The sequence below is a fragment of the Dendrobium catenatum genome, unplaced genomic scaffold (assembly GCF_001605985.2).
Source record: "Dendrobium catenatum unplaced genomic scaffold, ASM160598v2 fragScaff_scaffold_740, whole genome shotgun sequence".
Lineage (NCBI taxonomy): Eukaryota > Viridiplantae > Streptophyta > Magnoliopsida > Asparagales > Orchidaceae > Dendrobium > Dendrobium catenatum.
The window spans coordinates 524,974-585,921 of record NW_021319202.1 but is presented as its reverse complement, the minus strand read 5'-3'; the positions used below and the strand labels follow the sequence as shown (position 1 = coordinate 585,921).

Below are 60,948 nucleotides of genomic sequence, written 5' to 3'. Positions count from 1 at the left end.
GAACGAATTTGCTTTTACATGATTGCCTTGAATTAACAAAGTATTTAGGCTTCGTTTGGGATGGCTTTTTTACTGCTTCTTGAAGCAGCTTTTTAATACAAAAAATTTAATTTTTATACTTAAAAGCTGCTTCAAAGAAACAGGAAAAAAGCTGTCCCAAACGAAACCTTAATTGAGCTAAGAAGACATGCTGATATGTGAATATGTATTAAATGAACTCTCACATGATTGTCATATTAATAATTAGTTTAAAAGTATAAATTAATAAGAATTTAATTAATTTGAAAAAACTAACGGTCAAAATTCATAATTTGCAAAACATGGTGGAGTTTTAAATCAATATGATCAATTAATTACTTTAAGAAATAAAAAGCTAAAAAAATCATTAATGTTTGCATGAATTAGAAGCATTCAAATTCATTATGAGAAAAAAAGTGGCTCAAAGTAACCAATATTTAATTGTAGAATAGCCAATAAATTTCCCTAGAAAGCTCTTGAGGATCATCGTAGCGAAAATTCTTTTTGTAAAAAAATATATATGTATTTAAACTTTTAAATAGTCAAAAATTATTTTGATAATTCATAAAGAATTAAATAATCATTTTAATCCTTAATCTGTTTATTATAGACATAAAAAAAAAAAAAGTTTGCAATGAATATATTGATGACTTGCCTATGTAGCGAGAATAGGCGTTCAGATGGTGGGAAGTGATGCGATAATTAATGATTGTAGTATGCGCTGTTGATAACCCCACCATTATAGTTAAAATGATGATATACGATGAGAGCACAGCACAGCAAGCATCATCATGAAATTAGAAAAAAACTATTTTCATCATATAAATATTTTGTTAAATTAGAAGGAAAATGCCTTTTTTTTTTAATATAGATCATTTTATGAGTATAAATCATTATTCAAAATGATACTCATAATTATGATCAATGCATGACTGTTGCGTCCAGGAGTATTCGCGACGATAGAGAAATATGATTTAACGTCTTAGCGTTGTACGAAAATCCGGCACGCAATCAGATAAGAGAAAGGGTCTAGCATTTATGAGACACCAAGATTTTTACGTGGAAAACCCCTGAAAAGGGGGAAAATCCACGGGGCCTAGTCCAGTTTGAATGAATCCACTAGTATTGCAGTCGATTACAAATGAGGCCCTTCCTTGGGAGAAGGCCTTAGCTTGATGTACATTTTATAGAGTACGTTACATGATATGAATACAAAGAATCACTATTGACATGTTCGTTTGGTCGGGAGGACCGTAGTCGGTGGGCGACGTAGGTCGGAAGGGATGTAATCGGCGGGCGACATAAGTCAGGAGGATCATAGTCGGCGGGGGACGTAAGTCAGGAGGACCGTAGTCGACGGGCGACAGAGGTCCTAAAGACTGTAGTCTGACGATGAAGATCAGAAGGACAGCGTCAGGTAGAAGTCCAACAATGAAAAGAAATCCATCTTCACGTAGACGTCCAGCGAAGTCCGATAACCGGTAGAACTCCGGCATCGGGAAGAAACTTGGCGAAGAGTGAAGGTCCGACGTCGGGCAGAAGTCCGACGTCTGTTGAAGGCAGAGAAGAAATCCGGCTTCACTTGGGCGGAGTTTCGGCGTCAAGAGGGAACTCTGCTGTAAATTGGGAAGAATTTCCGCATCCCATGGAAGTTAGGCAGAATTCTGGCGTTCTCCCGAATATCCGGCAGAGTTCCGGCGTCTTCAGGCAGTGGGAAGAGCTCCGGCGGTGGCGAGGAGGAGCTTCTTCCTTCTCCTCCTTCTCTTCTTCTTCTCTCTCTTCACTTGAGTCCCCTTTGTGTAGAATGAGGGCTCTATTTATAGTTTTTTTGGAGTGGCATAGCCCGTAAATAGGCGTGAGATCAGGGGCGAATTGGGAGTGGTTTGAATGGACGGCCGATATCGAATCCTTTGATCATGCACTGTTCGTTGGGCCTTTGAAGGCCTTCATGATGTCAGAATTAGGCGATCTTTGGCTCGTTGAATTCGTCTCGTCGAGCCGCTCGATTCGAGTATAAGTTCGTTAAAATCGGAGACCGTTTGGTAACTCAAATTGCGGTTTGAACCTTACAACAGCGCTTCAGGTACTTGATTCGGACCCATTTGGGCTCGGATTAGGTTGAATTTGGTGTCGTTGGGTTCGTATTTCCTAGACGCTCAGTTTGACTGTAAGTTTGCTGAAATCGGAATTCAGGTGCTTCCGAATTTAATTTTTGAAGTTTCCGGTTTGGGTTTTGTCTTGAGATTCGTGCCCGATCAAGATAATTTCATGATGATCCTCGCTTAGGTTTTTTGTTTTTTTGCTATTTTTAAAACAGTTTTTTAGTATAAAAATAAAAAAGATGTTTTAAGTAGTAAGAATGCCGTTCCAAACGAAGTCTTAGTCCTCTCAGGAACAAAAATGATCTAAAATTGCTCCCCGTAAGCTATTCTTAGTTAATCCCTCCAGGCTTGTGATTACTCTGGCCACTAAGTTGATTTTCAATCGAACACAAAACTAGAGTTTGATGTTCGAAAGCTGCTCAACCTGAATATAAAAATTAGTACTATTCTCATGGTGTGAACAGTGCGATATCAATATTGATGTCACACTGTTCACAAAATCGAGAAAGAATATACCCGTAATAATATTTTTTTTATGTTATAAAATATAATTCAGTTGGATGCCCAATGCTGGTTTAGACATGGCAGTTTAAGAGGATAGCGTCGTTAATGACTTGGATAAGCAACTTAATTAAACATCATCAAATGATGTGATTCCTCAACTCCTTCACATTTACTGGTGGCGCGAAGCCATCCCGCTTTCCCACACCTCGTTTGACCAACGAACCCGATCTTGCACCACGTGGAAAGATAATCGGATCCCGGCGACGGCGACAGCCCACCGGCGACTCACAGCTCCACCGCTCCCTCTCTACACCACTACATGCCACGTGTGCATTGACTTCTGATCTGACCTTCGAAGTGCTGACGTGTAGGCCGTGGTTCCGTGACTATAAGTGGGTCAGTTTTGGGGTTCACTGTCGTGGTGGCGTTGTAAATTGTCTCACGGGCTTTACAGGTGGTTGATTATTCGGAGCTGACTCTTGCATTGGAATTCCGACCTTTCGCGTTCGCAAAAAAATTTCTTCTTCGCATCTTCAACGGCTTTGTTCACTGTCTCTTCTACATTCTCACCAACATTTACATCTTTACTGTATATCCGCTTTCTCCAGCTCATCTGATTTCAGGAATAGCACTCCCTTTACGATGGATTATAGTTTGCCATCGCTTTTAACTTCTTCTTCCCATTGCCTTCCGTTGACTACTAAGGCTTCGTTTAGGACGGTTTTTTTATTGCTAAAACGGAATTTTAGTACAAAAATAAAAAATTTTGTACTAAAACTCCGTTTTAAAAAGCAGTAAAAAAGCCATCTCAAACAAAACCTAATTATCACACGGTGCTTTCATCGTCATGGCACTCAGTAGGAACAGAGGCCTGTTCTACATTCACCTTCAGAAATTTCCTAACTTTTTTTTTTTTTTGTTTCTTTGTTGGAAGAACTTTTACTGCTTCAACCTTCACCCAGGTCATCTGCCTTCTCATACAACCTAACCATAGCCGTTGAAAATTTATGCTGCCATTTCTGGCACAGAATTTTGGTTACGTTCTTCAGCATTTAGTTTACTTTCTTCGACCTTCTTTTAAACAATATAAGGTAATTTTGAACATTAATTTTCAGGTTGACCACCACTGTTAAGCAACTCCTTAGGGCATCTCCAACCGAAAATCTCATTTTTCACTCCAAAATGTCGTGAAACTAAAAAATGCCGTGATTCATCTCCAATCGAACATGATTTTGCCCCGTAACAGTTGTTCTCTTCTTTCACGTGTTTCTTTGGCAAGTTCAGTAGAGACCAAAAAATGACGAAGATGAACAGTGCAACGCAAATATTGACGTCGCACTGTTCATCCACGATGAAATAGCGTAAGAATTACTGCTCGGTTGAAACGACGGAAGAACAACAAACAACTCGTTCCATTGGGGATGCTCTTAGCCCAACCGAACTGAACCCGAATGCCAAATAAAAATGTTTTTTGTCTCTACTGTGAGCAATGAGACGCGAATATTACAGTAAGCACAGTTCAAAACGCTAAAATGCCGTTGGATTTACTTGCTTCTGCTCCAAATGCGTCAGCGAACAAAGAGAGACGAAGTTTGAGTACGGTGACGGCGCGTAGATTAAAAAGAAAAAAAAAAAGAACAATAAAGATTTACAGGTGGAGAGGGTGGGATAGGGTTGGTTTTGGTGGGTCTTTTGTTTGATTTTGGGTGGCTCGAGATGGACCCCATGGACTGGTAAGGCCCGGTTCCGTGATCTGTGGACCGATGAATGCGGGCTGGAAAATGGGCCCACGTTGAGTAGTTGTTATTCTTCCCATTCTTTATCTTTTGTGGAGAATAAATGATCCGAAATAATAGAATCGAGAGCCAATCTGGCGCGAAATTTTCAAACATATTTATCCATATTAGGGTGTCAATATTTAAAACGACATGAGAACCCGATCCGAAAAATCCGGGTTGAACCCGACCCGATTTCAAAACGGGTCGGGTTCGGGTTGACCCAACGGGTTGTCGGGTCAACCCACGAACCCATTTTAACCTAACCGCGTGCACCTGCCCCGCTGCCGCACGATCTCGCGCGACCCCACGCAACCCGGCCTCGCTGCTGCCGTGCGACGCCGCAACGCGACCCCGCCCTTCTTTCCTCTAATTTTTGACAAAATTATCATAATTGAGTAGCTTACTGTTAATGATGATTACTATTGATCAAGCATATTTGTATTTTATAAAAATAAATAAATTATAATTACAAAATAATTATTATACTTATCATATAAAAATATTTCTTTTTCATTTCTGTGAAATATAATCCTTAAAACATAAATGTAAAAAAAGATCAAAATGGTTCACAATTATATTAAATGACATTTTTATCACTAAATATTTTTTAAATAATTGAAATAATCCATGATTAGATTATTTTGATTCTTATTTAAGGAAATTATTTTTAATTATAATTGAGATTTTTTTATCTTTCCTAAAAAGTCAATGATCTATTTTGTTTATTTTCTTAAATATAAATTGAAATTTATAGAAATAAATTTATAAAAATAAGCTATCGAAAATAGTAAATTGTTTAGCATGATCTTATAATATTTTTAATAAACATAATATAATTGTCCTTGTGGTATCTTAATTTATCCTCTTTAAAAATAATTATTTAGATTTAAGGAAACTTTGAAAAAAAAAAGTCGTAGAATCTGGGCCGTCCGCGACGGCACAACTTGCGATGGAAGCAAAGCTGCGATTTCAAATCTCTCCAGTCTCCCCACGCTTTTTCCCATTGTCCCCCACCAGTCTCGGCGCCACATTCTCATGATCAGTAGCAATGGACTACCTGTAATACCCCCATGCTCCGAAGAAAATTACGAAAAATACTTTATACCGCCGGACTTTGCCCGCGAATCCGGGTTTTTCCATTTTCTGGCAAATCCGACCGCTGCTTCAGCATCGGACGGTGATGAGAAAAAGGAGAAGAACGTTGACAATGGCATTCGCGTAAATATCCGCAACAACAGCCCCGCGCGCGGGAATTTAACCTATCGTTTTTCTTCATTCATTTATTTATCTTAAGAAAAACGCCTCGCCTGCCCCTCCCGTGAAAAAAAGGTTTGCGTTTATTACACCCACTGCCACTTTCATGCCCTAACTCTCCTTAAGTAGCCCTACTTCCTTAACAATTTCTCCCCACATTCTCTGTGTAACCATTTGTTTCTACTCGTTCCTCTTCCAATAGTCAAAATGTCTCCCCTCAGCTCCGCCGCCGCAGCATTTGCCGTCGGATCCTTTTTCATAGCCCTAATTGCGCCGGCGGCAGCCCGCATTCCTGGCGTCTACATCGGCGGGACATGGAACCAGGCGCACGCAACATTTTATGGTGGAAGCGACGCCTCCGGCACCATGGGTGAGTCCACATTGTTTAATCCTATCCTTCCCGCTTCTGGATCCATGTTTTCTTGATGAGATCCAGGGTTTTACTGGGGGTTTTTGGATGCAGGCGGGGCGTGCGGCTACGGGAACCTTTACAGCCAGGGATACGGCGTGCAGACGGCAGCGCTTAGCACTGCACTGTTCGACAATGGTCAGAGCTGCGGAGCTTGTTTTGAGATCAAGTGTGCTGAAGATCCTCAATGGTGTCACGCAGGGAGCCCCTCCATCTTCGTTACGGCGACCAATTTCTGCCCCCCTAACTACGCTCTGCCCTCTGATAATGGCGGATGGTGCAACCCGCCACGTCCCCACTTTGATCTCGCCATGCCAATGTTCCTTAAGATCGCTGAGTACCGTGCCGGCATTGTTCCGGTGAACTTCCGCCGGTGAGCCCCATCTCTCTCGTCTCCTTGATTCCATGTTTTTTCTGTCTTGTTAGGTTTGTTTTAGCCGTTGGATTACCTTTTTTCTAGTCGATTGATCACTTATTCATGATGGTCCTGTTTATTCCGTTACGATAACACCCGCCGTTGCTTGCTATTCGATTTGTGTTATTGAACCGTCAGAATATTTAAAAAAAGATAATAATTAATGTAAATAACTGAAATCTCGCCCACCTTTTTCTTATTAATTTTCTTGACCTGCCATTTCATCTGCAATTATTTAACGCTCCTGTGTGTTTTAGGTAATGACAGAAATATATTTACTTTATTGTCCTAAACAATTATTTTTTATGACGGCTCAATAATTCAGGCCAAGAAATATTATCTGTATGATTTATGCGTTTTCAATCTGTCTATTTCTTTGATTTAGATTTAATCGTTAATTAATTAATTAATTAATTGACACATTTTTACCCCTATCATTTCCTAGTATAGTTAGTAGGAAATGATTGATTTAGATTGAATATTTAATTATGATTTATGCGTTTTTAATCTATTAAAAAAACTTAATGCTCATTTCAGACAGAATTTTTTCCTTTATCAACTTGATTACTTTATAAGTTGTTAGTTTTTTTGTTTTCAAATGCCAGAAGATAAAATAACATGATATTGTTAAGATCATCTCCAACGGAAAATCGCATTTTTCACTCCAAAATGCCGTGAAACTTAAAAATGCCGCGATTCATCTCCAATGGAACTCCATTTTGAGAAGATAACGATCTTTTTTTTCTTTCGCGCGATTCTTGTCAAGTTCGGTAGAGCAAGAAAAAAGGCGATGACGAACAGTTCAACGTCAATATTGGCATCCTATTGTTTACACGCATGAAAATAGCGAATGTTTCAGCGTTCGGCTGGAGCTCGAAGGCGACGGCATTCAAGCATTTGGAGTTCCGTTGGAGATGCAGTAAGGAGTTGGGAATCTGGGAAACTATTATGGAGTTTCCATGGCTATTAAGTGAGTTTCTTGGTTGCTTCTCTTTATTAACCGTACCAGCAGTAATGGTAGCTCTTCACACTATTTAGTGTCCTTTGGAAATTTGTAAGGGCACTTTGGTCAGACTGCTCGTATGGGCGTAACAGTAGGTAAACGCGTGCTCTGGTAAGGCTCGTGGCCCACACCCTTTCATATACTTAAATATTTTTGACATACAGGCCAATTAAATTAAATTCACATACATGCATAAAATTTTTATTCAAAAATTTTTAATTGATAATTAAAATTCTCACTCATATTCCTCAAATATTTGACATTTTCTTCTCTAATATATACCTAAAAATTTAATTTTTAATATATTTAATACTTTAAACTTTAAAGTGGTTCACACCTGCTAGGCTCAATGACGCAATGGCGGTTCGAGCATAGTAATTATGATTAATCTCGTTCAACCCACAATTGATTTGATCTGAAATGTAATCCAATTATTCCCAATATTGAGTTAAAATTGCCATCCCTAATGAATCGAATCAATCAGATTATGTTATCTTCGTTGATATATCACCCCATCCAATTATGTATTGTCCCATTTAAAATATTTAAATTTTGTTTTATTTAAATTTATTCGATAGTCAAAATGTAATCTTCACTAACTTTTTGTTATATCATCTTAATCGCTCAAAATGATAAATCTTACAGTTAAAACACGCTCTTTTCCGATGTGATGATCTGAATTGACCAGATGACGATTTTATTCTTTTGGAATTTTGATTTATTTAATGGCGAAACTATTTGGAATTTTGCAGGGTACCGTGCAGGAAGGCCGGGGGGATTCGTTTTACCATTAACGGGTTCAGATACTTCAACCTTGTGCTTATCACGAACGTGGCGGGCGCCGGCGACATCATTAGGGCTAGTGTGAAGGGTTCGAACACGGCGTGGATGCCAATGACCCGCAACTGGGGCCAGAACTGGCAATCCAACTCCGTCTTGGTTGGCCAATCACTCTCCTTCCGTGTCACCGGCAGCGATGGCCGCACCTCCACCTCCTGGAACATCGTCCCCGCCAATTGGCAGTTCGGCCAGACTTTTTCCGGCAAGAACTTCCACTTCTGATTTCCTCTTATTTGTCATGAACACTCCCCTCTTTGGTTTCCGTCTTTCTGTTTTTTTGTTTTTGGAAGTGAAGTGAGAGAGGTGGTGTTTCGTGTGAAAGGACACTCTTTTTTTGACTAATGGTTACTGGGTTAGAGAGAGACCAAGTAGTGTGATGGGTTTGCAGCGGCTGAAGTGGCTGCATATGCCGTAAAAAAGGGATTTTGTAGCCCGCAGCTGCCATAACTATCTTTTCTATGTTTTCCATCTATATATAAACATGCTAAAACTTATATATACTATATTGAATGTGTTTTTTTTTTCTTGTTTAGCTCTTCATTGGTCAAAAAGTTGGGCTTATATGTTTGACAAAGCCTTTAAGATGTTTAAAGATAGTTTTGTTATTTAATTTTTTGTTGAGCGTGCTCAGCTGTTGTGGCATTTGGTCGAGCGCCTGCCGTGCGTTGTGCTGGTGGTGGGACTACTGAAGCCTCGTTGATTGATACAGTTGTATCCGTCCTCTGAAAAAATGCAATAATTACGCTTAATTTCTAGGTTTAGGTTGCCGGGAAACATCATGGACTGCATGGGATTCAACTAATTAGTCCCTTGCCCCTTTCCAACTGTTTGACATCTGCCCCTTCAGCTATTTTTCTTGCTCGGTTTGTGAAAATGTCTAAACTAGCCGATTTTAGTTGGATCGATCTTTTGGTAAGATAATTAAATGTCTCGCATGCACGCAAAATAATGTGTCGTATGTACTTAGGACATCTCCAACCGAACTCCAAACACTTGAATGGCGTCGCTCATGAGCTCCAACGGAACGGTAAAACTTTCGTTATTTAATTGCGAGTGAACAATAGAACACCAACATTAATGTTGTACTATTCATCTCCGAACTTGTCGAAGAAATGCACCAAAGAAGAGAATGACCGCTACGTTCGCAAAAGGGGACAAAATGAAGTCCTGGAGATGAATCACGACATTTTTTAGACATTTAGAAGTGAAAAAAAATGAGATTTTTGGTTGGAGATGCCTTTAGATCTATATCAGATCTCCATTTTCCCTTTAAGTGATCGGCATGCAATGTTTTCTTTATTATCACTCTCCCCGTTCTTTCTTTATTGGGTCTTAATATATGTGGATTCTATGTATAGACATTGCGAGAAGAGGGCTTAAATGTAGGGCACATGTGGAGCATTGATAGTTAATGTAATATATGGGAGCCAGCTCAGAACGCAAGAACTCATGAGAGAAGAGAAAGGACAGATGGGTGGGTCTCATTGATCATGACCTTATACTACTGGAAACCACGAGAGTTCAATTGTTCTAGTTTCATTTTTTCGTTGTTTCAACATCAAACAAAGTGATTAATGTGTTTCCAGTTTATCCAATGTTGAACCCAGCCACATCAGAGCTATCTCATTCAACTGTACACGAATAGTTTTTATTTTTTATGTAATTGGTTGTGCTCATCCGCTGGCGTGTCCACACATGTCGGACCCATAATACGAATCAGATGTCCTACAAAATAGCAACGAAGCGCACGCATTAAAGATAATTTTTAGTTGCCGAGAAATTAAGAGGGAGGAGATGGGGCACGTGAGTCGTAGAAGAAAAGGTCTTAATTCTAGGAATTTTTATTAAGTCCCGTGTCCTGATATAGCTCTACGTTCCGACGTCAATAACATGTCGCCACGTGCTACTACTCTTTACCGCGCGGCCCGATTACCCGACCCGGACCGGAACCCGGTATTGCTATGTTCGTGTATTGCTAGGTATTGTTCGGTATTGCTCGGTATTGCTAAGTATTGTTTGACAATAACGAGAAATACCGCTCTATCAAGACCAACATCTAGCAATACCGAGCAATACCTAGCAATATCTAGCAAAACCAGGGTATTGCTCGGTATTGCTGGGTATTAGTCTTGACAGAATGGTATTTCTCGTTGCCGAGCAATACCTAGCAAGATCCCGGTCTGCACAAATCAACCAATACATAGCAATATCGGGTCCATATCCGGGTCGGGTCGTCGGCCGCGCGATAAAGAGTAGGAGCGCGTGGCACCATTTTACTGGCGTCCGAACGTAGAGATACGTTAGGACACCGGAAGTAATAAAAATTCTAATTCTAGAGAGGATTTGTAAATATATAATAATTGAACATTGAACATTCATCCAAGTCAAAATATCAATATTTATTAGAACAAGCATTAACAATTAACTCCCAAACAACTATTAGGAAAACTCTATTGGCTCTCTATGTTTTGCATTTCTCATCTATATCATTATTTTAATACATTTTTTAAAAATAGGAAAAAATACATTATTTATAATTCTTCATTCTTATTAATGAAATTATTTTAGCTATGTAAGACTCTTATAATTTTTACTCTAATAATTTATTGAAGAAATCTTATCTCTATTTTATTTTATTTTATTTTACTTATATATAAAATATTTAGATAATTCTAGTGAATGTTTCAAGCAATGCAATAATATTGATTTTGAAATATATTTATCATATCTGAAAAGTCACTAAATAGTCATTTGAAAATTTTAAATATATTCAATCAAAACCAATTGTTAAAAAAAATAGTGGGACTTTTATATCAAACTTCTAAGAGGTTGATCTTTTTTATCAATTAATTTATCCTCACGATATAATCTTTCTTTTTTTTAATAAATATAAATTCACACATATTATATGTACAAGCTTCGAATTCAAGAATTATAAACTGATTAATTAAATTCTCAACCAAAAAATTAAAATGAACTGCACAATATAATCCTTTTTACAGCACACTGATCCCACTAACTCGATTGACTTACCCCATTAATATCAGCCAGCCATGATTAATAGGTATTTTTGTAGATGGCTATTTATTGAATAGTTTGAATTTAGAAATATGAAAATGAATCTTAAATGATTGTAGCTTTGTACAGTTTGCAGCATTTAAATATGACATGGTGAAGAAATCCATTAAGATTTCTTCCTTACAACATTAAATTGAATGCTTAACATCATTGACGTACTCTGCATTATGAAAAAAAAAAAATACTTGAGCAATATAAAGGCCCATGAATCACGATTTTTATAGCAATATTGAATGATGTTATCAAATACTTCTATAATTTGATAATATTAACAAGCAAATTTTGTAAGAATCTTGATCCAAATCAATTTTTTCCTTGCAGCAATAGAAGTTGGGGAGGGTTGTCGTTTTAAATGGTTGCACTCACTAAACTCATCAATCTTTTGTAAAACATCTTCCAAAGAACCACTAGCATTATCTAGTTATTCGGAATCTCCGCGAACATCGACATGGTTGTGAGCTTGGATAAGAGCTCAAGCATTAGCGCGAGGAGCAACCTAAGCCTATGAACATTAATTCAAGCTTATCTTTCAATTTAGGACAAACACCACATCTAATTTTTTTTTGCGTTTGGAGCAACCTATAATTCATAATTCATCTATTCATTTTATAGAATAGAAATGTGTAATATAAAATTTAGAAGAGATATATGTAAATATGTATGAAATCAATATTAACCTCCAAGTTTTCTTATCACCAATCATCAGGTACATAAACATTCTTTCTTCTAAGATCTCAGCCTAATCTATTAGACTCTCGCATCAACTCCCTCCATAATTTTTAATCCTTTTTTAGTTTTATCTTATTCTCTTCTGATTCTTTCGTGAAAATTCTTCATTAAATTAATCGTCAAAGGATTGCCAAGTTCAATTTCTCTCAAACATAAATCACAAAAAAATATCTTTACATCGCGCTCCTATATTATAGATGCCCAACCATCCTTTGTCATACCATTTTACAGCCTACTTGTATTATAAATTAACGGTCAGTTTGGATCTATATATCACTCTAAAGGAAGCATCATATGAAATCTGTTAACTGAAAGACAGTGAACTGCACCAAATATTGCTTTGCAGGTCACTTAGAATTCTACTGAATATCTACAGGAGTGGTACATCTAACCTGCCTGTAGATGTTGTATTGCAGATCTGATAGCAGAGATGAGACCTCTAAGAGAACGAAATAAATTGAAGTCCTACATGGCTTCATGGCAATGATAATCAAAATAATTCCCAGCATTCCAAAGCAATCTACAACAACAACAAAGAAGCGATTGACATGTTTAGATTAAAAAGCATGGTTACAAGCATTGACCTCTCCAAAAGGCAGAGGAAACCGTCTTTCTGTTTTCCTCCTGCAATAAAGGGTTTGATAAATCGTTTTGACTGATATATATAGATTCTATATAATCTAATTCATGTGGAGAGCTGCAGTATTCTAAAGCAAGCAATTATACCAAGATTTTTAAAAGCATGATGAAAATTGTTCAAATATACAGCTCACATCTACAATAACAACAACAACATCAAGCCTTTAGCCACTACGTGGGGTCGGCTACATGAATCCTTTTCTCCATTATGTCATGTTAAAAGTTAAATTCTCAATTAAATTTAATAAAGAAAAATCCTTTCTAATAATAAATGGAAGCTGAAGTTAGGGGAAAGTTGAGTTCGTGGCATCAGTTTCAATCTAACAGGAAAAATAAGTTGATAGAGAAATTTAGGAGTAAAAAATATAACCTATCTCCCTAACTAGGCAACTCCAGTCACCACTGTTTCAGATAATTAGGCAACGAGATTGCATTTGAAAATAAATTATATAGTATATATGAAGCTAATAGTAACACAACTGAAAGTTTAGATATCAAGCCTCAACATATTCTAATATCACAACACTGAAGCACAGAAGCTGTTAAGCATGCAGGCAAGATAAGAATCGGATTAGTGATCTATTATGAGCATTATGAAAATGTGAAATTTACTTTATAAATAGTCCAACTGAATCCACTCTTCCCCAATGTTTATTATATAAAATTCTGCGAACACGTGTACATTCCACGTGTCATTATTTTATTGGTGTCCGGACCTATCTCTACGCCCGGTGACCGGACCTAATAATTTGCCCATACTAAGGGGTCAAATCCGCAACGTTGAAGGTCGTCGATGTGTTATAATCTCCTATTAGATCAAACTGATAGGCACTATTGTTAATCTTTTTTATGATTTGAAAAAAACCATCAGCTCATGATTTGAGCTTTCCAAATGGTCCTGTATAGAACTAGTCCTTTCTAAGTCACATCTCCTTCTTTGAAGAGCACCTCCCTCCTAGATTTATTGGTTTAAACTTAATATTTAGCATTTTGTTTGATGCTTGAACTTGCCGGTGTAATCATTTTGAATTTTAATGCTCCTCTGTTCTATGTCAGAATGATAGGCTGCTGCCAATAATTAAGGGATCAAATCGAGAGTTGAAATGGAATTACTCATTAATTACTTCAAAAGGACTTCGGTGTGTTGACTAATTTTGAGACCAATTAAAAGGAAATTCGAATTGAGCCAAAACCAAATTCCATTGTCAGATGTTCTTCCTCACTAAGCGTCATAATAAATTTCTCAAATTTTAATTGATCGTCTTCATTTTCCTGAAGTTGTATGTCAGCCTTCTATTTTTTTTGGTTGATGAGGAATCAGAGAACTTCTTGATTGAAGAATGGGATGAACTCACTACACAGTAAATAATGATTCCAACGATGCAGTGCATGGATTATCACATAAAATTCCTTGCCGTAGGCGCACTATTTTTGATGAGCATCACTCAACTTCTCACTAAAGAAAATTAAGGGATGTCTTCCTTAGATAACGACAACTCTGATACCAACATTAGAGGCATCGCACTCTATTATGAATACTTGGCTGAAATCAAGTAATGCATAGACCAAACGGAAGAAATCTATTGCCATTGTAGTCAAAGTTTTCAAGCAACTGTATTAGCTTTTATTAGGACAATTATAAGACATCATCAAAGTTCTTCCTAACACAATTATTGGTGAGAAGAAAAGCTCTTCCTGGATCCTGAACAGAGATCAATACAGGGAAGTAGACCTTATGTTGAACTAAAGATTGATGACAAAAGGTTGGTCTTCAAACTAGATTGAACCAAACATTGACGATGCAGAGTCTTCAGTTTAGCCGGATTGAAGATAATCGGCTCTTTCTCAACTCAAATTCTTTTGGTATTTCAAAAAAGTCATATTTTCTTTCTTTCTCTATAATCTAGGTGAGGTCAAAGCATATGTTATTTATGGGATCAAGCTCTAAACCTACTAATGGTAAATAAAATAAAATAAAAACACTGTAGCTAGTAAACCTCATTGGGAAAATATAGCCTTCTGTTTTTTGTGCCTTCTAGTTAACAACTTAAAGCCTTCAACAGCAGATAATTGGATCTCCAAACCAGCTCTAGGCACAACCAATTTCAGGTTTATATGAAGGATTGCAGCTCCATTTAGTAAGTGATTCTTATTGATGTTAGGATTAGATATCAAGGTCCCAGCATTAACAATTGCTCAAAAAAGCAAGATTTTAGTATTTACAAAAAAAGTCTCTCCATTTGGAATATAACCAAGCTTCTCATTGACTGTTGGGGATGAGGAGTAAAAACCACAACGACGAAACAAGCAAGAAAGTAAAAGCAACGAAAAAATAAACGACACCAGGATTTAACGTGGAAAAACCCAAAATAGGGAAAAAAACTATGAAGCCACACTACACCAAAAAATCCACTATGAAAATTGGGATAAATAAGTACAGATCTCTCTTTTCTCTTGCTCTCTCAGTGCTTCTCTTCTCACATGCATAGTTCTCTATCTAACTAATTTAAAATACAAGAGAAAGCCAAGTAAATAACCCTAAGGGACGCAACCCTTTAGAAAAATGAGAAAGAAAATCATCCAGTCCGTCTCGCACCACTGTCGCGTCAATTTGGGGCGCTGCGGCACTCAAACATTTGTCTTAATCCGATGTAGGGTCGTATCTATGCCGTTAAGGTGCTTTGCTCTATGTTGTTCAACACTAGGGCACTTGGGAACACAGCACCGTGGCGCTTGGGCACACAACGCCGGGATGTTGTACGGAAAAAAATTTCCATGGTGCAAAGCACCCCCCATCGAGCATAACAATTAAACAAAAACTATCATGAGTGTGATTTCCAACATACTTCAACCCTATCTTCTTAAGTTTCATGGGGCACTCCTTAATCCTTGAAGAAAACTTGATATTGTGAGATATAAATAACCTCCCTTTCATTGGTTTCAGCTTCAATTCCAACATCTCCAAACCCACCCACAGAAGCTGACCAGGAATGTGAAGACAAACTGCACCGGCATATATCAAATCATAGGAACTGTCATCTCAAAACTGGGAAAAATCCATATCATTCCCTTTAAGGATGAACGGGCGCTTATAAAGGAGCCCCTTAGAGGAGAGCACACGGCGGAGAGCTGCAAGGAGTAAGAGTTCAACTCGCTCAAGACAATTATAGGGACCTGAATCAAAGTACTTGATGAAGTGGAGACCAACACGAAGAGTGCCACAACCAACCTCCAATAAAAGATCAGAGGGGAGCGAAATGGCAGAAGCAAGGAACGCGAAGACGTCACGACCACCAGCCCAGGGCTACCCGCAGTTACTGTGGTGCTCCTCCACTAGCAGCTCTCCCGGGTAAGGAAGAGCTGTGTGAATGTTACCAGCATCCTTGCAGTGTGAAATGCCCTTGAATCTAAAAACAGAAGAACGGAGCCCTTGAATCTAAAAACTTGCTAAACAGATACGAAAGATGCCAAAAAGCTAATAGGCTTGAGAAAGCGATTTGCAAGGAAAACAAAGAAAATAACATGAAAATTTGATTATCTCAAGAGATCCTCCAGCTGTTGTTCGCGAGTACGGTGATTGATGCCTTTGCAAAGCGTAAATGTGGGGTTTTGGAATCTCATTTTACACTCCTTCTGAATTCGTACCATATTTCATAATGATTAAATAATAAACTATCATGAGTGTGATTTCCAACATACTCCAAACCTATCTCCTCAAGTTTCATGGGGCATTCCTTCTTAATCCTTGAACAGAACTTGATGTTGTGAGAAATAAAGATCCTCCCCTTCATTGGTTTCAGCTTCAACGCCAACCTCTCCAAACCCACCCACACTAGATGATCAGGAATGTGAAGAAAAACCGCACTGGCATATATCAAATCATAGGAACTGTCTTCTCCAAATCGGGAAAAATTCATATCATCCCCTTTAAGGATGAACGGGCGCTTATGAAGGAGCCCCTGCGAGGGTAGCTCATAGCGGAGAGCTGCAAGGAGTGAGAGTTCATCTCGCTCAAGGCAACTATAGTGACCTGAATCAAGGTACCGGATGAAGTGGAGACCGACACGAAGAGTGCCACAACCAACCTCCAATACAAGATCAGAGGGTTGGAGAGAAATGGCAGAAGCAAGGAACTCGAAGACGTCACGACCACCGGCCCAGGGCTCGCCGTAGTTACTGTGGTGCTCCTCCACTAGCAGCTCTCCCGGGCAAGGAAGAGCTGTGTGAATGTTCCCTGCATCCTCGTAGTGTGAAATGCCCTTGAATCTAAAAATAGAAGAACGGAACCCTTGAATCTAAAAACTTGCTAAACAGATTCGAGAGATGCCCAAAAGCTATGTTTGAGAAAGCGATTTACAAGGAAAACAAAGAAAAGAAACATAAAAAATTGATTACCTCAAGAGATCCTCGAGCTGCTGTTCGCGAGTGCGGGGATTGATGCCTTTGCGAAGTGAATGCCAGACGTGTGGGCTGTTGGAAGGATCTGGGAGTGAGTTACCGTGGATCTGAGCTCGGATCCATTTGATATCGTCCGACGAAGGAAAGATCTGTTCCGGCATCCGGTGGTCGTGGACCTTGGTGGGGACCGGGGATGAAGTAGGGCAGGAGGGGGAAGGGAAGAGGGAGGGGAGTAGGAGGAACAGGTTGAGCGCGGCTGAAGCAGAAGCGAATAGAAGCAGGGCGGATACTTTCGACGGAAACGCCATGCCCGGATCTGTAGACGCCGGTGGGCTTGAGGCGAAGCCGAAGGCGAAGACGTGCCCTGAGTCGAATTTATTTTTTGAGAAAATAGTTGAATTTATTGAAAAAAAATGAAAGTATTTAAAATATTTTAATTCACATATTTAAAAGTTAAAACCGTTGATTATCAACGTCGTATGCGCTAACAGAAGCCAATTTTTAATTAAAGTATAATTTAAATATAATTAAATTAAAATTTAATTAAAAAAAGTCCAAAAATGTAAACTAATTTATGTTTTCAGTGAAACTCAAATCCAATTTATATTTTAGCAAAAAAACTTTTTTTAGAAAATAATTTAATATACTATTATGAAAATAAAAAATAAGATTACTCGGGTTTTTAAAAACAAACAAAAAATCTTTAAATATTAAAATATAAAAAATTAAAAGAAAATTTCTCAATTTTAAAATAATTAAAATGCTAATGATACAAAAGAGCTTCAAAACAAAATTAAACTCAGTTTAATTTTTTTGGAAATTTTTATTCAAGATAAATATTTCTTCAATATATCACTATAATAATTTTTTATCTGAAACAAAGAATAAATTTAGAAATTAAAAACTATCACAATTTTATAATTAATTTTTAATTGGAATAGCAAAAAATATTTAGAATCAAAAGATTAAAATCTACATAAATCGAGATGGCTGACGACATTTGAATTACTCTATTTTTATATCTCTTCCATGAATACTGACATATGACGTGAATATGAATCATAGTTTCGTGACCAGTATCATTCAATTATAGTCCTCTGCCATATTGAATTATGTCAATTAGCGCCATCATTTACAGAATAGATGTGTGCTCCCGACATCAACTCAGTTCATGTTAGCGTTAGGCATTATGCTAAATTTCTTGTTCTTTAATCTCCCATTGTGAAAGGAGTTGGATCAAATAAACAAGTAAATGATCTCTTTAAAATAGCTCTCATGTAATAGTTCTATATTCTATACATTTGTTTGCTATATTGAATTAAACTTTTTCTTTGAAGGTGGCTACTGTTTATAACCGACAAAAATACTAATGAAATAATTTCAACTACATTAGAACACATGATTTTTCCCTTTGCCCAAATATTTTACATGAAAACACATGTCTCTTAAATTTCTTGCACCTCTCTTTTATATGTTTTGGATTTTCGTGCAAGTACTAAGTTAATAAACTCTCTGACTTTACTGCTACGAATATTTTGGCACAACAATTACAAGAATTATTCTATATAGCATTAAATAAAACAAGGTACAGTTTATACATAATGTTATCTAAATTGCTTTACATTCAAATGACTTTGCCATCAATGAGCCAAATAGATTTCATTTAAAGGGTAACTATTGCGTTATAATTTGCAGCCAAATATTGAAATGCAAGAACTAATTAACAATAAAAAGCTTTCATAAGTTCTCTGACTTCGGTAGTGAAAATCTTTCAAAGAAGTGTGAAATTCTAAATCATGGCATTTGGATTATTATCGTAAATAAATGAAATTCTAGAAAAAGCCTTTTAAAGTGTTTTATGGGAAAATGAGAATATAAAAAGGATCAGTAAAATTGTTGAGATTCTTGAGAGGAAGAAGAAGCTCCTGCCTCCTTGAGCTTTCATGGATGAGAGAGAGAGAGAGAGAGAGAGAGAGAGAGAGAGAGAAGGGAGGGGATTTTTGGAGGAAATAAAATTAAGCTTTATTTAATTTTTTTTCCCATCAAACACATACAAACCACCCATACTTATAGTAAAACAATTAGATGGGAAAAATATTAAAATCTAAACTTAAACACTTAAATTTATATCAAATATTAACAATCTCCACATTGATCTAAATTTAAAATATCTAAACAGAAAAAACTGAAAGAGAGCTCCTTGTTTGGACCTAGAGTTGCTTCCATCAGGAACTGCATCGAAGAAATGGCCCTCTAGGTTGCACACGTGCAACCCTTAGCCTTCGGTACGCCTGTCCAACCCGTGGTTCCAACCCGAGGCTCCACCCCCTTCCGATCACGACCCCAAAGCCCATAGAGTGGCTTGCGTGCCCTGCACAGTGTCGACTCACACCCTGCACAACGCCTGCCCATGCCCTACACACCTCCCTCAATTTGCACGTCTGTAATTCTGCTTGCCTCGATTTCACTCATCTTCATCGAGCACTCTTGCATACTCTGACCAACATCCCAGATCTTGTTTCCACGATCACATCTTATTTTTTTCTCTCTCCACTGTCGGTCTCTATCCCTTCTTCTCAACCAAGACCTTCAAGAACATCATCTCAAGTTGAAGAACCTGTTTTCAGCCACTATGTCATTGCAAGGCCCACACTGACCGCATTACACGATCTATGATTGCCCTACTAGGCCTTCTCCACATGCAGCCTAACCTAAGATCTAACAACTTGTTCGTCTGCCACAACCTTGTGATTCACCTGATTGTTGTGCGCCACGGTTCGTCCACAAGAAGCGATCCAGTGGTCCTGCTCCCTGCACATCTGCTCACGTATTATTCTTCCAGATCCCGCATGAACTGCACGTGGCCCGGCTAGCCCACCTCATGGTCTGATTCCAGCCTCTGCTCCGGACCAACGTGCCCACTCATCACACGCCCTGCACCCCACGTTCTGCCTGCAGGGGCGGAGCTTTCAATGGGGGCACAAATTAGTACTTGTTATTAAATTACTCTCAAAATATCAATTTTCTTTTATGTAATCGTAAATCTTGAGATATATTTATAATAAAATTATAAAAAATACAACCAAAATTTTATTTGATTTCATTAAAAGAATAGATATATCATTTTCTATCATATTATTCATAAAGAAATTAATATTTTTTTCCATTACAATGTTAATGAATTAAGTTCAAACCAATTAATCTTATACTTATTTGAATTTATTGAAACAAATCTTAATTTTAAATTATATTTAGATTAATTGTATTTAAATTATAAGATAATATTCTACATAATTCTAAATTAATTGTTTATTAAATTAATTTAACATAATGATTCACATTTTGTTAAAGAAAATAATAAATAATCTTCACAGAGCGGTATTTCTCATTTTTGCAAAGCAATACCTAGCAAATACCGAGCAATACCGAGAAAATCGCGAACATAGCATTCCCGGGTTCCGCTCCGGGTCAAGTCGTCGGGCCGCGCGGTAAAGAGTAAGAGCACGTGGCGACATGTTATTGGCGGTCGAACGTACCTCTATGTCAGGTCAGAGGACGTAATAATTGTTCGTAATGAGGGCGTTAATTTTGGGTAGATAGAAAGTAAGAGAGAGAGAGAGAGCAAGATAGAGGGGAAAATAAATAAGAGAGAGAGAACACGTAAATTTCAATCAATACCGCAATTGGGGTGGTAAAAAAATTGAAACAAAGAGAGAGGCTGATAGCTTAGTCTTAGAAATTAAATTTAATCTTTATATATTAATTAATATATCAATATAAACTTAAATGGGCAGATTATAATTGTTGGGCTAGTGGGGGCCCATTCCCCCAGGGCCCCCACTGTAGATCCGCCCATGCTGCCCGCGTCATCCCGCGAGTCCAGGCTATTTTGCACCTCAGGCAGGCCTATGTCCGCTCAAGCCGCCTGCAACACTTACCACACCTCTTGATTGGGGCACACTCACATTTTGTGCGTCAGCCACAATCCAAACCAAGCTTGTAATCATGTTCGCCCCGCACGCACGGCCGTGTGAATGAGGCTTCATGCCGCATGTTAGGTCCGACCTTTTGTACCAACATGCACCGATTTTGCCTGCCACACGATTGCTTCCGACAACGGATCTCCTGCACAAGCTTCACCCTTTTCTTGACTTCAAGAAGCTTCCTCCACCTCCACCTATCTTTAATACTAGTTTGTTGGGATATTTAGGAGGAAGAAGATGCTCCTTTAGCTTTCTTGGATGAGAGGGAGAGGGAGAGGGAGAGGGAGAGGGAGAGAAGGGAGAGAAGAGTTTTGGAGGAATTAAAACTAAGCTTTACTTATTTTTTTCACCGTCAAACACATACAAGTCACCCCTACTTTTAATAAAATAATTAGAGGAGCAAAACAATAAAATCTAAACTTAAACACTTAAATCTTGATGAAATATCAACGATTTTTTTAACTTATACACTTAAATCCAGATCAAATATCAACATAAACCATGAAATATTTCTTTGACTCCACTTTATAAACTCATTCAACTCATATATTGATTCACATTCTTGAATATTTATTTTCTCATTTGATATTTAAAAGCATAAATTTATTCATTTTCTTGCAAAAAATAAAAATAAAAAAATAAAAACATTGACTGTTGAAAGAATGAGTAATTTCATGATCAATTTTATGCCATTAATTTGCTTAAAAAACACACATTATGACCCATTCAAACAATAAATAAAAATTAACATGAGAATCAAAAGATAATATCTTTTTTTCAAGCTCTACCCTAAATTCATTATCTAAGACAAATATCATTAGGATTTCATTTGGAATAATTTTCTTGCTACTTTTTAATACTGTTTTCTAGTGCAAAATTTTTTAAAAAATAATGATCAATAACTATCCTAAATAAAACATAAGCCAAATGATTGTTAGTTAAAATCCAAAATGAGCATTGAATCAAATAAATTTGTTCTAATATTATAATTCAGATCATAAATAAAAGACAAGCTTTAGCCTACTGCCAAAGCAGCATTAAGCTTTATTTGGGATTATTTTTCTTATTGTTTCTTAAAATAAATTTTTAATATAAAAATTTTAATTTTTTACTTGAAAAAATAATTTAAAAATTAGTAAAAAATAGTCCAAAACAAACGCTTAATTTTCTCGCCAAAGTATTCTCAACGTTTTATCTCTTGTTATAATTTGCTACTCCTGCAAGTTATCATATCCATAAAAGTGGTTCAAACTCTAAGGCCAAGAGGGAACAACAAAGGCCAGCACATGAGAGCGCAAGTTTTTAGAAGAGATAGCCAATATAAAGAATGGCTCAACCTCAGCATAATTAAACAAGGGTATGTCTGGGATAGTCATAGTTTTATAAAGTTTATTAAAAATTTATTGTGGTGAAAATAATTTAAATATTTATTGTTACAAAAAACACCCCCCCTTTTCAAAATAATTCTAAAAAATTATTTAATAATAATTAAAAAATAATAGCTAATAAAATTATGATTTTTTTTTTTTAAACAAAATACGAGAAGTTGTCTCATACGACCAAAATCAAGTGTAGTTAAAATTAAGATTTCTCTTTTAAATTTTTGGTAAGACTCTTTTTTGGGTTAACTCCTAATCAGCATTTTAATAACCGAATAAATTTAGATAAATAATATTGACTTATAAGCTAATTTATCTGTTTCTTGATTTGTAGTTTATTATTGAAACTATGCATTAGTGATTGCATTATATAGTTATTTGTCCTGTTTTTCCTTTTATATTATTTATGATAATTTGTGACGATAAAGTAGGATATGCCGTTTTCAAGTTATCAAAGTTATAGATTGAGTAAGGAAGCTTGAGTTATGAATTATTACGTTCGGTGAACTGGACGTATCGGAACATCCAATCCAGACGCGCCACGTCATCAAAATACATTGGGACCCGGTGTATTTTGATGATGTGGCACGTCTGGATTGGTGTCCGGACAAATTCTGACACCGGACGTAATAATTTGCCCTTGAATAGGGCTAGTCAAGATCAACTATCGGCATAGTTGCTTTACAAGTAAAAGTAATTTGCAAGTTATCTTTCTACGATTGTACTTTCTTAAAAATTTCTAAAAAGGGGAAAAATTGTCGGGATATTGTCCAGTTTAAATGAATCCACTAGTATTTGTAGTTGATTTCAAATGAGACCCTAATGAATCTACCTGAAAGAACACATTGACTTGATGTAGCAAATATACATCATATATATAGTGTGCATTACATGGTGGGAGTTGGACAAAAAATGTATACATGCTCATTTGGTCGGCATGACCATAGTTGGTGAGCCATGTAGGTTGGAAGGACTGCAGTCGGGCGACAGAGGTTAGAAAGATTATAGTCGGGCGTTCATGGTCGGAAGAATCATAGTTGGCAAGCGATGTAGGTCGGAAAGACCATTGTCAGGTGACGGTGGTTGGAATGACTGTAGTCAGACGACGACGATAGCGGAGATTATAGTTGGGAGATGGTGGTCGAATAGACAGTAGTCGGCGGGCGACGGAGGTCAGAAAAACTATAGTCGGGTGACGGATGTCGGAAGGGCCGTAGTTGGCGGGCGACGAATGTCAGAAAGACCATAATCGGGTGATGGTGATAGAAAGGATTGTAGTCAGCATATGACATAAGTCAAAAAGATCGAGTCAGTGACGATGGTTAGAAGGATCATAGTCGGTGGGCGATAGAGGTCGGAAAGACAGTTCTCTGGCGATGGAGGTCAGAAGAACTGTAGTCGGTGGGCGACGTTGGTCAGAATGTTTGTAGTCGGGCGATGGAGATCGAAAAGAATGTAGTCAACAATGGTGGTTGAGAGGAAATCCAACGACAATCGGTGGTCAGGCGTAAGTCCGACGACACTTGGTGGCTAGGCGGAAGTCTGACAAAAGTCCAACGACAGTCGGTGGTTGGGCATAAATCTGACATAAGTTGTTTTTTGGGCATAATTCCAGGAATAGTTGGTGCCCGGGGGGAAGTCTAGCGAAAGTTCGGCGAAAGTCAGTGGCTTGGCGTAAATCCGAGGTTAGTTGGTGGCAGGGCAAAAATCCAGCAATAATCGGTGACCCAATGTAAATCAGCATCGGTTTGTGTCCAGGCATAAATCCGACAATAGTTGGTGGCCAGACAAAAGTCCGACAACAATAGGTGTCTAGGCGTAAATCCGTCGACAATTGGTGGGAGGACGAAAGTTTGGCGAAAGTCTGGAGACAATAAGTGACTAGGTGGTGCTTGAGGAGGAGCTCGATGGCAAGAGAGACATCAAATTTCTCTTCCTCTCCTCTCTTCTTTCCCTTCCTGCCATCCTTCCTCCTTGCTTCCTCCCCCTCATATGAAGAATCAGGGGCTATTTATAGTTTGTTGGGAATGATATGATCAATAAATAAGGAGAAGATTAAGGGAAGTTGGGAGTGTTTCGAATAAACGGACGATATCAGCTCCTCTGATCGTAGATTGTTTATCGAGTATTTAAATGTCTTAAAGATGTTAGAAATCGACAATGTTGGGCTCGTAAGATTCAACTCATCGAGCCTCTCGATTCAACTATAAGCATGCACTTTTGAAAATCATTTGATTACCCAATATTTGGTTTGAACCTTCCAAATGTGCTTCAGGTCATTGATTTGAATCCATTTGGCCTCGAATTGGGTCAAATTTAGTGTCGTTGTGTTTCTCTTTTCGAGACGTTTAGTTTGACTATAAGTTTGTTGAAATCGGAGTTCATATAGTCTCCAATTTGAATTTGGAAGCTTTCAATGTGAATTTGCCTCAACATTCGTGCTCGATCAAGATAATTTTTTGATGATATATCACTAAGAAAATTCTGGACTCAGAATGGGTAAATGAACTCTTGGGAAACACAAAATTAAGTCACTCCATGGTTGCCGAGATTATAAGAAATCATTATGTGTGGAGGTTGGATGCTGCTCTACGTTCGGAGGCAAATTAAGTGCAACCACATCAGCAGTACTGAACCGTGATAATAAGTGGTACCGAGCAGTACCGACCCATATTGAACTTCAAAAGGGAATAAGACTGACAAACATTCTCCAAGAAGCTGAATAAAATTAAACAGAGTTCTTTTATTCATGAATTACTTAATATGGGTTTGTCGAAGTAGGTTCCATCATAGAGGATTGTCTTTAAGTTTTGACAATATGAAGAATTCAATCTGAGTTATCAAATCAAATGAAGGAAGATTGAATTCTTTTAAATTATGAGAAACTGCCAACTTAGATCGAAAGAAATTTGTCTAACATATCAAATGAAAACTATTGGTAAATCTTTAAACAAGATAAAACTAAGCAACTCGCCCAGCTTTTGAGCAGAGCTTGGCCTTTTTATTTCTTATTATTTCTTAGAATTTTCTAATTTAACCTTAATATTGTCACTACTTCCTCTAAGATACTACATCGAGCACCGTTAGTTGCATTGTCATTCTTTCAAGCCACAATCAGACAAAATTATTGAATACACTTCTATTGTTCTTTGCATGCTGCTTAATTTGATTTAGGTTTTATTTGAGACAATTATTTTTTATTTTATTTGGTCATTATTTTTTCACTTTTTTTATTAATTTTTTATAATAGAAAACTGTTTTCTACAACTTAAAAAAAATAATTTCTACGCAACAGTTTTATAATCATTCTTATAAAAAACTACATCTTTCCAAATAGACTCTTAATATGATATTTATTTGTAATTAAATCTAAGCTAAGCTGATTTGTAAATAAATAATAAAATTAATCAATGAGTATTAAAAAGATATGGAGAGCAATCCTTGCAGCTCGATTTTTTTTTTTTTGAGAAATCAAGAGTAGCGCCTAAATACACATATAACTGATATATGAGATCTGAATCCAAAATTTCTTAGTTGGGAGCAAAACTCCTAATCATCCAACCAAAAAGAGTTGTGTAGCTTTTTTGACTTAAAAAAATTATAATATTCACAAGAAATATGACTCATATTTATGATTTTAAAAGTATAACTTTCTACTCCATTGGGCAATGAACCTTTTAATAAAATTTTTATTTCAAAACAATCTGATTGCCTTTAAGATGCGAGCAAGGCCACTTGCAATTAGATTTTTAATTTCATTCAGTAAATAATTTTTTTTAATTAATTAATTAATCAAATGATGTTTAAATATGGTACAACCCATGATCATTATATTGAAATGTTAAAATAATCCTAGAAAAAATATCACTAATATAAATAATGACAGTATCTTTGCATTTGTATTAAACAAAATAAAAGAAAAACACAAATAACATCTTTTATTTTCTCTTATCTTTTTAATCCAAGTAATATCTTTCTTCTTTTATCTTCTTAATCTTATTTAGTTTTAAAACCTTTCCCATTATAAATATTTGCACCAATGAAATGTGTACTATTCCAATATTCCTTGCACATTAACATGTAGTGCTATTAGAAATGAAAAAAAAAAAACAAAGAAATCTTAAAAATTCCATCCCAAGCTTGAAAAGATTTGAATTTTAAGTTACCAAACGGTCAAAATGATGCAAATTGACACTACCTATACATACTCTCAATACAATACGGGCAGCAAAAGCATTGGAGATTTCCAGTTCAAACTTCCTTCTAACAAGTACATCCAAATCTCCTACTCGAACAGAGTAGAAGCCAGAGGCCTAGGATAAGCGACCTTCGCACTCGCACTATCTTCCAAGCTTCTCATTCTGGGTCTTTGCGATCCACTTCCGAAGCTCTGAGCATGGATCTTCTGCTCCACTTGGTTTTTCTTCCCTCCATTCTTAATCTCCAGAAGCTGCTCGAGAACAGAAACCACCTCCTCCATGCTCGGCCTTAACCTCCCTTCAGTTAACAAGCACTGGAAGGCAAGAGAGGCTGCTTTCTGAGCTCCTTCAATTGAATACTGTCCTTCAAGCCTGCTGTCCAAGACTCGGAAGATCTTTCGTTTATTTGTGAGGTAGGGTCTTGCCCATTCCACCAGATTGTGCTCTCCGGTAGGCCTGTTCTTGTCAATGGCACGCCTGCCTGATAACATCTCAAGGAGGACGACACCGAAGCTGTACACATCGCTCTTCGTGGTGAGATGACCTAATAAAGAGAATATTTCAATCAGAATGTGACCAATTTCAACTTTATACAATCATCATTGAATTTCATAAATTATTTGAGATATTAAATCTATTTTATATAAATTGTTTTTTTTTTCATAAATTTTAATGTCTAAATCTTCTCCTTCAAAGGCCAATCACTTGTTATTTCTATACTAATTTTATGCAAACCCAACCAGCTAAATTTATGCTTTACTATCTTATTTCACTGTATTATCTTCAATAAATACAATCCAAAAAATACTTTCACATATTCAAATTTTCTTATCCTTGTCATTATATCATAAATTTATCTTAATATTCTCACGCCACACTCAAATCCATGAAATAAAATAAATCAAATCATAACTTCATAACATGTTCAAGATCAGTATCTCCTATTGCAAATTAATGGCAACTCTGCGTCTAGACGCCGAATGCAGCTCTACGTCTGGAGGCAAATGAGGTGCAATCACGTCAGCGGTACCGAGCAGTACCGAGCCCCGGTACCGAGCTAAGAGGTGACGTGGCGTATTCTGATTGATCTCCGAACGGCATTCGGCGTCCGCATAGAATAATTTTTCTTCTAAATGATGGCACCCTAAAGGAGCTTTGTCACAACCAAAACTCTGACCAAACGACTCAATGACACATGAAAAATGCATGAGATCCCAACCACCTGCACCGCTTCATAGCTTTCCTATTGCAGATTAACGGCAGGTGGCCCATAAGCAATTGGGATTTCAATGCTCACATGACAGATGAAGTCCATTTAGGTACAAACAGAATTGACAAGTGAGGTCATTGAAGACGTCAAGCTTAGAACCACAAATGCTGGTTCATGCCCCACTTGCGTTCATCTAATTCACCTAAACAAATCTCAATTAGTTGAGTTTGACAATTTTGCTTGCAATAGGATTAGTGGGCCTTGGATGACAAAGACATAAGGGAAACAAAGCACATGTTAAGCTCTTAATAATCTTAGATTTAGGCTTCGTTTGGGATGGCTTTCTTGTTGCTTCTTAAAACAACTTTTTAATACAAAAGTATAAATTTTTGTACTCGAAAGCTACTTTAAGAAGCAGTAAAAAGCCGTCCCAAATGCAGCCTTACCCACAAAATCACCGTTGCCATAAGTATTTACCAGCATCAAACTGGTATGCGCCCAACATTAGAAACTCTTTCTCTTTCTATATAGTATTAGCTTTTAAATATAGCAATAAAAAAAAAGTGGTGCTTAGCTGAAAAAGATTTGATACATTGGGCTTCGTAAGGCATTATTTTGCTCCCTTTTTTGATGAACCGGTGGATGTTGATGTCCTCCACTACATAATGTGTATTTAATGAAGCCTTTATAGCTAGCCCTATACATCTCCAGATTGTTACCATGAATTATAAAGAAATATTTACATTTATAAGGTTTTAATCTTTCCACTTGACTCATTAATCTTTTTTGTTTGGTTTCTTAACCCAACGCTTTCTTATTTACACTGCAAATTAATGTAGTAATTCTAAAACAAAATATAGAGAATTCACAAACAAAAAATTAGATTGAAGTACTAAAACAACAATCACAACATGGCCGAACTAGTTAAAAAAACATAAGCGCAAGAGGAAAATGATGAACAAGAACAAAACAAACAGAAATAAAAAATCTTGCTAACAAGTAACAAAATACCTGTTGCAAGATATTCAGGAGCAGCATATCCATATGTTCCCATTACCCTAGTGGAAACATGACTCTTATCACCTGTAGGTCCATCTTTTGCCAATCCAAAGTCAGAAAGCTTAGCACTGTAGTTCTGTTGAAAACATAGAGTGAAACAAGTTAGTAAAGTGAATTGAAATTTTTTTTTTATTATTTTTTACTAAAAAGCTGCTTTAAGAAGCAATAACAAAGCAATTTCAAACGAAATCATAATATAACTCTTATTAACGAAAATGAGGTGGTAATGGTCAGTTTTAACAAAGTGGTTGGAATAACATTACATACTGAATCCAGAAGCACATTGGAAGTCTTAAAATCACGATAAATGACTTTAGTTTCAGCACTGTGGAGAAAAGCCAATCCTCTTGCTGCCCCAAGTGCGACTTTCATTCTCAGATTCCAGGAAAGTGGTTGAAAATATGAACCTCCTGAATAGTTTTAGATTTTTTTTTTCAGACAATTATTCAACTTCTTAACTTGACAACAGAACTTCTAATAAAATATGACAAAAATAAAAAATACATTTCCTTCCACATCACATATAATCCAGATGAAACAAGTAACCGTTAGGATACATGAAACTGATGAAAGAATAAGCTTACTCCTGAAGAGATGGTTTTCAAGGCTCCCTCGAGGCATGAATTCATAAACCAGAAGCCGATGCTCATCCTCTAAGCAGTATCCAATCAGCTTTACAAGATTGGGGTGATGTAGCTGTCCAAGATAATTGACTTCGGCCTATAAATTTTGGAATAAGAAAATTTTAGTTCTGTTTTAAACTTTTAATGCTGTAATGATATCATAGAACATGATCATAAATAGATAAAAAATTCGATACAAGAATACTAACCAACCATTCCCTATGCCCCTGAAAACCATCCTGGTTGAGCCTCTTTACAGCAATAACTATCCCAGCACCTGGTTTTGTTGCCTCGAGCGTTTTCTCATTGATCCAGCCCTTAAAAACAGAACCAAAACCTCCTTCTCCTAACACACTATCAGGGCGAAAGTTTCTGGTGGCGCTTTTGAGTTCACTGAACGAAAAGCTTTTCACATTTGTAGACTGTAGAATTTCTCCCTCACTACGTGGGGTAATAGGCACAGAAGATGAGGAAGCATAACTGCTGTTGCTGTTGCTGCTGCTGCTGCTGCTTAATCCATTTCCACTCTTACTGCTAATCTTTGAGTTAGCACCTGAAAGAACAAAACATATAGAATTAAACATCAAAGAAAAAGGAAATCAAGCTGCACATGCAAAATTTAACTAAATAAGTAGGTTTCACTTAGGCCATTGAAGAAATTTAGATTATCGTGAGAGTACATAAGAAAATACATTCAACCTTCATATCAATGAAATGAGGCAGGATTTTTCCCTATTGTACTAATCATTGAAAAGATTAAAAAAAAAAGTTGTCCTATCAGAAGCAGTATGGTTTTTTGCATACATCATAGGAAAAAAACTTGCTGGATTAAGAGAAATTGAAAAAGGTAACAACCAACAGAAAGATATCATCATTCAAATTTAACCTGATCTGATTGGAAATTGAAGAAATGAAAGGAAAAGACCACAAACTATGATAGAAACAAAAATAACTCATGATACAGAAAACCTAACATTCGAACGCCCTCTCTCCATGTTTTAATATCAACTACTTATCTAATCCTTGCATCTACTCATCGAAAACTAAAATTTATTCACACAGTATAAGAAGAATACCTGTGCTCGCGGCCAACGTAGAAGCGCTGTACGATGGAGCGACGCCCTTGAACCTCGTGCTCCAGCAGTTTCCCATCACAAAGTCTTCAAAATTCCACCTTTCTTTCTTTTCCCGACCCCTTTACCCCACTAAAGGAAAAAAAATCGAAGAAAAACAAAAGATTGGGGGCTTTTTTTTGGGAAAAAAGTTGGGGCTTTTCAAAACAATCGCGCAGGAAACCAGTGACAGCCGTGAGAAAGCAGCAAAGTAACCAGATCCGCTAGAACCACAGAATCCACCGAGGAATCCAGCTGAGCTTTCCTACTCCAAGCTCAGCGACTCATTTAAAAACGCCAAGAACCGACTCGCGCGGCCAATTTCACCGAGATTGCGCCGCTTATTTTCTCGCTGCGTTTTCGATTTAATTAGAAAACGAAAATAAATCAACTAACAGTGGAAAATAGTGAATTGGAAGTAGAAGCCATGGTTGGGCGGCTTTCCACTTTTCGGAACCTCCTGAGAGACTTCGGAGCAAAAGAGAAAGTAGATAAACAATTAGAGCGTCCGCTTCTATGAACCAGTCTCTCGTTTAACCATGTGGCGACCTTTTCCACGTGGTGGAAAATGCTAATTGATTATGAAAAAAACATAAATTAATTGTTTAATCTGCACATATATCTTTTTTTTTTTTAAAAGGAGGGCGTATTTAGCTGCACTGTTTCCGTGGGGGCGACCAATCGATCCTCGCCATCGGTCTTGATCAGTCGGAAAGCGTAACCAGCACCGAGACATCGGACCGTGGAAACGGGGCCCGCGGTTGCGGCGCCGGCACGGGTTAGTTGATTTGATGACACGTATTGGAACCGTACAATCTCGATGGACGTGAGACGGGCTGGAATGACGAGTCGGCACGGGAGGAATGTGAACTGGCGAGGACCGGACCGGCTGAGGGGTTCGGTTCGCAGAGGTCCTCATCAAAATATATAGAGCAAATTGTGTATATATAACTTTAAATCTACAATTAATTTATTTTTCAAACGATACTAAGATTTCATCTGAGACGCTTTCTTATAAGTATATTTTTAAATCTTAATTCTAATTTTTATTTGATCATTATATTTTTTTTTTTATAATTTTTAATAATTTTTTATATTTGAAAATATCTTTGCACAATGAATTTTAAAAAATTAATTTTTTTCATTTTATAATCATTTTTATGAAAAACTGTTGCTAATACAAATAAATTTTAAAAATATATTTGAGATGACTGCATAATTTGATAACATTGATTGTAAAGTTGTTATTGGCTTAATGGCTTGCTTTTTTATTACAAATTATAATGACTATTTATAAAAATAATAATAATAATAATAAATTTTTATAAATTTGTAATTGTAGCACAATAGCAAAATAATAATAATAATAATAATAATAATAATAATAATAATAATAATAATAATAATAATAATAATAATAATAATAATAATAATAATAATAATAATAATAAACAAGATAGTAATAGGTAGCACAAGTGGCTACTTGAGAACCTAACTCAAGAAAGGACAATCAACAAATCTTGGACCAATCACAAAAAACTCCACCTTTATCCATATTTACAAAATATTTGAGTCACTTCATATGACTCCATTTGTTGTCTGAGCTAAGTTGGCGTCATTTTTGGCTCTTGCTCATTTCCACTTCAACAAATATGGGCAATTTCTCTTGAAATGCTCTTCTCTATGGTAGTAGAAACATTTCTTATTGTAATTGTGCATTTCTCTTGCTATCAGCCAATAATTTTTTCTTTATCTTCATTCCTACTCTGAACTTGTTTGAACACCAACACTGATTTTACATTAGTCATGGTCAACATCTGTTTTCCATGTTACTGCATCAACTATATTTTCATATGACTTTCGCAAAGAACTTAGGAGGATAATATTTTGATCTTCTTGCTCAATTCTTACATCTACATTCTTAAGATCAAGGATAATTTGTTAAATTCATATATGTATTTTTTTTCAATCTTTACCTTCATCCATATACAATCCATATAGAGCTTTCTTTAGATATAATTGATAGGCCAACAACCTCTTCAAGTATAAAGATTCCTCTTTCTCCTAGATTTCTATGACATAATCCTCTTCAGCAACTTCCCTCAAAACTTCATCACTGAGCAATAGCAGAATTGCACTATGAGCCTTTAATTGGATTTGCCTAGCCCTTCTCTTTTCAGTTACTGTAGCATGGTCTTCTATAGAAATCGCCTCAGAAGTTCCTTGATGAACAAGGAGGGCTTCATTTTGATTTGCCATAAGCCAAAATCATTTTCAATAGTAAACTTATCAATTTTAAATTTTTGCATCGACATGGTCAAGAACTTGTAGCAAGAATTCTGTCTGCCATACGAATCAATGAGAATGAACAACACCGGGGCAGAAAAACTATAGCTTCGCTCTTGTTCACTTCTAAAACCTTTACCTGCATGACTTTAACTCAAATTGTATGCTTCACCTTATATGAACAGACCGAGCTCGTGCTCAATTTCCCCGTGCATCCTCCTTGTGCACGTCTATAACCAGCCTTGTGCGTTACAACTCATTCATGATCTGTTCACAACCTGCGGCTTCCCCTCCCACACTGCATCTCATGAGGACAATCTGTGTCGCGCCTAGCTATCCCTCTACCCAGTTATCCCACACACTTAACACTACTCTTGTACTTTATGCTCCCATGCCCATGCTCTTTGCTCACCGCAAGCATGTTCCCCCTCTTCGCCCTTCGCACACACCCCGTACACCTTTGCCAGTATGAACCTTGTGCCCTACGAACCCTACGTCCTTTCGCGTGCCCCACGCTCCCGTATAGCCTCCCATGCCTTATGCTCTCGCTTGCTCCACCCACACATGTCTGCCGGTTGGATTCTTCGCTTCACCCTAACAGTGACACTAGGCCTCTTGCGCTTGGAGCCCTACACTCGTGAACAAGCTATGTCGAATCTTGCACGACCAACACCTAAACTTGTGAAGCACAACTCGACTCCGATTAGTCTCTGTAATAGCATGTATTTTGATACTGTCAAATATTTTTTTTTTTGAGTCAATATAAGTCTAAATCACAAATCATCTCCTCCATAACATTAATATTGTAGTGTTTTAATTACACATTTTTTAATAATTTTTGGACATTGGTGAAAATCTAGTAGGAATTGACAACGATCGATTTAAGCGGGGATTCTCAGACCATCAGTTGTTCGTTTTGCAAACTAATTTCATCAATACTTTTTAAATAAAAAAATTATTTTATAAATATTTTTCTATAATTTTAAATCCCCAAAAAGATTTATGTAAATTTTATATTAAAATTTTGATTAAATTAAATAATTATATTAATGCTTTTATTTGTTTTTTTTTTGTAGCCAGAAAGTTTGTGATAGATTAGTGATTGTGCTGATCTCTTGCTATTGTATATTGATTTTAGGAGAAAGAAAATAGTTCAATATTTTGAGATACGTAATAACTAGTTGTTTTCATTGGATATACAAATTTATAATTTAGAAGCTTTGTTTTTTCAATTAAAAAGATAAAATAGATAATTCTTTCAAATTTGATTATGGGGCATTACAGTCTCCGCCTGAGACCTCCCTACCACTTATGAGTTGTTTTTTTAGACAAAAAAAATTCAGTTATAGGATCTTCTCTTAGAGAGGAAGAAGCTCTTCCTCTTCAGCATCTAGAGAGAGAGAGAGCTTAAAACTGAATAGATTTATTGCTTAACTGCATGCTTCTTTATTACAAACTATAGTGACTATTTATAAACTTCTAATTGTATCACAAATAAAAAAAAAAAACTAAAAAAAGATACTAATGTTAGCACACGATCGAGGCTACTCAAGAAAGTACAATCAACAACTTTTAGACCAATCACAACAAAACATTTAAATTTAGATGGATAAAGATATAGATATTTAACGACTATATATCTATAAATTCCCCAAATAAGAAAAGTCACAAGCATCCAAAGGTACATAGCCTTCATTTATAATTGGATGCAACTTGCAATGAGGACTCATTTCACTTGTATGGGCATAACTTTATTGATCTTACATCAATTTTAGTCCCATTTAAAAGGAGAGTTTAATATCTCTAATCTTAAATAAATTATGAGCATCTTCAGATGAAGCAAAGAAGAAATTCTTAGAAATTTATTAATAATATATTTTTAAACACATAATCAAGATAATCATCATCCATTATAATATTAGTTGTGAAAAAAAAATATATATAATAATAAGATACGAGGGAGAAGGAATTGACCAAGGCATGATCGAGAAGTTCACAACAGTGGAGCATTTCAATCATAAATAGTTAGCTACGGACATTCACATCTGTCCAACAATAGTGGTCAAGTAGAGGTTCTATGGCAACTGCTGGGTGATGAGGGTTCGCTAGCAATACTGATCAGGTAGAGCTTCAAGATTATTCAAAGCTCTTTTAAATCTCTAACCTAATGTCCAAAGTCCCTCTTATATGGAGAGTGAAGATCTATTTATAGATAGAGGTGCTAAAATCAGTTGACGGGTTTGGTTAGGCTTCGACACGAATCCAGTTAAGATTTAATTGAAACCTGATTCGTTTAATAAACATGTCAAAAAGACTACTCTCAAACCTGACCAACTTGCAGCCTGAATGACCTGAACACTACTTGTTTACCCATTTTGGTTAAAAAATACAACTTATTAATTATAAAATTTATGATATTTGATAAAAAAATAAGAAGATTGTATCCACAAGAAAAAAAAAAGCGAGTAAAGATATTAAACATGTCATTTTTGAGTGGAAAGCTAGTTCACGGGTGAACACACACCCAAGTCGTTTAATAAACATGTAAGAAAACTCAGCATGAATCTGATCCATTTATTAAACAGACAAGTGAAATCAAAATTTCGAGTCAAGTCATTTATTAACACCCTTATTTATAAATTTTGAGAGTGGAGTGTCCCATAAACATGGAGTGACATGAAACAAATATGGAGCACTCCATCATTTGAGATGTATTGATTTCCTTAATTATAGATAATTTCTTCAGCATTTAGGCATTCTAGAATCAAGTGATCAATCTTGTGCTCATTGAATTTGTCTCATCAAGCTGCTCGATTCAACAATAAACATGTACTATTTGGAGGTCATATGACCATCCAATCAATGTCTTGAATTATTTCAATTATGTTTTAGGTCTTTGATTTGGACTTATTTTGACCGTCTCATCGAGATGTTTAGTTCAACTACAAGCTTGTTGAAATCAGAATTCAAATGACCGTGAATTCTATTTTAAAATTCATATAAACGGTGAGTTTGTACTTAATAATTTTTTTTTTTTTGACGACGCATCAAAACTAAAGTAAATCTTTAAGTAAGTTGCCTTGGCCCAAAATCAAAATGATTTTCTTTAAACTGACTTAAATTAGGAACAAATTAGCCAATACTTATTTTGGAGAGAAGAAATTACCAAATTAAGAAATTTAATTAGAAATTAAAGCTGCCAATACCATTTTATTTCTCCAACCTAATTTGGAGGAAAGTTGGTAAACTGGCAAAGAAGAGTGTTTTAATTTAGTATGGAGATGAATATGACAAATTTTACCCATACAGAATAACTTGACTCAGCATTAGAGCATTTTGTGAGGAATTTTTTATTATATATTTTATATAGTTCAGAAGTTACGAATATAACTGAGTAAGACATCATGGTTCATGCTAACAAATAAATTAAAACGAAAAATTACAAATACGACAAAGGTCTAAATTTTGATAGTGGAGTATTGCTCATAATCAACCCGCGCCCTGTCTAGTTATTAAAAAATGAAAATTGCAAATTTTCTTTTAGAAAAAAATATATGAAAAATGCAAATTGCAACCGCAAGTTGATTTAACAAATAAAATGTCATTTTCTTTAAACGGAATATTGCAATCACAACCTTGTAGCATGTCTGTATTATAACAAAGAGCATTGACTTGTATTTTTATTTATTACATGCAAAGAGCCTAATTATATTTGTAAATTACAAATATGATGTTTAGTTAAATATGGTGCCAGATTAATAATTATATATATTTTTAACATAATTTTCTCAAGTTAGAACTTTATGGAGATGCTTGTTTGAATTCGTTTGCTTACAATTTGAGTTTGGATATTTTTATTTAAACGATACATATATATATGCTGATCTTACTTAGGATTCGACCTGCCCGATCAGACAATTGCTAAAAATTCTTGTAATAAAGACTAAAAGATAGATTGATGGGACAAATTACATAAAAAAATATTATATATATATATTAGGGGGCCAATTTGCCCCCTTGGTCGGGTTGAAGGGGTTCCGCCCTTGCATGAACCCAACACCCTTAACTCTAGTAGGACACAGAGTAGTTTACTCTTAAGTTTTTTTTAATTTAAATTATTAATAAATCTAAAACATTAGTATATATATATATATAAAGAAAAAAATAAATCATTTAAAAAAATGAAAATATTTTATAAATAATTAATTTGCGCTCTCACTAATAGAAATTTCTGACTCCGTCACTGCATATATGTATGTATATATAATTTGGGTTAGTAGAATCTAAAATTTTTGTTCAGCAATTTGACAAATATGTTTTAGCAAAGAAAACATGCTATATTGCCCACACATTATGTGTGTTTAACATGTGATTACTTACCTAATTATCACATTGTTCAAAGTCTTCTTTTCACCAACACATAGGTTCCTTCCTGGTCATAAAGTGAAAGGATCATTTGCAAATGGCGAAGAAAGATTGCCAAACTTTGACTTGATCAGCTTCATATATTTGATTCTGCACTACACCGTGCTTATAGTTAGTTGATGTGTAAGTCATGTGATACTTACTGTCATTATGCAAAAAATCTCGCTGCTGGCTGTACTCTTGATAATTTGCATAGTCTCAACTCTTGATTGTATCACTTAGTTTTTATTTGGGACGACTTTTTTACTGCTTCTTAAAGCAGCTTTTTAGCACAAGAACTTCTTAAAATTTTTGTTCTAAAAAGCTGCTTTAAGAAGCAGTAATAAAGCCGCTCCAAACAAAGCTTTAAATACATTTTATTACAACAATTAAAAAAAATATATGGCTGATTTGAGTCAAATTGATGATGAGTCGAATAACAATTTTGTGTAGTACAAAGGAAGAGTGTAACAACTACCAAGGCTATAGTTTTGTTTGGGACATTTTTTTGTTGCTTTCTAAAGCAGCTTTTTAGTATAAAAATTTTCCTTAAATAAATTTTTTTTGAATTAAAAAGCCGTTTTAAAAAGCTGTAAAAAGTTGTATCAAATGAAGCCTATATATATCACCTTCAATCGTAGTAATTTTATCGTCAAGTATCATCTATATTCCACTTTCTCTTGAGTAATTTCTTTGGCATTAGAATTATCGTAAATTACAACAATCTTGTTAACAACTAAGGTTGCCTTGCTAGAACCTATAATCAGTGAGATACAATCCTATTGTTGCAGCTACTATATGGGATATTTTGCTCAACCATAATTTTTTTGAGAAAGTGCCTCATCAAGAGCAAATATGGCCTCCTTAGGCATTGTGACCTCTATGAGAACCAAGGCCTGATTAGATGCACTTTCTTCTACTTGGCAATGAGTAAATAACTTGGCGGACTTACATGTTGATGGTGATAAAAACTTACAACCTATATTATACCTTATGCATTCGATTATCAGGCAACCACAACATGAAATAATTTCACTTCTTTGTCACACACCACTTCCTATGTCAACTTAAAGTAAACCAATAACTACTAATTAGGGGTGTAAACAAGTCAAGACGAGCATGAATTTGAGCTCAAGCTCGAAACGAGCTCATATGGTGAGCTGAAACTTGGCTCTTCACAGTTGCCGTGGCCACAAGCTTTACTTGTGAGCTTACCTCACCTAAGAAGTTTGAACGCCTGGTTGCTGAAGTTACAATTGGCTTGGCTCACAAGAGAGCGAGGTTGCGAGTGTAACACCAACTCGTGAGCTTTGCATCGGTGAAATGAGGAAATTTAGACGAGCATAGCATTCCATTGGAGAAGAAGAGTGTTGAAGATTAAAAATAGAACTTTTTTTTTATAAGAGCAGGAGTATGTTTTAAAAAACATAGACGAGCTTAGCAAGTTGTGATCTTTGCTCAAAATAGAAAATAGTATTTGCTCTCTCTCTCTTTTTCTCAAACATTAAGGTTTGCATAAAATATCATCAATGTCTCAATGACAGCTAAAGCACTTGAGTTTGGATTCAAACCCTAAATTTCCTAATTACAATAGTATTGAGATCATTTATCCAATTTTATTTTTTTCTATATTATTGCATGATTATTTATTTTTCAATTTTCAATAACAATATGAGTATACATCTTCCCCTTTTAATAATAAAATCTATTTCAAGGACTTGGCATTTTTATTAATTTGAATATTCTCATTTCTTGCACAAGCTTTGAATTTTTTTCTTGATAATTAGAGTAGATGATGTGGCTCTAATTTATCGCTTAGGAGAAATAATTTTGTCCACCATCTAATGCGCACCAAGTCTTCATAGATGCTAATTTTTAGCAAATACTTTCTCCATTTTAGTCCTAAAAAGATGAATCTGAATTTTCTAAAATATGTTTTTGTCAAATGTGACTCAATTTATTTTAAGAAGAGTATAATATAAAAAATTTTATTTGTATAATACGAATCTAAAAATTATTCAAATAATTAATTTTTTGCTTGTTAATGCCGTAATTAGCTTTAGGGTGAGGTTATTTGTTATTTAAACTAATATTTTTTAGCTTCTTTGGCTGACTTTTTATTTGGAATATAAATTATTTTATTGACTCCCATTATTTATTAACTATAGAATTATCTATTATCTAATTGAAAGTTTCTAATGTCTGTTAATTAGTTGAGACGTGAGCTGCTAATTATGAGGGCCTGCTTCCATTGAATACGCCTCTCAAAGCTTTATATTTCGTTTGTGTGAGCCCCATTCATGAAAAATCAAAGATATCAAAGCTACAATTCCAAGTAATTTTTTGTCATTCTCATCTGAGGTTGACAACCTCCTATCTGCCGTCCGCCGCTACCGACTATTGATGCTACTAGCCATTGTCATCATCATAGTTGAATTTTATACTACATTCATTTTACTTCAAATCAAATATTAAAAAAGGTAATTATTAATATTTGTTTTGCATTCATCGAAGCAATCCCAAATATTTTAAATTCATTGCATTTTTTTTACATTGTACTCAATTTAACTATGGCTTCTTGTTTCAGCAAATTAAGTGGCCTTTAAGGCTTCATTTGATCTCTACTTTCAAAATTAATAATAATATTTAGATTGGACAATAAGACAAAATTTCACCATTTTTCGAAAATTTTCTTTAGAAATTAGAATATAAATATATGAGAACAAAAAACATAAGACATATGTAAAGTCAAATAAAGCAGTTCATAAGGTTTTGCATAAATATCGTCAATGATACTTAACCACTTGAGTTTGGATTAGAACCCTAAATTTCTTAATTACAGCAGTATTGAGATTACTGGTCTACTTCTAATTTTTTTTCTATCTTCCTGCATGATTATATATATCTTCTACTTTAACAATAAAAATCTATTTCACGGACCTGCATTTGTATTTATTTTTTAACTTTTTTTCTTCGAAATAATCATGAGAGTAGATTATGTGGCTCTAATTTATTACGGGAGAAAAAAATTTTATCCATCAACTAATGTACCTCCAAGGGCTTCATTTAAGATGACTTTTTTTTCTGCTTCTTAAACCAACTTCCTAGTAAAAAATTAAAATTTTTTACTAAGAATCTACTTTAAAAAGCAATAAAGACATCATTCAAATGAAACCTTCTTTGTTGATGTGAGTTTTTAGTGAACACTTTCTACTAAGAGGTCAAAGGTTCGAGTCCATGTGTATGCGTTGTGTGTGTGAGTTTGCCTTAAATGGTCTAATGTCCCAAAAAAAAAAAATCAAAATAGTAGATTATGCGGCTCTAATTTATTACGGGAGAAAAATAATTTTATCCATCAACTAATGCACCACTAAGGACTTCGTTTAAGATGGCTTTCTTTCTGCTTCCTAAAGCAGTTTCTTAGTATAAAAATTAAAATTTTTTACTAAGAATTTTCTTTAAGAGCAATAAAGACATTATCCAAAATGAAGACAAAGTCTTTGTTGATTTGAGTTTTTAGTGGAAACTTTTTCATTTTAATTCGAAAAAGACATTTCTGAATTTTTTGAAATATATTTTTGTCAAATGTGACTCAATAAAAATATGCTTTGTAATCAATAAATTTACAAAGATGATTTAGTAACAAAGAATTAAGCCATTGTCATTTCCAGTCCACATAGAATGGATAAGTCTCTGTAATAATTACCTGTTAAGCTGAAACAGCAGATTGATTTGCTATGGCAGGATTCTCGGCTTCTGCTGAAAGCTAATGATTGGTCGGCCAAGACCACCACGCCCACGACCCGAATACTCACTTCTCTGTTGCGAAATTCAGTTCTGCCATAGCCCTGGTTGCCTCCATAGCCTCCCCGACCTCTGAAATTATCATTCCGGTAGCTTCCTCTTCCTGCTAGATACCTTGCATCTCTTCTCGCCAAGGGTAACATGCAGAAGTTTAAAGCTTGGTCTCCACAACAACAACGCATCTTCATCTTCTACCGAATCTTTACTGATTAAGAATTCAAGCTCAACATCACTAACTTTAATGACATCAGCTTGATTCCAGATGCTCAAAATTTGTTCCTTTGCCTCAGCTGCAGATGGCCACGGTGGCAGACGAAGGTTTGGGTCATAAGAGAGTAGATCTTATGCTTCCTTGGCAACCTCCATTTCCTTTAAATGAGCTGATCTACACGGATCTGTGATCAAACTTATAGATCCATAATGGAAGACTTTCGTCCTGCGGATGAGATCCAGTTCCAGCTCAGTTGGCGTGAGAAGCATATCAGTGCTTGTTGGAGATCCTAAATCAGCTTGATCCCAGATGCTCAAAATTTGTTCCTTTGCCTCAGCTGCAGATGGCCACGGTGGCAGCCGAAGGTTTGGGTCATAAGAGCGTAGATATCATGCTTCCTCAGTTCCTTGGCAACCTCCATGGCCTTTAAATGAGCTGATCTACACGGATCTGTGATCAAACTTATAGATCCATAATGGAAAACTTTCGTCCTGCGGATGAGATCCAGTTCCAGCTCAGTTGGCGTGAGAAGCATATTTGTGCTTGGGTTACGATAGGACATAAACTCACACTCGCCATCGGAGCGTAAAGTAACAAAAGCTAGAGCATTGCTCACTCCAGCGTCGAAAGTAACACCTTCGTCGGAGATATCGTTCTCTTTGAGGATCGCGGCCGAACTCAGGCAAATTATTGCATCCGGTCACCTGACATCCGGACAACCAATCCGGATGCGCCACATCACTCAAATACATCGGGACCCAGTGTATTTTGCTGATGTGGCGTGTCTGAATTGGTGTCCGGATACGTCCGGACACCGGACGCAATAATTTGCCCCGAACTCAGGGTCGACGCCGAGCGTCCCCATGAAAGCTACGCGGCCTCCGAGGCAAGAAACTATGTTGGTACATAGTTTCTTAAATGTACTTGATATTATGAAACAAACAGGGAGTTTCCATAAGTTTAGGCATTTGTAAATATTTGAGATTTTAAATTTAACTAATACTCTCTTAGTGTTTTACTTGAGTAGAGTTTAAACACTTAATTTCTTTTTTTGTTGATTATAATTTTATTAACAGGTGGAAGCTTCTGTTTATGTTGATGATTTCAACCAGCATGTAAAAAATTTTGGGTGCTCATTTCTCCTAAATCTAATGGAGTCAAATGATGTAATGGCTGCACAAATCGATTGAAATGGTTGGGTTGTTTGTAAAAAATGTCTTCTTATTGTTTTCGACATGATAGAGTTAACATAAATTCTTTATACATTTAGTATAGCATTCCATTTTGTTTCTTTTTTTATTTCGAGAAGAGGTGAGGAATGTCAGTGAGATTTTGCTGACAATTTTGCTTGTAATTCTTTCAACACCTTAAAATGGTTAAATTTAGCCATATGTTTGTATTATGATTAAAAAATTATCTTACAAGTGTTTTATCAGTGTGATGAATAACCTCTTTATATATCAATGTAGATTTTGCATATGGTTATGATCTCAGCTTAGTTTTAGGAGCATAAATCTCAAGAACCTTTCTTTTTCTTTTATCCAATTCTTTACCTAGTGTAGTTGAACTCTGCTATTTGAATAAGAAGAATATCTTATCTTCAATCTTATGATCACTATATTGGTGCATACTATCATGCCCTAGAACCTAGTAAAAGAATTAAATCATGAACCTAAAAATGACATCCACAATACAAAACATCTCAGATATGCATCTGATAGATGATGAACCTTAATGACCATTTGGCTTGAAATGGCCATTTGGATCCAGAAAGGACAATTTGGTTAACATGAGTTGACTTAGTCAATCATGCATGACCAAGGCTTGAATTTGAGTCTAATACATTCTCAATGATGTTTAGGATGCATTAGAGGAGGTTTCAATGTTTGATTTGACTAAGCCATGTTGATGTTTGGAGAAAATTCCAATTTTGCTCTTAAGCGGCATTTCAGTCATTTGGACCCCTGGTCAACTTTGGGTAAATCAAGTTCCACCAAAATGTTGTTTAATGTTCAACATGTCATAACAAAGGTTATCGATAAGATCAAGGGTTTTGTGGAAGGTCCCAATGTCAACATTTTGATTAAAGGAAGTTGCAAAACCTTTTAATTTTTTTTTTTGTATTGATGGTATTGGTGAATTCACGAACATAAAACTACAAAAAAAAAAAAAAAATCTCTATCTGAATGCGGTATAATCCATTAATTTTGCTACTTCTATACTTCACAATAAAATGGGATTGTTGAGGCAAATATCAACACCTTATTGAGACTATTAGAACCTTATTTCCTGAGGCTCAATTAACATACCATCTTTTAGCTGATACGTACATTCTTACTATTATCTATCTCATAAATTGGCTTCGATCTAAAAATTTTGATTTTCACTCTCCATAAGAACTCTTTAAAAAAGACCCACAATATACACATCTCCAGGTATTTGGCTACAAATGTTACTTATGGTTGCAATCTTATACGGTAAACAAACTTACTCCTAAATCTATATGGAGTGCTTTCATTAAATAAAATTCATCTCATAAGGATTAAAAATGATTCAATCTACTCATGGGAAAGTATACATATCTCGGCGCATGCAATTTGATGAATCCACTATGTTTTTTCCCATCTGAAATTTTATGAATAATAACAACTCTCCCACAACTTATTTTCCTCTACTTGTAATTGTCTCAACTTCACATCAACAGAGCCCTACTTCTAGCTCCTCCAATTTCCTCAACAATTTCTCGACCTACAACAAAAATTCATTCATCTTAATCAACTACTACAAGACCCTCATCTACAAACATCTCTTCTACCTCTACCTTAAACTCACCCATGTTTATGTTACCACATCTCACAAAAACCCCCAATTTCAATTTCATTTTTATACACAATAGCTGTGAAACATCTAGAATATAGTCAATCTATGTCCAATGAATTTTACGTGCTTTAATGGCGGTGTACTTGCACAGTGGTTCCATCAAATCTTCACTAAAAGGTTTTAGGAAGCAACTGAATTTTTAAAGACAAATGGAATTAAGATTTTCTTGCTCAATATAAGCATGATTTGTAGATAAAGATAAACAAGATTATGTTATTGACTATTCTTAGACATTCATCCCCATCGCTAACTTCCCATAAATTGCTTGCTCCTCGTTGTTGCCTTAGGATTTTTCAAAAGCCAATTTATAACCCTCAATTGCTAAAATTTTTCTTCATGAAGCTTTTGTTTAGTCATAAGATTCATGATATCTTCAATGTTTTAAGTATGTTTTTCTACTTAAAAAAGCTATTTTGTGGCCTTAGATATGCTCCCACATCAATGGTATGCCACTCCATCATCTTACTTGAAACTAAAAGGCTTTATTTGCATATTTATTGGTCTGTGTTTGATGCCCTGTCACTATGCAAAACCCTCTCTCCCACCTACAACTGCTCAAATGCAATCTCTAGTAAATTTAAGGTGCCGTTAATCATGAACTTTCCATTATGTGAGGGAATCTTCAATTAAATGTTTATTCAAACTTACACTGAGTTGTTGATTATAGGTGTTCCATTGGCTATTGCTCATATCTTGATTTCACACTCATTTTTTGTGTGTTAAAAAACAAACCATCATTTTCTCGTCCACCGAAGCTCAGTATTGTGCGTTTACTATGAAAGCCTTCAACATTATTTGGCTTAGATGGCTTTGTCAATAGTTTAATCCGGCCAATAGACTGCTCATATGTATTGAGATAACATTTCATCAATAACAATTGTTATAATGTCAATTTTTCATGTTAAGATCAAACACATTAAAAATAATAAACTTTATATAGGGGTCCATTCTTTTTAAAACAAATAGCTATTCACCTCATATTTTCTTAAAATAACTAATGAACACTTAATGCATGCAGTATTAATCACCTATTTTTCTCTCATTTTACATAATGAATGATCAACAACTACTAACGATCAATAAACCTTATTAATCTCATGTAAAGATTTAATATTTCCTACCATAAATGCCCACTACAGATATTTTGCTTGATCCTTCTGAGCAAGTTGTTAATGGAATTGATGTGTCGTTGTCTGTTGCTTTGCCTGTAGCTCCTTCTTGTGGAAATAATAAGGATGTAGTTGAAGCTTGTGAGGCTCCTTCCTGTGGAATTAATGAGGATGTTGTTAAGGTTTGTGAGCCTAACAATTGCTTACTACATTTGGTAGCTAGTCCTATCGTACCTCCTGATTCTAATGTTGATGTTAATGATGGTGAAAATGTATTTTTTCTGAATATTTTGTCCATCTCGACCCTGGGGACCGTGCTTGTGTCTTGTTGTGGCCTGGTTTAGCGATTGTGATTCTGTTGGGTTGGGGGTTGTATATTCTGGTTGTTGTTCAAACAATGATGAGGAGGCTTCAGCGTGCCACCTCCTTCCCTTGCTTGCCGGCAACCTTGGTGGTCATTCCTCATTGCGATATGGTTGACTTTTGTGTGGTTTTGTGTTGTGGCTTGTTTTGGCTCCTGGTGTGTTGCCTCTAATGGAAGGTCCTTGCTTGACTTGAGGGTGGATGCATGTGGTCTCATACCTAAGTCCGGTGGGCACTCACCCTTCCTCTGGTTCTGTTTTTCTCTGTTCAGCCTTCTTCAGTTTGAGGTTGCTTCTTTTATTGCTATTTTTGCTTTGTAATTTTTTTTCATGGGATCCTAGCTGTATCTTCCTTTTAGTAATTAAGTTTTATTTATGATTTTTAAAAAAATATTTCCTACCATAAATTATTTTTTAAACTTGTAATTTTTAACTAAAAAATGCTTTAAAAATAGTTAAAAAAATACTCCTAAACAAAAAATTAATGAGATAAAACTTGATGATGTTGCTATTGTTGTATACATACATATATGCAAGCATGGAGCATGATAGTTTATTTTAAAAATTAAAACTTTCAAAACAAATCACACATGCAACACCGACATGATAGTTGACACATGATAATTTATTTTAAATTTTTAAAAAAGCAAATCTATTACAGTGGTGGAGCTAGAATTTTTTTTTTTTTTGTGGGGGGGGGAGGTTTGTGTCTTAAACCTTGCTTCCATATACATATGTGTATATATAGTTGCTGAGCAAGACCAAAAAGATTAATATTTTCTTAAAATCATGATTTGATGTATGTTAGGCAGCAGTAAAAGATAAATCTGTTGTTAACCTTTTGGTTGATTTTTATTTTCATAAGTACATCTCTAAGCATTGAAAAATTTCTTTTGATTCAATGTCTCGTATGAAATTTAGAATCTTATTTTAGTAGTTAACTTTTGGCTCCATCACTACATACATGTATGTATAATTTGGGCAGTGATTCGAGTAGAATCTATACTTTTTGTTAGGCCATTTGAGAAATATGTTTTAGCAAAGAAAACATGCTATATTACCCAAATATTATGTGCGTTTAACATGTGATTACTTACCTAATTATCACATTGTTCAAAGTCTTCTTTTCACCAACACATAGGCTCCTTCCTGGCCATAGAGTGAATGGATCATTTGCAAATGGCGAAGAAAGATTGCCAAACTTTGACTTAATCAGCTTCATAAATTTGATTCTTCACTACACTGTGCTTATAGTCAGTTGCTGTGTAAATCATGTGATACTTACTGGCACTTATGCAATAAATCTCGCCGCTGGCTGCAAAAGAAAAACAAGAGTATTGACTCTTTGATATTTTGCATAGTCTCGACTCTTGATAGTAACACTAAAATACATTTTATTACAACAATTGAAAAAAATTATATGGCTGATCTGAGTCAAATTTGATGATGAGTCGAATAACAATTTTGTGTAGTATAAGGGAAGCGTGAAACCACTACCAAGGTTTTAGTTTTGTTTGTGACAACTTTTTTGTTGCTTTCTACAGTATCTTTTTAATATTAAATTTTTTTTATTAGAAAGTTTTGTACTAAAAAGTCATTTTAAAAATTAGTAAGAAAGTTGTACCAAATGAAGCCTATATGACCTTCAATCGTAGTAATTTTACCGTCAAGTATCATCTATATTCCACTTTCTCTTGAGTAACTTCTTTGGCATTAGAATTATTGTAAATTACAACAATCTTGTTAACAACTAAGGTTGCCTTGTTATAACCAATAACATGTGAGATACAACAATCCCATAGACCAAGTGCAATTGGCTCCACTGGACAAGATGATTATAAGGAATATGGTTTGATAGTTACAACCAAGCTGACAAGGTTATGATGGTTGGTGGCTGTTTACAGAGAAATCACTGAGAATGTCTTCGAAGCCATCCAACAATTCCAACTGGATCCTTGTTTTCATAGTAATGGAGATGTGATGGAAATCATTTTAAGGGTCTCAGTGTTCATAAGAAAGAAAACAAATCTTTTTGTAACCCATAATTAGAAAGAACTTGCGCAAGCGGACGATGAGGGATCAAAATCTCATCTTCAAATTTGTGCCGGAGTTCTATGAATAGTTATCTAACCTGCTCAATCCATATAGTCAACCTAGGTAACCTCTTGCACCCAACCTTTGTTTTCTCTCTCCCTCTCATCTTAGTAATCATAGTGTTGTAATCCTATAAGCCTGATTGGGCTCCAACTCCAAAAACAACTATTTGGGGACCATCCATGCCACCATCCAATCTTGTTGACTGCTATATAAGGAATTAGCTTTACTTTACTAGACCTTCATAACCAAAAAAGAAAAAAAAGAAACAAAAAATAAAGCCTATCTACAAGTAGTTTTCTAATTCATTCAGAAGATGCCACATCAAGCGATGAAGATACATTGAAATTACTATCATATCAGCCTAAAATGAAAGTAAAAAATTTCCATGAAAATAGAGGAACATAATCATTCAATCAATATTGATTGAATAGCCAGCACATATAATAAAAAAACGGACACTTGAAACGAAAAGCTCATACAACCATACCCACAACATCATCAGAGGAGACTTCAGTCTCATTGAGGATTTTCACTACATTCTTAACGTCATCGATTGTCCTGTTATGCAAAAGATTTTCAATGAACCAGCCGATCATATAGGTATATACCACTAATACCAAAAAGAGTTATAACCATTTGCATCACATGAAATGATAAATTAGCAATTGAAAAGTCACATATGAACAAAGATAAGGGAAAAACAGCTTTTGGTGAGCATAATTTTGATTCAACAAATACTTTAAAAAATGAAATGTAGAAACGAAAAACCCTAATATAAAAAGAATACATATCCAATGCAATTCTAAAAGTTAAATATAAGGGAATTAGGAACAAATCGATGAAAGAATTACACATTTTCAATTCCGACTGATAAAAAATATTCTTCCCATTCTCGCATATCACAATTCACAGAGCCAAGAAATACAGTGTGCCAATAACCACTCATTTGAAGCTTTGGCTCAGACTAACTCAAACTCGTCCGAAGAGAAGATAATTAATTAGTGATTGTTCTTTACAACTTAAGCTAATCATTAGTTATAATTGAGAAATTTACAAGCACATCCCCCAATTTTATATTTTAAAATATCTAATATTTCAATAATTAATAACTTAGTGCCATATAATATATATATATGGCACTAAGTTATTATTGAAATATTAATTATAAAAGCACATGAATTATACATTATTAAAGGTTTAATTTCTATGTATATTACTAATTTATATATTTCTCAATCTACAATGTATTTAATTATATGTTAGTATATCATTTTCTTCTGTCAAAATTTTATATCATGGTTGGTGGACTTGTAGTCCCAATGATACCATCTTATATGGAAATGGCTCACTTAATTATGTGTTTGAACTTATTTTTGAACAATAAGTAAATAACTTGGCGGACTTACATGCTTATGGTGATAACAACTTGCAACCTATATTATACCTTATGCATTAGATTATCAGGCAACCAAAATATGAAATAATTTCACTTCTTTGTCACACAACGCTTACTATGTAAACTTAATGTAAGCCAGTAGTTGCTAATTAGGGGTGTAAACAAGTAGAAGCGAGTTTGAACTCAGCTCGTCAACTTGGAGAGAAGCTCGAACTTGAGCTCAAGCTCAAAACGAGCTCATATGGTGAGCTGAAACTCGGCTTGTCGGAGTTACAGCGGCCACAAGCTCGACCCAGGAGCTTACTTCACCGAAGAAGTTTGAACGCCTGGTTGCTGAAGTTACAGTGAGCTTGGCTCGCAGAAAAGGGAGGTTACGAGTCGAACTCGGGACACCAACTTGTGAGCTTTGCTTACCAGAGAAATGAATATATATATATATATATATATATATATATATATATATATTAGCACATAGCAGCCTGTTGGAGCAGAAGAGTATTGAAGATAAAACATAGACTTTTTTTATAAGAGCAGAGTATGTTTTAAAAAATATAGACGAGCTTAGCAACTTTTGATCTTTGCTCAAAATATAAAATTATATTTGATCTCTCTCTCTCAAACATTAATGTTTTGCATAAATTACAGCTAAAGCACTTGAGTTTGGATTCAAACCCTAAATTTCTTAATTATAACAGTATTGAGAACAATTATCTAGTTTTAATTTTTTTCTATCTTATTTCATGATTATTTATCTTTCAAATTTCAATAACTATACAAGTATACATATTCCACTTTTATAAATAATAGTTTTAATTTTTTTCTATCTTATTTCATGATTATTTATCTTTCAAATTTCAATAACTATACAAGTATACATATTCCACTTTTAATAATAAAAACTATTTCACGGGCGGCCTGCATTTTTATTTATTTTAATATTCACTTTTCTTGCACAAGCTGTGAGTTTTTTTTTCCTTCATAATGAGAGCAGATTATGTGACTCTAATTTATCCCTCGGGATAAATAATTTTGCCCATCAACTAATGCGCACTAAGTCTTCATAGATGCGAGTTTTTAGCCAACACTTTATTCATTTTAAGTCCTTAAAAGTTGGATCTGAATTTTCTAAAATATATTTTTGTCAAACGTGACTCAAATTATTTTAAAAAGAGTACAATATAAATTTTTTATTTGTATAATACTAATAAAAATTATTCAAATAATTAATTTTTTGCATGTTAATTCCGTAATTAGCTTTAGGGTGAGGTCATTTGTTATTTAAACTAATATTTTTTAGCTTCTTTGGCTTACTTTTTATTTAAAATATAAAATTTTTATTGACTCCCATTATTTATTAACTATAGAATTATCTATTATCTAATTGAAACTTTCTAATTTCTGTTAATTAGTTGAGACTTGAGCTGCTAATTATGAGGGCCTGCTTCCATTGAATACGCCTCTCAAAGCTTTATATTTCGTTTGTGTGAGCCCCATTCATGAAAAATCAAAGATATCAAAGCTGCAATTCCAAGTATTTTTTTTGCCATTCTTAGCTGGGGTTGACAACCTCGTACCTACCGTCCGCGACCACCGATTATTGTTACTACTAGCCGTTGTCATCATCATCGTTGAACTTTATATTACATTCATTTTACTTCAAACCAAATATACAAAAAGGTAATTATCAACATTTGTTTTGCATTCATTGAAGCAATCTCAAATATTTTAAATTCATTACATTTTTTTAACATTGTACTCCATTTAACTATGGCTTCTTGTTTCAGCAAATTAAATGACCTAATTTAAGGCTTCATTTGATCTTTACTTTCAAAATTAATAATAATATTTAAATTAGAAAATAAGACAAAATTTCACCATTTTTCTTAAATTTTCTTTAGAAATTAGAATATAAATCTATGACAACAAAATTAGAAGAAATTATGTAGAATCAAATAAATTAAGCAGTTCATAAGGTTTTGCATAAATGTCGTTATGTTGATTTGTTTTACAGAATAATAAATTTTATCTTTTAATAAATAGTTATCCTGAATTTAATACAATAAAAGAAAAAGTTTTACCATTTTATTCTTGCTGTAATTTTCTTTGGTTGTTATAGCCGGGAAGCTCATGGCTGAATTTAGTACTGCTAACCAACTCATCTGTTGGGGAAATGCTTTCAATCAGGCTTCATCATCTGGTTAGTTTTTTTTTTTACATTTTATTTGTAATATTCTTTAATAATATGATATAGTATTTGATGGCAAGTTAACCTATAATTTTGCAATAAAAAATAAAAATATTTTAGTGCTAACTGTTGTAATTTTCGAATATGCATAATTTTTATTTGATGTATTAAGAAAATAGTTCTTTGCGTAATATCTTGTTAGGCACCTTATGTTGCCTTTGTTTAGCGAAGTTCAGTGTGATTGTAATAACAATAAAACAAAGCATTTTTTTGTTTAAAATCTTTTTTATCCTATTATTTGGATTATTTAAAAAATTTCTGTGAGCAGATATTTATTGGATTTTCATCCAGATGATTTTTAAAATTGTAAGCGGCATAATGCTATTTCTGATAACATTATATGAATTCAATTTCTCCGATAAATTCAAAAACAATAAAGACAATTGATTTGAAATATATAATGAAATAATAAAATATTAAGATATATTAAATATATTAAGGACAACAAATGTAACAAAAAAAAAAAATGAGTCAAAATTTTAAGCACATTCTGATAAAAATTCGATCAGAATGTCCTTAGTATATAATTTTGATATTTTTGAATGCTTCGAGTATATACAAATTATATTAATTTTGTATTTACTTTTGCTTGTGTAGGTTTTGATTATTTATGCTATCAAAGCTAAAACTGAAAATTGGAAAATGGTGGAGAAGCTTAAGGATTCTTTTTCTGCTTGCTTTGAGGAGCTTTAAAGCCGGCCGCTCACGGTCTACATTTTCTAGATGCCTGGTGGGAAGTTTTTTGGTGGGGATGCTTTATCCTCACAACCGGACAATGATGATTAGAACTAACGACATTCGGCTTCTATGGTCTCTTCCCTTGGATGGCCTGCGTGGTGACAAGGAGGTCTTATTGATTAGCAACCATGGGGGTTTCTCCCCTATCTGGATAGCTTCAGGTTTTGCAGCTGTTTTCTTCCTCTTTTCTCTGCCGGCAACCAGGGAAGAGTGGGCTCTAGTGGGATGCAAATTTTTGTTAAAGCTGTTTTGCTTTGTCTGTTAGTTCTGTTTTATACCTGAGTCCGGTTCATTTTTTACCTTTTCTTCCTTATTGTTGTGGCAATTTTTGGGCTTCTTTGAGAGGTTTCCTCTCTGGATGGGAGCTAGTTCTTTTTGTAATGGATTTTTAGTGATTTAATATACGGGCTGATGCCCCAAAATTCCCCAAAAAAAAGACTCAATTATCTGATGGCCATAAGTGTACATTGAACGTGACAATAAGCATATAATGCAAGCAAAGAGAAGCAAAAATAGGCAAGGCTTTGTTGCGGGCTTATCCACAAGAGCCATGGCCTCTGCGAGGCTGGGCAGAGCAGGGATTGCTCATTGCTTTGTGGTGGTGATTGTGACGCATGTTTTTGCAAATCTGAGCACTTCTCTCAGTTTCTTTTCATCCTGCAATAAAGACATATAATCAACAAGCTAGCTTGCTGAGTAGAGCACCTACAAATGAATCACCAGCTCCAGTGGTATCAACTTGGCTAACACTTAAGGCATCAACAGCCCCTCGGAAATCCTTGGTGTAATTCTTGCATCCTTTCTTGCCAAGGGAAACCAGCAGAAGCTTCAAGCTTGGCCGCCACAACAACAAGGAAACTTCATCTTCTATGGAATCTTTATCGGTTAAGAATTCAAGCTCAACATCACTAACTTTAATGGCATCAGCCTGATCCCAGATGCTTAAAATTTGTTCCTTTGCCTCGGCTACAGATGGCCACAAGGTTTGGGTCATAAGAGAGTAGAACTCCTGCTTCTTTGGCAACCTCCATGGCCTTTAAATGAGCTGATCTACATGGATCTGTGATCAAACTTATAGATCCATAATGGAACACTTTCGCCCTGCTAATGAGATCCAGTTCTAGCTCAACTGGCGTAAGAAGCATATCAGTGCTAGGATTACGATAGAACATAAACTCGCGCTCGCCATCGGAGCGTAAAGGAACAAAGCTAGCGTGGTGCGCGCTCCAGCGTCGAAAGTAACACCATCGTCGGACACATCGTTCTCTCTGAGGATCGCGACGAGCATGCGGCCGAACTCATCGTCGCCGAGCTTCCCCATGAAAGTTGCGCGGCCTCCGAGGAGAGAAACGACGATGGTATGACAACCTAAAGTTTTGCATAGTTTCTTCAATGTACTTGATATTATGAAACAAACAGGGAGTCTTGGTAAGTTTAGGCATTTGTAAATATTTGAGATTTAAAATTTATAAAATACTCAGTATTTTACTTGAGTAGAGTTTGAAAAACTTTTTTTTTTTTATTAATTCTTTCAACACTTTAGAATGGTTGAATTTAGTCATAGATTTGTATTATGATCATTACATTATTTTACAAGTGTCATATCAGTGCTATATATACCATCTTTATGTACAAATGTAGATTTACATATGGTTATGATATGAGCTTAGTTTTATGAGCAAAAGTAATTTTTGATCTCAAGAACTTTTGTTTTTTCTTTTATCCAATTCTTTGCCTTGTGCAGCACTGCAGCTGAGCTCTATGATTTTAAATTTTTAATAAGAAGAATCTCTACCAAGATTTTTGGATCAAATTAAAAATCTAAAGATAAATTAGTAAATATTGGAGACCTCGTCATTAATTTCATGATTTTATAATATCTATCAAGATTTCACATTTCATATGCCATGCAAACGCTCCGATTCTAAAAAAAAAATTATAAAGAAAAAAAAATCAATCCCATTTTTATTTATTAAAAATATTATTAGACCATTTCATCAAGTATTTATTTAAATACATTTTCGTAATTTTTTTTAAATGAGTCCAACATTTATCATAAGTTAAACGTTGTCGTGCATAGATGAAAAGGTTAGCATTCCTACTAATAATTAAAAAGCTAAGGAATTGAATAATTTATCATGTGAACCATTCTCCCTCATGTTACCAGGCCGAATTCTTGCCTTAGCTGCTATTGGACCTTGTTGTACGACAGTCTTTTGTTTAATCAAGGGAAAAATCTTTATAAAGTAGATATTAAATAAAAGCATTTTTTTAATTTAAAAATAAGAGAGCCAATTTTCTAGAAAGAATTACTCAACAAATGAGAAGTACAAAAATACTCAACTCATTTTGATTTATTAGTTAAAAGTTTTAGTTACCAACTAAAATATCTTTAGTTTGAAATTAACTTATATGATATGCACAATTTAACCTTAATCGACACAAAAGTTCATCACTTGATGAATAACTACTAATTGACACAAAAATCCTTCCCAGCACCCCTCTCCCCCCGAAAAAAAAAAAAAAACAAACTTTATAGAGTCGCAAATATTGCTCTTTAAGATTTATTATGTTGAATTGCTTAGGGCTCCAAATGAACAAATCGTTAGACGAGCTACTCGTGGCTCGGCTCGATAAGAGATTGTTTATGTTCATTTGATGAAGTAAATGAACAAGCTGAACAACTTTGACAATACACGATAGCTAAATAAACAATCTTGAACAACATGTCGTTCGATTCGTTTATGTTCACGAATAAAATCGTTTAGAGCTCATGAACATGCTCATAAAGAAGCTCGATTATGTCTTATATAATTAAAAATAAATATTTAACTATTAAGTAAAAAGATATTTAACATTTATAACTAAGCCCGTTTATATTATTGTTTAACTAATAATATATTTAACATTATTTAAATATTATAATGTTATTTAACTTATATATATATATATATATATATATATATAATTTTGGCCTGCTGCCCGCCCGCCTCTCTCTCTCTCTCTCTCCTCATTTTTGTGATTTTAATCTCCCGCCTGTGGCCCGCCTGCCTCTCTCCCTCCTCCCTGGCCTACATGAAAAAAAAAAGTGGTAGTTTAGTCCCACACCATTAAATAAAAGAGTTTGCACTATATATTGAGCTATAGTGGCAATGCCCTCAACGCGAGGCGACTGGGCGCATTAGTTAGTTCTGGCTAGGCGCATTAGTCTGTTTGGTTTGTTGTAAGTTGGCTGGCTCGACTCATTTAATGAGCGGCTTGATTAGAGGCTCTATGAGCTTAAAGATGCACGAGTTTGAACTTGTTCATGAACTGAACTCAAACAGTGTAAATTTAAACGAGCTCAAACTCGAGCAACCATTAAAGAAGCTCGACAAACTTCGAACCAAACTTAAACATACTTTTGACAAACAAGCTCGAACTCAAACATGCCTAAGCTCGGTTCATTCGGGTCGTTTGCAGCCCTTCAATAGCTTATTTATTTATACTTTTTAGTTTCTTTTGATCATCACTTGGTCACTGTTACAAACACAATAACATATAATAGCTAGAAAACTACTACGAGGCCATACTTAAAAGATATGGTAATTCAAATAATCATTAACTTATATATTTATAGATTGCATCAACCGTCGTTATTTGTAAACATTGCACTATAGTCATTGCAAGCCTTGTTACTTCTGCTTGTAAACATATTATTATGTTAGTCGTCACTCCTTTGGACATGTTCGTGAGAAGACTACCATATCTGTTGTGTATCAATTATGACCACTTTTGGGAGAATTAATATGACAACTTATGAATTATTGTTGACTGCTAGTGAGTTAAGTCCACTACGCTCATCTTTTCATTAGTGTTTGTAAGGAGCCTTTCACATTCACAACACATCAATCATCATTGCTTGCGAAGTAGATTTATATATTCATTTGCCAACTGATATTAGTTGTTGGGTGTGGGATGATCATCGCCTATTTCTCTGTATGCATTGGTTGACAAATTGCTACCATCCATACATATTAACCATCAAAGTTCATGGATATTGATATTCTTTGCTCATATGTTAATTAGCATATGTCGTAGGAATGTCACTACATTTATTACGCACCCTTCACGCTCTACTTGTGAGCAAATAATTGTATATTCTCATGTTGTCATCCATATGTGGCTCATTGTATGCATGTTAGATCTCATACAATGATTCATAGGACCTTATATGTATTACAAATGTATTGTCCTCTACTTGTAGGATGTATGTTGATTAGATTGTAAGTTGAGATCAACCGCATGGAGACCATTGTATTCATTGCATATCTTAGTTTTTGCTTACAAGCAATCTATTGTATACACCATATACCTTTTTCTATGCCGCTAGATGATTTGTAGATGAAATTGCCAATGCTTCATGCTAACATTTGCATATTAACTAATATACTTGCCATATTCATTGAAAGTTTGCATTGTTATATGTCAACTTGCATTGAATGTGGGAGAATCACATGCCAACTTGTGCTTATTTGTGAATTGCTTGGAATTGTGTTCAACAAAAGTTTATCTTTGCTCATTGATATTCATCACAAGGCCCTCATTATTAGAGTCTTCGAGTCACTTGTTTTCATTTGTAGATTGATTAGTTGAGTGTCATGAGTCATCTTGGTTTCACTATTCATTGTTTTGTGCACTTGAGAGCTTCATCACCAGTTGCCCTTTACTTTGTATGTTTAATTTTTATTGTTTTGCAAATTACAGTTTTTTAAAAAAATTTAAATATCAAGTTCGATCCCCTGTGCTTACTTAAGTTATTTTATTCTCAATTCAAAATCAAGTCTAAGTGCAGTCCTCTATTATTCATTTATTCAACATTAGGTCATCTGCATTTGCTCTAAATTTTGGCAGCCCCCTTTTTAGGGGAAATTTTAGAAGTCTAGGCCTCCCGCCATGGTATAGAAAAGTATGTACGGTAGCTATCGGGCGACACCACGGCCGAAAATTTTCAATCCCACCACGCTATGAGAGTGTGTATGGGTCTTTGAGGTACCGATTTGAAATGCACAATTCTTTCCCCCGATATGCTACGTGTGTGCTTAAGGGTACTTAGAAATATCGCCGCCACTCTACGAGAGAATGTACAGGGCCTACCCGCTTCGCCGTAAATGCTGCACCATGTTCCCTTCCCACCACATTAGAGAAAAAGTGTGTTTATGCGGCTTTCGGTGTACCACGAATGCCGAATGTGAGATTTAAGTTTAAAATGTTATACCTTCACAAGGATCGGTGTCGACGACGATGAAGATGTACGAAAACTTTTTTCTGTTTCACTTTCTCTTTTTTTAATCATATCAATTTTTTAATTGAATTTTCTTTCTCCTCTTTTTTCTTTTTCTTTTTTATCTTTTTTTTTAATCTGTTTTTCTCAAGATCTTTTTTTTTTCCTCTCTCACATACATGTATATGATTATAATCACCAATAATAATGTGCATAATTATCTAAAAAAATTAATAATACTAAATTTATTATCTAACAATAATAGCCAATGTGAATAATAAAGGTCACAGTGAAAGGGATATTTACTTCCTTTTTTTTTCACTGTTTGAAATGGGCTTTTGAAGGCTGAATTGAGTGTGTTATTTGAGTGGACTTAAACTGGGGGTTTCACGTGAGCAAAGTCGGCCCAGGGAAATGGACTTGGCTAGCGGGATTTGAGCGCAAAAAAAGCGAAGTTCTTCGTCTCTGTCTCGCTTTAACAATGCAAATGGGCGCGGGGGTAATGCACTCGACAAATGGAAGGAAGTTGGGTAGAGAACATGTAATGCTTTCACCTCTTTTTCATTGTTTTTTGTTATTTTATTGTATTTCAAAGGTCAATAGAGAGGACGGGCTTGTATGTTATAATATGAATTGACAAATGGACCTTATCTATATGTTTAGTTGATATAGTAAATTAATAATGCTAGATTTATTATATATTGAAATGATTAATTCTTATGTATTAATCTTTTGTTATAGAGTAATGTGCAATTTGGTCACAATGATTTGTTTATTGAGAAGCTTTTTTTTTTTTTTTGACATTTAGGCCATTAAGGCAAACTCACACACACAACGCATACACAAAGACTCGAAGCCAAGACCTCTTAGTTGTAAGCATAAGCTCTCAACCAACAAGCCAAGGTGAGCTGTGTTTATTGAGAAACTTTCATTTCTTAATTTTATCTGATCATTATTACATACCAATTGTGGAACTACAGAATAGTCTTTTGACTCTTTCCTCTTGTAAGTGTGTAAGCACTTATACTGTAATAGAAGAAAGAAATCTATATTATCTTTTTTTGAAATATTTTTCCCTCATTTTTTTTATCAAAGTTAAAAATATATATTATTTTTCTCCAATATATTTAATAACTAGAATTACTTATAGGGATAAAATTAATTATTTTATTTTTTATCAAAAAAAATTGAAGATATAATTTTTTATTCACGTGCACGTGGAATAAAACTAATTATCCCAAATCTATGCTTCAATTTGTTCTTTTAGAAAATTATCTAAAATATTTTGAGTTACAATATTGCATTAGATTTACATCTACGTGAGGAACTCCATTTTTGTGAATAGCACTAAGTGCCACAACTATTTTCATTTACAATTAGCCTCTTCTCACATCAATAGGCACTTTTGTTTTAAGTGAAATTTACCTTCACAAGATTGTGTTGGGAAAGTAACACACACAGAGTCTATAAATAAGAAAGAGAAAATACAATGAAAAAAAAAAAACATCAGGATTTAATATGGAAAAATTTGAAATATGAAAAGGACCCTACAACCATACAAAACCAAGAAATTCACTATGAAAATTAGGATAATTTGTACAAATATCTTTCCTTCTCGCTCTCTCCTTATATCCCTTTATTCCTTACACTGTTCTCTACACATAATATATAAAGAGACAAATGTAAAACTAACCAAGGGGTGCAACACTTGCAACATTGTGGCACCAGGTTTGGAGTTCCAGAACACTTCACTCTATATCTCTAGTCGGATTGACAGTGTAATAGCGTCAAAATCTAGAGTGCTATGGTGCTTCTCTCTGTCTATCTCCAACCCAACTATACAACGTTACAATGTTGTACAGAAAAAAGGTACAAAACACCAAAACCCAAGCACATGGCAACCCCTTAATGAGCTCAACCAACATAATTGAGGTCCCATACAGTAATACAACTTCATTGATCTACAAAATCAGATTCTACACAGAGCTAAAAATTTGTTTTGTTTGTGAGTTAGATTTTTCAATTTTGTAAAATAAATTACCCATTTGTAAAAAATCTAATATTCAATATAAAATCCTCTAATTAACTGATAATTATCTTATGCCCTAAACTAAATTCTCACTTAGAATACTATCAATTTTTTTTTGTTCTTTAAAAAATAACGAGTTATGTCATGGGAAAGCTGCAAGCATATTCTAACTTTTCAACACTCATCATTAGTTGTTATGATAAAGCTAAAAGCTAAATCCGTCGGCTGACACCTTCAAAGAAATTTGGATTGATAGGAATGAAATTAATTTATAACTTCATATCAAAATAAAACATAAGAAAAAAATCAGCAAGTTGGTAATGTAAAAACAAACTCAAGCAATTGACATTTGTTTCCTTCTTTATAGGTCAAAACCCTTATCTTACCTCTTCTTCCACCACCTAATCTTCCCTTAAAACATTGAATTATATTCTAAACTAAATTCCTAATAACCTCATTATGTGCAATAATCCATTGCTTATAAAGCCCCACCTCAACTTGGTTCACTCCAAATTATCCTAAGCAGGCTTTAGAGTTCTATTCTCATGGCAACTTCTTCTTCTCTACTCTCCTGCTATATTCTTCTCAGTCTCTTCTTCTTTTTTCTTCTAATAGAAAAGAATTTTCTAGTATTAGCGCGAGAGCTTGCAGGAGAACACCATGTCATTGACATCAAGTCACTATTGCCGAGCAGTTCCTGCTCCATGCCTGATAAAAGTTTGCAAGAAATTTTAATAATTTCTTAATATCCTATTGGAGACTTTTTTTTTTCATAAATTAATTAGAATAAAATTAAATCATGCATCAATTAAGCACATTTGATAGATATTCGTAGCTTAAACGTCTTGCAAAAGCAAAAACAAAACTCAATATATACATTAATTAGTTATTCCAATTGTGACAGGCACAAACTCTTCGAGGCTCAACGTGGTCCACTGGCATGGCCTGTGCCAATCCCAAGCGCGCCAGGACAAGCCGTCCCATTGGGAGCTCCTCCGTCGGGACCAAGCCCGCGTCGACTACATCCATCGCCGGACAACCAACTCCAAAGCCCGCCTCAACCCTATTAGCGACTCTCTTTTTGCAGATGTTCCGGTAAGCGTTGGTTATGCACTTGCTTCAAATGACTATATCATCAATATAGGCTTAGGCACCCCTACCAAGTACTTCTCAGTTAGTTTTGACACCGGTAGCGATCTCACTTGGACCCAATGCATCCCTTGCGTTAATTTTTATACCCAAAAAGACCCACTTTATGACCCAACCCAGTCCTCCACCTTCACCGACACCTCATGCAACTCTTACTATTGCACCCAACTCAATCGATTTGGTTGCTCCTCTACCTCCACCTGTCTCTACGAAGAAGTATATTTCGATTATTCTAGTACTAAT

The 60,948-nt window shown here is 35.1% G+C and overlaps 4 protein-coding genes and 2 pseudogenes across 5 annotated transcripts in view; 2 read left to right on the top strand and 4 right to left on the bottom strand.

Moving 5' to 3' along the window:
- Positions 1-5,737: 5,737 nt before the first annotated feature.
- Positions 5,738-8,821, top strand: LOC110110233 (expansin-A6-like). The gene is made up of 3 exons (XM_020841613.2): positions 5,738-6,026; positions 6,120-6,438; positions 8,236-8,821. Exons 1-3 carry the CDS (start codon positions 5,864-5,866, stop codon positions 8,543-8,545), a joined length of 792 nt encoding a protein of 263 aa, XP_020697272.1. The 5' UTR covers positions 5,738-5,863; the 3' UTR covers positions 8,546-8,821.
- A 6,333-nt stretch (positions 8,822-15,154) lies between these two features.
- On the bottom strand, positions 15,155-16,293 carry LOC110110242 (annotated as a pseudogene).
- Positions 15,155-17,571, bottom strand: LOC110110238. 2 transcript variants are annotated; one of them, XR_002304671.2, is made up of 3 exons: positions 17,165-17,571; positions 15,999-17,035; positions 15,155-15,898 (listed from the first exon to the last, which is right to left on the bottom strand). XR_002304671.2 is itself a non-coding variant. In XM_020841619.2 (2 exons), exons 1-2 carry the CDS (start codon positions 17,473-17,475, stop codon positions 16,387-16,389), a joined length of 960 nt encoding a protein of 319 aa, XP_020697278.1. In that variant the 5' UTR covers positions 17,476-17,571; the 3' UTR covers positions 15,155-16,386. The 2 variants fall into 2 exon arrangements, 1 of the variants encoding a protein (XP_020697278.1); XM_020841619.2 differs by having other exon boundaries at positions 15,155-17,035.
- A 9,078-nt stretch (positions 17,572-26,649) lies between these two features.
- Positions 26,650-31,241, bottom strand: LOC110110228 (receptor-like cytoplasmic kinase 176). The gene is made up of 6 exons (XM_020841608.2): positions 30,697-31,241; positions 29,830-30,173; positions 29,582-29,717; positions 29,265-29,407; positions 28,950-29,073; positions 26,650-27,272 (listed from the first exon to the last, which is right to left on the bottom strand). Exons 1-6 carry the CDS (start codon positions 30,770-30,772, stop codon positions 26,815-26,817), a joined length of 1,281 nt encoding a protein of 426 aa, XP_020697267.1. The 5' UTR covers positions 30,773-31,241; the 3' UTR covers positions 26,650-26,814.
- Positions 31,242-52,244: 21,003 nt separating this feature from the next.
- Positions 52,245-53,818, bottom strand: LOC110110241 (annotated as a pseudogene).
- Positions 53,819-60,438: 6,620 nt separating this feature from the next.
- LOC110110240 (aspartyl protease family protein At5g10770-like) overlaps positions 60,439-60,948 on the top strand; it is a gene marked incomplete at its 5' end in the record, with an annotated part of 2,070 nt that continues 1,560 nt past the window's right edge. The window contains one exon of the mRNA XM_028696386.1: positions 60,439-60,948. This exon is cut by the window's right edge and continues 1,560 nt beyond it. Coding sequence (XP_028552219.1) covers positions 60,439-60,948 — 510 coding nt within the window.

Coding starts and splice junctions, on each gene's coding strand:
- LOC110110233 (XM_020841613.2), top strand. CDS start 5,864: ATGTCTCCCCTCAGCTCCGCCGCCGCAGCATTTGCCGTCGGATCCTTT. Junction 6,027..6,119: donor CGACGCCTCCGGCACCATGG/GTGAGTCCACAT, acceptor TTTTGGATGCAG/GCGGGGCGTGCGGCTACGGG. Junction 6,439..8,235: donor GTTCCGGTGAACTTCCGCCG/GTGAGCCCCATC, acceptor GGAATTTTGCAG/GGTACCGTGCAGGAAGGCCG.
- LOC110110228 (XM_020841608.2), bottom strand. CDS start 30,772: ATGGGAAACTGCTGGAGCACGAGGTTCAAGGGCGTCGCTCCATCGTAC. Junction 30,174..30,696: donor TACGTTGGCCGCGAGCACAG/GTATTCTTCTTA, acceptor TTGTTCTTTCAG/GTGCTAACTCAAAGATTAGC. Junction 29,718..29,829: donor AGGGGCATAGGGAATGGTTG/GTTAGTATTCTT, acceptor CAAAATTTATAG/GCCGAAGTCAATTATCTTGG.
- LOC110110238 (XM_020841619.2), bottom strand. CDS start 17,475: ATGGCGTTTCCGTCGAAAGTATCCGCCCTGCTTCTATTCGCTTCTGCT. Junction 17,036..17,164: donor CAGCTCGAGGATCTCTTGAG/GTAATCAATTTT, acceptor TTCTATTTTTAG/ATTCAAGGGCATTTCACACT.